Genomic DNA, 72,089 nt, shown 5'->3' on the forward strand with positions numbered 1-72,089 from the left:
CAAAAAAAAAATGACGCCGTATCATCGGCTTCGTCGATATAAAGCAAAATACCTCAATATTCCCAATTTTACCTCTTCTTATAGGATCGACTACCTTACTCATTAATTTACTACGTATTATTTACAATAACACTAAACAGGTATCGCCGTTATATTTTAACTGTATTCAAAAACATATTATTATTATGACCGACCAAATCGTAACAAATCGCGCAGCGTGCGGTTTTAACGATAGCTTTACACTCGCCCAGCCTTTATTCATGCAATATTATATATGAATGTACAGACAGGACCGAAAGATCGATATCTCTACCGTAAGCAATAGAGGCAAATACGCTATTCAAGTTCCGTTACATCCATCTTGACTCGTATTGTTAAAGTTAGATCCCGCCTGATGGTGTTGTGGGCACGGTAGCGAAAGTATGAAAGCGCAGCAGACACGGACGGGGGATCACCATGCCGATGAGAGGGACTGCAAACAGGGAAATCCAATGAGATAAGCGACTTTGACAAAGGGCAGATTATTGTTACGCAGAGCCTCTGATCGAGCTCCAAAACAGCGAAGTTGCTCGAATGTTGACATGCTACTGTCGAGAGAATCTATGGAAAGAGGTAGGAAAGAGAAACTACCGTTTGGCGCAAAATGGTTGGACGTCCACGATTCTTCACATAATGTAGGGTTCGAAGTCTTGTTTGCTCTCTAAAGTAGGATAGATGGTGATCTGTAGCGCCTCTGCCGAAAGAGCACAATGCTGGTGCACGCAGAAGTGTTTCGGAGACACTGTTGATCGTATATTGTTGAACATGGAGCTCCTAAGTAGACCATACCTACGTGTTTACATATTCACCCATCGACATTGTCAATTACGACTGCAGTGGGTACAGGGCCATCGGGATTCGTCCATCGATCAGTGGAAACGTGTGGGCCCTTCGAGTGAGTCACATTTTTGCTACACTGACCACATGCCCCTCCATATCCGCATCCAGTGACGCCTGTTGGCAGAGGATGACACGGCGGCCGGTCGGTGCCGTTGGGCTTTCATGGCCTGTTCGGGCGGAGTTCAGTTTGGTTAAGGTCGATGGTCTTCTCCGCAAACGCCATCATCTATGTGAACGGCTGCTCGAAACGTGCTGTGCGCCACGGATGCAGCTTGGTGGGAGCAATACCTTATGCTGTGGTAAACGTTTTCCTGCGCTTGCATGGAACCTGTGGTAGTAACCGAAGACACGCTGACAGCTGTGAATCAGCTGAATCCCTTCTTGCTTGATGTCTTCCCTGACGCTAATGTCATCTTTCTGCAGTATAATTGTCCGTGTCTCGGAGACAGAACGCTGATACAGTGGTTTGAGGAGCATTATAGGGAACTCACATTGATGTCCCGGCGACCAAATTCCCCTGATTTAAATCCTATGGAACTCATGTGGGCCACGCCATGACCGCATACGCAAATCAGCGGTCCGTTGTTTATGCGAATTCTACGACTTGTGCGTAGACGTGTAATAAGACATACCTCCACAAACCCACCAACAAACTGTCGGATCCGGGGTACGCAGAATCAGTGATGTATTACGTTGCAAATATGGACAGACTCCCCCCCCCCCCCCCCCCCCCGTGAACCATGGACCTTGCCGTTGGTGGGGAGGCTTGCGTGCCTCAGCGATACAGATAGTCGTACCGTAGGTGCAACCACAATGGAGGGGTATCTGTTGAGAGGCCAGACAAACGCGTGGTTCCTGAAGAGGGGCAGCAGCCTTTTCAGTAGTTGCAGGGGCAACAGTCTGGATGATCAAAACGGCCTTGCTGTGCTGGTACTGCGAACGGTTGAAAGCAAGGGGAAACAACAGCCGTTATTTTTCCCGAGGGCATGCAGCTTTACTGTATGGTTAATGATGATGGCGTTCTCTTGGGTAAAATATTTCGGAGGTAAAATAGTCCCCCATTCGGATCTCCGGGCGGGGACTACTCAAGAGGACGTCATTATCAGGAGGAAATTGAACGGAATGGATAGCGTCTTGAAGGGAGGATATAAGATGAAAATCAACAAAAGCAAAACGAGGATAATGGAATGTAGTCATTTAAGTCGGGTAATGCTGAGGGAATTAGATTAGGAAATGAGACACTTAAAGTAGTAAAGGAGTTTTGCTATCTGGGGAGCAAAATAACTGATGATGGTCGAAGTAGAGAGGATATAAAATGTAGATTGGCAATGGCAAGGAAAGCGTTTCTGAAGAAGAGAAATTCAACGTAGAGTATAGATTTAAATATTGGCTGGTTTGTGGGATTAAAGGGACTAGACTGCTACGGTCATTGGTCCCAGATTTAAATGTCAGGAAGTTGTTTCTGAAAGTATTTGTATGGAGTGTAGCCATGTATGGAAGTGAAACATGGACGATAAATAGTTTGGACGAGAAGAGAATAGAAGCTTTCGAAATGTGGTGCTACAGAAGAATGCTGAAGTTTAGATGGGTAGATCACATAACTAATGAGGTGTTGAGTAGGATTGGGGAGAAGAGAAGTTTGTGGCACAACTTGACTAGAAGAAGGGATCGGTTGCTAGGACATGTTCCGAGGCGTCAAGGGATCGCCAATTTAGTATTGGAGGGCAGCGTGGAGGGTAAAAATCGTAGAGGGAGACAAAGAGATGAATACACCAAGCAGATTCAGAAGGATGTAGGTTGCAGTAGGTACTGGGAGATGAAACAGCTTGCACAGGATAGAGTAGCATGGAGTGCTGCATCAAACCAGTCTCAGGACTGAAGACCACAACAACAACGACATGGACAGACAAGCTATTAAGCAGTTGGTCGTAGTGATTTGGCTCATCAGTGTTGTTGTCTTGTTTTCACGACTGATTTCAGTCGCAATGCTAATGTCTCAGTTCAGATCGTTTGCTTCTGTGGGGTATAATTTTACGAATTATCTTTTGTGCCCAGTGGTGGCAGCCAACGAAAGTTTCTTGACAAGATTTTAAATTTAACTTACCTCATTGTTGTCCCGCCCGTGTTCTGCGTACTGTTACTACTACTAGCAGCAGCAGCAGCAGTAGTAGTAGTAGTAGTAGTGCCGTAGATTTTGTACAACTAGCACCATGCGCCCATGAGCCTTCATCGCAGACATTGTCATGGCAGTAAAGTGTACGTGCTTGTCAGTTGTGTACATTCAGTGCCGTAAGTTGAGTTGACGTGTCTAAAGAGCAGATAGGAGCTATACTGTTTGAATGTCCCCATGACTCCACCACGAATGACTATTTATTATATCAGTGTGGACTCTCTAACATGTCTACAAGGAATTGCGTGCTGCTTGCATCCATGTAACACAACGTAAGAACAGTGGTCGCAAAAAGGTCATAACTGGGGGACAAGAGACAAAAGGGTGACGCCTTGTCAATGACAGTTGACATCAAAGCTGGCAAGAACTATTGCAGTCACTGAATGAAGGTGTGTCTCAACCAGTTTCTGTGTAAATACTGTGAAGGAAACTGCATGCATCGTGTATTTGAGTCTAGTATCTGGCAAAAGCGATTGCTGTCAGTTCCACGAAAGGCTGCACTGCTTTACTGTGCCAAACTAACAAACTGGGCATCAGCTGTTGGAAGGCGTTTAGCGGAGTGCAAAGAAAAAGATATTCTGCCCCTTTTCAAAATTGTGCAAGGCGTTGACAATATCGATTGCGTTTAACGTGCAGTGTGCAGAGGGTGCCGTAGGCACTGGAGCAAATTGGCTGGCCTGTTAAGTCACCTGATAGTTTTCACCCTTGCAGAAAATGTCCGAGACTATTTGGAACAGCAGACAAAATGTTATCATTCCACATCCTCGCAGTTTAGCTTTAAGTGGATGCGGCTTATCTGACGAAACTTGTAAACTCGCTCCCTCTCCACATTGGAGCCAATAACAAGGCTAGAGGGTGCGTTGCATGGCGCTAGCGTGATGGCTCTTTGAGGTGCGTAATTTTTGTCCAGTGTGCTTACTAATAGTAGTCTGCTACTGAATGAATTTGTGTTCCCCCTTTCACACTTCGATGTTGATGAGATGTTAATCTGATTCTTCTTTCCTTTTCCTTTTTATTGCATACACCTGTAGTACATTCACTGTGCGGGAGCCATCAAATTTCGACAGAGTTTTGTACCTGTATAGTTTTGTTATGATAAGTGATGGTTAGTAAGTAAGATATTGCATCTGCGATAACGTCAGCTGCCCTCACGTGTATGCCTGTTTGGGTAAGCATAGCCCTCCCCCACCCATCCCTCCCGTCTCGCGGTAGCATTCTCGCTTCCCGAGCACGGGGTCCCGGGTTCGATTCCCGGCGGGGTCAGGGATTTTCACCTGCCTCGAGATGACTGGGTGTTTGTGTTGTCCTCATCATTTCATCATCATCCAGGAAAGTGGCGAAATTGGACTGAGCAAAGATTGGATAATTGTACGGGCGCTGATGACCACGCCGTTGAGCGCCCCACAAACCAAACATCATCACCTTTGCATCTCGAGATGTGCAATAGCGGCGCTGCATCTCGAGATGCACATAGCGGCGCGTCCCAAGCCAACTGTGGGCTTTAAAAAACCTAAAGTTGCTACAGAAATTATTTAATAATTTACGTAAAAGCGTTAACACCAAAGTCAGTTTTCTTTAACGTTTCCTTCATTGCTAGTTATTTCAAGTCCGAATTTACAGGAAGTTAATACTTTGATTTCTCACTTATTTTGCGTAACTTCAATTCATTTGAAGAGTGGTGACGTTGAAACGCGAATGCGTTGCACGTTTGTTTCATAAGCCGTTTGTCCCTTTTCTCCGTACTGATCTTCTCTTTTATAGCTTCCGAAATAACAGCTATAGACAGAATAGGTATCTTATTAGCAAATTTACTTAATTTGGCCGTGTCCAGAAAATACTTTGCGTTCTCAAACTACTGATTCAGGACTGTGCGAAAGCTGCATTGTGGTTGGAAGGTGTAAATGCAAATTGAATACTGCAGACTCGTGTGCAGACGGTCGCCGCGAACGAGATCTGTACTGACAAACCTCAGTGTGTAAAGTGCCCTTTAATACTCACATCTGAAGCTGCTTGTGGCCTGGCGTGAAACTTGCATAACTATGCGTGCGGTACTGAACATGTTAATTGTGTCTCACTAAAGAATGTTTGCCTTTTCCATGGCTCATTTTTTGCAAGTTGATGTTTTATTTTCTCTGTAAGTTTTAGATGGATTTCGTTGTCATTCATGTTTAAATGTATTTAATTTTTTCCTACTTTATATGAAATATGATACAGTGTAGTGGTATATAATTTTTATAAAGTTTTCTTCGTGGCGTGCACCCTTACACAATTCAGTGTAAAATTGTGTCAAAAATAAGTAATCCTAAGTACTACTGAGGACAAAATACAGTTTCCTTTCACAGCTTACGCGGCAAAATTTCACTGATGAATTCTTCTGTGGATTCGAACGTAACATTTGTACAGTTGACATTGAAGTATTAACATGAAAATAAAAAGAAAAGACCTGAATATGAACAATATACAGTGAAGGTTTGACGATGCGAACTCTGCAGACTTGCCACTAAACAAAGGAACAGCAGGTGTTACACACGTAACAGAATCTTCACTTTCCACGAAATGACTCTGACCTTATCTTCGCTGTTTGAATTTTGTAGTGAATTTTCTTTTTAATGTCTCGGCATAACTTTCTATGCACCGCACATTTTCAGATTTTATCATTTGTAATCTTAAAGCTAATAACTCTCAGAACACAACGTTTTATCAGCAAACTGAACTCGTCTTTTCGTTATTCATTCGTTGAATGTGTATTATCACCAGTCATTGCTGTTATTTTCTTGAATGTTTTACTGTGTCACTTTGGAAGGGAAGGTCATAACAGAAAACGTTAGCTTTTGAACTTGCTTTGAATGGCGAAATGGATTAGAGATTTCACGACAAATAGTTTGGGTACATTTGCTACTAGGCAGTATCTGCAATGTGGTCCACCTTTCTTCAAACTGATGCTGAACTGATGCTAGTCTGTATGGTGCGACAAGACGAGAATTCATTTTGTGAAGATTATTTTTCTAGTGGTGGTGGTGATGGTGGTATGTTGTTTCCCTCCTGGGTACACCTCTGTGTGTGTGTGTGTGTGTGTGTGTGTGTGTGTGTGTGTGTGTGTGTGTGTGTGTAGCCTCGTTACACTATGTTTAATTTAGTTAATTTTCGAGAATTTGCAGCAGAATGACGACTAAAATATCGGGTTATTGTTTAGTACTGTAGGCAAGAGGACTCGGGGACATTTTTTAAAAGGAAACTCTTTTGTAAAAAAATAATATCTTTAATGATCTCAATCGCAGTAGGTCCTACTGGAATGCTTACAACTAAAATATCACATGGTAGTATCAATAATTAAAAAAAGACTGTGATACAATGTGTATCTTTTACATTGGAAGTCAAAGATTATACCATGGAAGTTACAGGTCATACCATAACTCCATAATATTGCTGCCTTCACGAAATAATGCGCAACAGAATGTTGCATATATCATAGAGTGGAATGTACTAGCACGCTGTGGAGTAGATTACTACCACAACAATTTAGAGGAACTAAATGCACTGGAAAACTTAAACTTCATCTTCAACTCCCAATAATATCTCAAGAATTTATAGCTACTCTGTACAATATTTACATTTCAATGACTATAGTGTGATGTTGTCTAATAAATATTTAACATTTTATTTTAGATAACAGAAATGCCATGGTAATTTTACAAAAACCTTCCATTGACAATGCTGCTGTCCATTTTTCTGTTAGCTTTGCAGGTACAAATGTGTAACATTACACTGTGTACATTTGGAATTAATACTTTTCGTATCATGATACACACAAGCCTTCGATTTTGCCCTTGGGCTTTTACAAAGTTCTGATCCGTTTGTTTACAAAGTAGCTTCACGGACACTTATGAAATTATATTGAGTAATTTCGTTCTGTAACAGAATGCTTGGTCTGATTGTTTGGGGCGATAACCTAAATTCTGAACTTGATGTTGTTTTAATTTGATCTGAATTCCATAAACTCAAGCAGTTAAAATTTGGAGATCTAGAACGAAACAGGTGAGCTAGAGTTTCATCCCGTCCTGTGCACTCTGCTTGCAAGATGGCGATTTTACTACTTTTAAAGAGCGTGTATAAAAGTTTCTTTCCGGACTGCGTGGCACAATACGAAACAGTAAAAGGAAAAATAAATTTGATTTCTTGGTGAATTATTTGTACAAAAATATCAAAACATTAGTTCTACAAGTCAAAGACTGATTGCATATTTGGTTTGATTCTCATTTGGCTTCAGTATTTTGTGGCCCCGTAATACATATATTTACAATGCATGGGCGCGCTGCAAGGGCGAGTGGGCGCCCTCCTGCTACGCCAGACCTACGGTGATGACGTCGACGTTGCTCGTGATGGAATATAGATGTTCGATGACCAACATGAAGTGAGTGGATGGCGATGACATTGATCATAAATACTCTTGGGGGGTTTTCTTAACCCGAGATTCACCAAAGTCAACGGAAGTTTGATTTCAGTTCCTTTATTCCACGCCGGACTCGCGCGGCCAGCAGTCGTCGGCTCGCGACGGCTCGCAGAACATCACATACAGAGCCTTACAGTTTCGTCAGACGGCCATCGGCATAGGCTTCAGGTTGGCGATCGAGCTCATTCGCCTGACGGGTCCGTGGAACTTCCTCTCGATGTCCTCGAGGCTCTTGCCCTGCGTCTCGGGAACGCAGAACTTCACGAAGATCAGCGAGAAGAAGCAGATGGTGGCGAAGATCCAGAACGCTCCGTACGGACCTACTGCTTCCTTGAGATCGCTGAAAGTCTTGGTGACGATGAAGGTGCACGCCCAGTTGAAAGCCGTGGCGACGGACGCTGCCGGTCCTCTAATCTTGGCTGTGGAAAGAGAGAAAACGGCGCTTTCAGTCAGGCACTAGAGTATTCGAATCAGAGCGGGTATTACTGCCGTGGTTACTTGTGAAACAAATCTCAACGTCTTCTGTGGCTTTATTACTGCGTGTGAACTGTTCTAAACTGGTGTCGTACAGTGCCACGCCAGTGAAACAAAAGTAATGAATATCGTCTCTTAATACCAGTTGTCATTTCATCTTGAGACAGTGAAGCCAGATGACAGGAAGGATTTCATAAATTTCGTACTGTCTCCCCTACATCTGAGTCATACGGACTCCACAACTTGTACATGCTCTACATTCGACCTCCGCAACTTGCGCAAAACTGCTCTTACCGCCAGTACAAGAAATCCTCAGTAAGAAGCACTTGTGTACTTTTCTCTTGGCCACTCCCCGAAACACCTAAGTACGCCATATTGTAGGAGTGTGACAGGATTAGCCAAAGAGTGCCGTTACATTTTTATTGCGAAAGTTAAAAAAAAGGCAAATAGTTATATTAAATACCGTACGTGGAAGAAGGTAGACCACAATTGTGTTCAAAGAAAAAAAGGAGCTTCAGATAAAAGTACTTTCTTGAATGATACTTGATAAACTAGAGATTTTGAGTGTCAATTTTTTAATCTTCTCACGCTGCAGAAATGATGTTAGGGTGAGCCGATTGAAGCAAAGAGTTAAAACGCGACTGAAAACTCTCGCACATATTTGTTGTTTTCTAAATTGCAGAGGACTCGTCTGGCTCTCAAAGCTGAAGGGCAAGTTGCGGAATTCGGCTTCGGCATTAGGGGATTCAACCTTGACTTTTTTCGAAATTACGGAGTTTGTTTCCCCCACCCCGCCACACTCTTACTTCTCTCCTGATTGTCTCCAGCCCATTTGCAGTAATAGGCACTACGGCTTTTGGTACTATGTTAATGACACTAAAACGACAAAAATGTTGATGCGTCAGCTTACCTGGTAGGATCTCCCCCATCATGAGCCACGGGATGGGCCCGAACCCTAGCGAGAACCCGATGACGAAGATGACGAAACTGGCCAGCGGCAGCCAACCGTAGTCTTTCACGTCGTATCCCGTGTCCTTGAGGAAGAAGAACGCTCCCAGGGCGAGGAGGGACAGGTTCATCGAGATGGCGGAGATGTACAGCAACACTTTGCGGCCGAGGCGGTCGATGAGCGCAGTCGCGATAAATGTGGAGCCGAGGTTGACGATGCCCACGATGATGGTGCTGAGGTTTCCGTCGATCGTGCTGCCAGCGTCCTGCCAGAAGGAAGAATTGGTTAGACATCAGACGTAATGTGCGATTATCGGTAGGGAGTCTTCACTTCGGCACGGTAAGAGAACACTTGGCGAACTGGAGGCAATATTTACCCTGAAGATGTCGACGGTGTAGAAGATGACCGCGTTGATGCCGCTAAGCTGCTGGAAGAACATGAGGCCTATGCTGACCATGATGGGCTTGATGTTGTTCCTGTTGAAGAGGTCGAGGGCGGACGCGGGCGCGTTCTTGATCGAGTCCAGGTGGTTCTTCTCGATCTCGTGCAGCTCTGCCGTGACGTCTGCGTCCTTGCCTCTCAGCCACTGCAGTGCCTTGTGCGCTCTCTTGTTCTTGTCTGCAACAGAAAGGTAGAGGGCGACGTCAGATTGGTGCATCTCCGTACAAATTTGTTTGCAATATCGATGACAGTCTCATTATAACGACACAGTCTGGAGGACAGAAGCACTGTGGAGAGATATAGACCGATGCGTCTGTAAAATCGGAATTAGTGTCGACTTTATTCTAGTAAAACCATTCTAGTGTGTGGCGTTGTGTAAAGAGATCTTCTCTGCTCGATGAATCCCTGTACTGTTTCTTTTTTCCTCGTTTTTATAGCAATGATTTTGGGTAGTTACTACGTAAATACATAATTCTGACAACAAAACCGAATATATGATAATTACGTTATTGCTCTGTAACGAGCCACCGGAAACCACGGGATCCTTGCATCAAAATACCCAAAAACATCCCTGGACAGTCTCCGTAATTTTGTCGGTGGAGTTCTGATTAAACTTTTGCAAATACACCATCTTATAGTGGATTTGTATACACTTATTTTATGTGTGGCTTTTGGGGAGCGTGTGACTTTGTCTAGTAGCATAAGACAGAAAACTATTTTAGTCCAAGGCTTAAAATTATATGGAACGCCTGTGTAACTCGATCTAGTAATTTGTAGATTGAATTGAAAATTTAAAAAAAAATGTAACGGCGGATCTGTTAAGTAATCATGAAGTACTTTGTTATTCACTGTTGATTTTTTTCGTGTATTCGTGGGAAACTTGTCTGGGCACTGACCTTCAAATTCTGCAGGGTGTCCCAGGAAAAATGATCTGTATTCAGGGATATGACAGGAACGATCCTTCGAAGCAAAAAGTCCAGCAAGTGTGGGCTCCAAAATGCGTACCTTAAGGGCGATGAGCATTTCATCGATTGCGATACTGTGCAACAAGTCTCTTCTACTGCAAACTCTTTGCTTTATGTATGTTGGGAGGTGGTAGTACGGACCAAAACAAGGAAAAAAGTCCGGTAAACATGGGCTGTTAAAGTGCACACTTCGGAGATATGAGCACTTTGTCGTTTCCGCTACTGTGAAACACATCTCTTCTACTGAACCAGTGCTCGTAGCTCTTAAGGTATGAGCCGTGTTTACTAGACAATTTTGTTGTTATTTTGGTCCGTACTACCACCTCCTAAAATACGGAGAGCAAAGAGGTTACAACAGAAGAGATTTGTTTCACAGTATCGAAGATGACGCAGTGCTCATGGCCATTGAGGTGCGCATTTTAGAGCCCATGTTTACTGGACTCTTTTGGTTCGAATGACAATTTCTGTCATAAACTTGAATGTTGACCGTTCCCTCTGGGACTACGTGTGTAAGTATGAAGAAAGTCAGAGAGCCAGTTCGTAAGATCTGCGTATGAAATGTTGGATTTTGCGGAAGTGAGGTCAGAGAGACGAAGAAATCAGTATATCTTGGGAGAGCTGTCTGATAGGATAAGCACTTTTCGTTTTGCAATGAAATGGAGAAACTGGTAAACAACATACTTCCTTAAAAAAAAGTCTCTGAAATTTACGAAACAGTTCAAGGTTTTTTGTATGAGGAATGTTAGGGAGTGCAGTGCTGAGGATACTCACTCTTGGAGATGTACCATCTCGGCGTCTCCGGAACGAAGCACGTGCAGACGAGGAAGGGCACGGGCAGGCCGGCGCCGAAGAGCGCCAGCTTCCACCAGTTGAGGCAGTTGCCGATGGCGTAGCACAGCAGGATGCCCAGGTTGCCGAATGTGGTCGAGATGAGGCCGAGCATGCCGCGCACCTCGGCCTGCACCGTCTCGCCCATGTACACGGGCAGGCAGAGCGACGCGATGCCCACGCAGAAGCCGGCGATGGAGCGGCCCGCCAGGATCATGGGCACGTTCACGGCCAGCCCGATCAGCAGGAACGCTGCACGGCACACGGGCGAGAGGCGGGAGTTAGACAGGGGCCCGAGGGGGGCGGCGCGGCGCGTCCTAACTAGTGTAGCAGGTAGCAGCAGGCAGCGGATACTTACAGATGATGAACGGAATGGCCGTGGCCAGGATCGTCGTCTTTCTGCCGATGGCTTCGATCAGAGGGCCGCCTGCGACGCCTCCCAGCAAGGCCGCCAGCGGCATCAGGCTGCCTATCCACGATTCCTGCACACCGACAGACAAGCGCACCGGTCAGTCGACAGTTGGTAGACGTCGCAGTCTAATATTGTGTGTGTGTGTTCTGTATGTGGCCCAATGGGTCCGCCAATTTTTCTTATCTTTCGTACGATTGTGTACTTTAAATGGGTGTGGCCCTGTGGTTAAATACTACAAAGCCAAAAGTCTGCTGTTACAGCCCCATTGAGTCTGAGAATTTTTATGCCATTAACATTTCTTTCTACTCCGGCAGTAGTGTCGAAATTGCCGAGTTGCGCCGTGGTTTGAATCCACGTTAAACTGTAGGTCATCCAATAAATGGTTGGGTAGGTCAGTTTAAAGGTTGGTGTCAGGAAGGCCATACAGCTATAGTGGGACCACGCGTAGTAAACCACTGTAATGTTCAGACTAATCGAGCGGTTGACGACTGCTTTACCTACTCCGATGTAACACATGCAGCTCTTTTTTCCCCATATTTAACCAAACCTATCGTTACAACACAACTGATGTTCCGCAAGAAAAGAACAATAATAGTGATGGTAATTATTTTGGTAACATTCATAGCAAGGTAAAAAAAGCTATCGCGATGAAACCGACGTTTATTTATCGGTACATACATACGCGTATTGGACTGAACTCATACTGGGCTACACCTGTTTCGAGTAATGTACACTTTTTGAGAGTCTCAATAGGGAATAAGTTGTGTCCCGTATTAGTGGAGTGAACCAGTGTTGCCTGCTTTCGCAGTCGATGTGTTGCAGAGCGCTTCATTTCCATAGTAGTAGTTGATAGTGGTAAGACAACAGTTCATACTGGTAACAAAAGAAGTGTTCAGTATATTAGAAAGAAAAAATTCAGCACTAGCAGAGTTCGTTTGCCGCCTTAGGCGGTAGTGCTAACCGCTGCTCGAAAGCTGCCTCTGTGTATTGTGTTTAACTGGCTCCTAAAACTTTCAATTTCGACTTCTCGAAAAAGCTTGAGGACCGTATTGTACCAGAGCAGCACCTTCTACGTCCAGATATGTACTACAATCGTGTGAAAGATGAGCAAAATTGGTGGCCGGTAGCATGTATTTCTCCCTTGTCAGTAATTACGTGGCAGACTATGGATACGAAGGTCTGGAGATCGATCTCCGGTGAGTCATAGGATCTTTGTGTCACTTTTCGTCTCTGCGAATGTTTGGCAATTGTGAAAAACGCAGAGTTGCACCGTGGTTTGGGTTCTATGCTAAACTGAAGTTCCCCCTACAACTTGTTGGATAAATCGATACAGAAGTCTGAGGAAGGCAAAGGCATACCACGACCAATTGCCCCGTAAAGCACCGTACCGTACAAACCAACCTTTGACTACAGTTGATGTCAGATTTAACCACTGTGCGGTCGCTCGATTACGCCCTACACACCAACCGAAAGCGCGTTTATCCCATCAGAACCAGCAAGGCGAAGGCTTTCTCACCATTCCATCTGTTCGAAGAAAACAGCCTTGCAAGCGACCGCCTTGCATTGAAAAGGGCGGGTCGCCTGTTCGTCTATCCAGGCAACGCCTTTGCCGCGTTCCACCAGGCGGAGACGAGGTTTTCTGGGCCACGGTCGTTCACCACCTATCGCGTTGCAATGCTAATACAGGCACAGCGCGGCCGCTACTGGTGTGAAGGTGCTCCTGGAAAATCCTGCAGGGGTCTGCTGCCTTTAATGAGGAGCCCTTCATTTCCTTCTTGTAATTGCCCTTAATTTTCATAAATGCAAGAAACTTGTTTACATTACTCCGAGCGTAGGAATTATCTGAATACCAGTCCATAACAGTGTACTAACAATGTGTCCAGTGGAGCGTCACTTGGACTGATATCTGTGAGGACGCATTTAATTAAACAAGAAAGCCTCATTACGGGACATAATCAACTTTGTTCACAAAAACGAAATTTTCATCTCTGATTGTATCAACTGCAATATTTTTCCTTAGCGCCTTATTTCCTTAGGTCGGTTTCCAGCCGTAAGTTTCTTGTAACTTTTCTGACTTTTGTAGAATACACGTAGTGCGATCACCTAGCTGCAAAGTGAAATTCATTTTAGTAGGTGTCTTCGTTACATATCCTGCTGTTCTTTCAGTTGCCGTACTTCCCAGAACACCATATCTTAGTTATCACCAGCAACTACGTGCAGTGGCGGGTTCCACATAAAAAGGCACGGTTCTTACGATCCAACGAAATATCGTAACAAACTTCGTTTCGACTCAATCTTGATTGTAGGTGCGATAAACGATAAATTAGACTCTTTGCTGGAAATCTTACCTGTTGTTTATCAACGGTGATCGTGCTGTTGGTGTCGGCTTTCATGGATGCAAGTGCTGGTGATGTGTAGGCGGAAGAAAATCCAACCACGAGAGATCCTATGGACACGGACACAGATGCCAGCACCTGAAAACAGAAAACGCATATGTTTTTACTACTTGCTAACATAACAGAATTTAGTAAGTAATATAGCCGGCTCCTATGAAAAGAAATTCATCTGAAGAAACTTTCGCGTTAACAATTGCGATGTAAGTCAAAATGTAATGGCCATTATAGTGATTACGTAAGATTATAATATCTAGGTTTGGTTATTACTTTGATAATCGATTCATGATCGTGATAATAATAACTGTGGCATCAGCTGTCGTTGACGGAGTGCGTATCACCTTCCGGACTGTTAGATCACCACCTCAATAAAGAGTATTCCCAATGGTGGTCACGTTAGCATAATAAGCCAGCGGATACGTGCCGTTGTCAGCACCTTTACCTATAGGGCTCGTTTTCTCAGTTGACGTCAAGCCGGATTACCGTTCCGTCAAGAGTTCGTCGCCCGATCGTTAAGTATGGGCGTGGAGTTGGCCACTCGGCCGTATTTGGGTTCTGTATCCGCGGTTGTAATTGATGTCCTTACGGATTAGGCGCATGTCGCCGGTCACGTAGGTTCCTGGTAAGGAGCAGCGGCCAGGATCTGCGCCGAACAAAGCGTGGTAAAGGGGAAGGGGGGAGGGCAGCTTCGATAGTATGCTGAGACAGTCTACCGGAAATCACATTGCGGTTGAGAATACAATAGCAGGGTATCTGCGCTGACATTTGAACCACCGTCGCCAGATCTTCCCGTGGAAACAATATCGTTGGAGCAAATGATATAGCGGACAATTTAGAGCTGACCATGTATTAATTAGTATGCACTTTAATTTTTAATTGTCAATAGCTATGGAATGGTGTATGTATAATGTTTCATTACAAAAATTACCTAGAGACTAGCTGTGAAATATTAATGTTTGTGTTTTGGTTATGTACATACTAACAATTAATAGCGGATTGAATTTTTCGGGAGAAATGTTCGTTACAGGTATATTCGCAACTTTTATGATACAATCTACGCATTGTTGTGCGTGGGCAACATTAGTCGTAAATCAGAATCCAGTGAAAACGAGATATATGCAGAAGTATGTACCCGAATTTTCCACCCTGCATCTTGTTCTAATATTTATTGAGCACCGTGGAACACCCTATACGTGATAACACGCGCCCATGTGTAAACTTCGAAACGAATTTACTGTAGAACCCTGAATAATATGAAACGTTGCGGAACCCAGTGAGATCTGTAAATTTGTTGACCTTATTTGCAGCACTTTTTCTGGTACGAGTTCCTTTACCGTATAATGAGTCAGTATATGAGGGACCAATGGATATCTGTTATTAAGAATTTCAAATTGTTGGGAGGTATGAATACTTGCGAGATAGGTGGACTAGTACCTTCTGGTTACTATTCGTTCCGTTTGTAGCAGAATGATTTATCCCTATACAGTTGATTTCGAGCTGTGTTCCTATTCCTCGACGAAGCGACAAGCGCACGGGCTGTGCCCGTGGTCTGAGTGTGATGATTGGGAAAGTTCCACCCGGAGTAATTTTTTTTAATGGAGCAGTGCTTTCCTAGAGTGTTGCTTCATCTGTAATGGCCTCACTGCCGTATCGAGGCTGTACAGTCTCAGCCACGAAACAAGGCGCGCTCGTTAAGAGCACAGCCGAATGAATTTCTAATCATCCGAGGAAGCTCTTCATTGTCGCTAGGCGCCAACAGCCGCTGCTTCTCTGCCCGTCACAGGAGTGTTACGGCATTTCAGAAGTCTGCATTGAGCTTTCTATGGGTGAGACTATTCCGTTGATACAGTTTTTCTTCTCTTTTCCCCCTTATTACCACCACTTCTCACACAGAATTCTAAAGGAACGCGAACTTGGCAAACATGAGCGACAATCTTCTGATGACACGTGCATCATTTGGCCGCCGAAGAATGGGACCTTTTTTTTTTCCTTGCGTAACGGTGGACAGTTCCGTAATTATTAATACCTTACAGTTTTGTGACGAGTCAAATGAGATAAACAAAAAGCACAGAACATACAGCGTTTGAAAGATATTACTCGTAAATTATTCAGTGTCACTAAAGTCCGTGCGTCAGAAGGCACGTCCCAACATTCCAGTCAGCGACGCCGAGAATGTAAGCTCAGCAGGGGCAGAACATTTTCACGAGTTACAAACCCGTTTCCGTTGTGCACAGTTAACAGCCTGTTTGGTTCGAAAGCTTTGCTGACTTATGGACAGGTACGTGCCACTCAGAATTGACGTCTGGTGGCATTTCTGTCACCTAGACAGTCTCGGAAGCCGTGCAGCTAATGCGGTAAGGTAGCAAGTGTGCAGGCCCCACGATAAAATTTCGCATCGCCATCAGGACTTCAAAAGAGCAACGCCTGGGCAATATCAAGACTACTTAATGAGTAAACACTATTATTATTAAACATGCCAGTAAAGTAGCGAATCCCCACAAGTAGCTAAGAATTAAGGTTTATAATTTATATAAAAAACAGCTATCAGCCACATGTATGGTTTAGAAAGGTTTATTATCTTCAGGCCATGACAGGTTTCGGATTTATCTTTACAAATCCATCTTCAGATGGCAGATTACAAGCGTTCTTAGTTGGACCCAGTTTTGTTTATGTTATTCATTTGCTGCACTGGGAAAGAAAAGAAATATTTTTGTTGTCATATCGGTAATGGTATTTTTACGAAAGATTTACTTCTTTTACAAGATCTAATTGCTCAGAGATGGTTTTTATAAACATTAGTAAACTTGCAGGTTAGTTTACTTACGAGCTTACTTATTTCGTCAGGCAGAACTACACAGCTCGTAAGTAAACTAACCTGCAAGTTTACTAATGTTTATAAAAACCATCTCTGAGCAATTAGATCTTGTAAAAGAAGTAAATCTTTCGTAAAAATACCATTACCGATATGACAACAAAAATATTTCTTTTCTTTCCCAGTGCAGCAAATGAATAACATAAACAAAACTGGGTCCAACTAAGAACGCTTGTAATCTGCCATCTGAAGATGGATTTGTAAAGATAAATCCGAAACCGGTCATGGTCTGAAGATAATAAACCTTTCTAAACCATACATGTGGCTGATAGCTGTTTTTTATATAAATTATAAACCTTAAGTACAACAGCCACGTTTCTCAACATGTCGACTTTCGACAAAATAGCGTTAGCTAAGAATTAGTACCTGAGATTCATACTATTTTGTTTCAAACATTACTTTTCGCCGGTACGGACAAAATGCTGCACGAAAATCTATCCAATTGCTAGGAATCGCGCCGTTCTGCTGACAGAACAGAAAGATCTGATTTCAATAATCAATAACAGCTACATGTTTCCAGGTGCACTGCACATGTCGAACAATTCACTGGCGAGATACATGCACCTTCTTATGGCGGGTGGTTATAATTATAGTGCAGTGTGGGCAGTAATTATCGTATGGCAGCGAAACTAGGTACATATGATAATGCGTTAATGCTGAACCGATTTCAGCTGAAAAAATTAGTTCCAATTACCGCCACCAGTTGCAAATCGGGCGCTTTGCAGCATCTCGTCGTCGTCTCCGGTGCTGATATTGAACAAATTGTGTAAGCGGTGGATAATCATACATTCAACATTATAACTGTCTCACTTCTTTGACTTTTTCTGCCTACTTCCCGTTCCTAGTACGTTACATATCGCAACATTTCTTTACGTATTCCTTGCATTCACAGCGCCTGATTTGCACTTGGTGGCCAAAATTGGAACTAATTTTTTCCAGCGTAAATCAGTTCCGCGTTAACGTAATAGAATATCTACCGAGTTCGCTGACATACGATAAGTACAGTCGACACTGGACCTCTGTGAGTAGCTGCGCTTTAATTATAACCATCTGGTACGGGAGGGAGGAGAGGCTCCCAGCAATTAGTCGCAATCCCATTGCTTTTTATCATTCTTGCATATCTAGGTTTCGGCTGTCGATAGCCATCTGCAGTGCATTTGAGTTACAATCCAACAAACCCGCGCCGGTACATGTCACCATTAGGAAAAACTGCCTATACACCAGTAAGACACTATGGTGACTTCTACCACCGCGAGTTTGTTGAATTGTAACCCAAATGCAGTGAAGATGGCTATTTATAGCGGAAATGTAGACATGCAAGGAAAAAAAAATGGATTCGCGACTGATTGCTGTGTCCTTTTCCTTATAGTGTACGATCACTGTGCACAACAGTTCCTTATGGAATCAAAGATGACCCAGTACCTATATATACACTAAGCTTTCATATTGGGTGTCTGTAACGTCATAGTCCCACAGTTAAATGGAAAATGGTCTTCATGACATCCGTTTCTAACCAAGTTTTTCGGGAGACTTCCCACGATTTTAAGGCAATTCCCTTCTAATTGTTCCCAGTTGGGAACCAGCTCGCCTGGTATAAGGCTGGGCAGTGAGTGAGAGTATAGCATGAGATACTAGTCCAGAATACCTAGAGAATAAGAAATCAAGTGTTACCTCAAATTATCGAACAGTTAACTTCATATCCCCAATGCACTAGCCGTGAGACATTACAAAGCGAATTTCACGTCAGAGTCTTGAGAGACCTATTCCAAAGCCTACCGTAGATCGGTGTATAATCGCGCACACATTGAGGGTGGATTCATGCAGAGTAAACGGGTGGCGGCGTCTACCTGTGACCAGGTGCACTTCGGTTTCGGGCCGGTCTGCGGCACATTAATGTTAATGTGCGTGTCGGCCCGCATCAACATCTTGACCATCTTGGCGCGTCGTTCGTTGTCGTCTGTTCCCCTGGAGACGATAGGGCCGCTCGGCGGGTCCCGAGGAGCACACGCACTGTCTCGGGCGGGGTCGTCGGACGCGTTCCCGCAGCACTCGCGCAAGGGAGTTAAGTTCGCAGCAACGGGCGGCGAGCGGCTGAGTCGCGAGACACACTGAGGATCGGCCGCCGGCCGGGCCACACTTTATATCACCGCCGTCCCCGCTTAACTCGGCTCACCTTGCGTGCCGCCGCTTTTGTTTCAGACGCACGCGTCGCATCGTATCGCTCCTCGCGTCCTGTCCTCCCTCCCTCCTTTCTTCCTTCCTGACTCGTGCGCCCCCCTTCCCTCTCTCCCCTCCAATCATTGCCGACGTCGACTTCGACGTCGCCGCGACGTGCCCACAGCCGGGCTACTTTGCTGTCCAATTGTGACGCCCTTTTGTCCGAGCGCGTTTATTTCAATTGCCCCGTTGCGTCGTCTCGTGGCTACGTCACCGCCCCCCCCCCCCCCTCGCCCCACCCCCTATCAATCAGAACGGGAGCCTTCTTCTCCTTCCTCCCATCTACAGTTTCTCTTGTGTCCCCTCCTACTCTCTCTGCTTTTTCATCATTTGTCGAAATTTTGTAATGGTAGACGTGACGCCTGAGGCTACCGTGCCCTTTTGTCGTTGCACTGAGGTGACAAAAATCGTGGGATACCTCCTAATAACGTGTCGGACCTCCATTTACCCGGCGTGGTGCAGCAACTAGATGGGGCATGGGCTCAACAAGTCGTCGGAAGACCCCCTGCAAAAATACTGAGCCATGCTGCCTCTGTAGCAGTCCACAATTGCAAAAAAATGTTGCCGGTGCCCCTTGCGTCGGACGACCTCGGTGGCCAAATCATCCGCTCGAATTGTCCAGAATGTTCTTCCAGGCAGTTGTCAACAATTGTGGCTCGGTGACATGGCACATTGCCGTCCATAAAAATTGTTTGGCTGCAAATGGTCTCGAACTAGCAAAACAATGACCATTTCCAGTCAATGGTCGGTTCAGCTGGGCGAGAGGACCGAGTCCATTTCACGTAAACACAGTCCACACCATGATGGAGCCACCACCAGCTTGCACAGTGCCTTGTTGACAACTTGTGTCCACGGCTTCGTGGGGTCCGTGCCACACTCGAACCCAAGCATCAGCTCTTACCAACTGTAATCGGGACTCATCTGACCAGGCCACGGTTTCCCAGTTGTCTAGTGTCCAATCGATATGGCCACGAGACCAGGAAAGGCGCTGCAAGCGATGTCTAGCTGTTCTATCTCATTAAGTCCTAATTTCGCCGCAGTCCTAACGGAAACGGATACGCTCGTCGCACGCCCAGCATTGTTTTCTGCGGTTATTTCACCCAGTGTTGCTTGTCTGTTAGCACTGACAACTGTACGCAAACGCTGCTGCTCTCGGTCCGAGGTGAGAGGTAATGGCTGAAATTTGATACTCTCTGCACACTCTTGTCACTGTGGAACTCGGGTTATTGAGCTCCGTGACGATTTCTGGAATGGAATGTCCCGTGCGTCTAGCTCCAACCACCATTCCGCATTTAAAGTTGTTAATTCCCGCCGTGCGGCCATAATCGGCTCGGAGAAATTTTCACGTGAGTACAAACAACGGCCCCGCCAGTGGATTACCCCTTCACACCTTGCACCATTTGTATGTGTGACTACCGCTATTCCATGACTTTTGTGATCTCAGCTTATATATTCCCTGGTGCAGAATACAATCGATAAAAGCATTGCATTGACGAAAATATGAATTTTATTGAGCCAGTTGAAGATAAAGTGCGAAATGCGGCCGGACACCAAATTATACCTCTATAACGTGCTTGGTTGCTATATTTTGTTAAAATAATTTAGTCCACAGTCTACGGAGCTCAGCTGCTGTTAACGTGGCTGAAGTAAGGGTTATGACTGAATTGCACTTCAGCAGCAGAGCTGAAACACCTTATCTTGGCTAAAAACCGGCGCCCTTCGTCCACTGATAGGGGAATTTCCAATGTGCCCCGCAGCGCGGCAAGTTGCGGGTGTTCTGCGAAACGGTGACCACCAAAGGGCCTCGAGTAGTGCTTTGCTATTCGCCGCGTGGCAGGCGCGACCGCCTTGGCGGCGAAGGGTCGCCTGCATCGCACATGCGCGCTGCCACGCACGGAAGGCCGTGTACCGGTATATCACAGGGTCCGGTCACCCGAGAGAGAGAGAGAGAGAGAGAGAGAGCTAGCTTTTCGCCCAGACCTTCCTACTTCTAGTGCCGTTCGGACGAAAAAACTGCATTAGCATTTTTAACGGTTACGGCGGCGCGTTCACCTCTACCCACGCCAGTCGCCACACCGGAAGACGGCCCAGGAAGGACTCGTGTGCCACGTTCGACGGGCCTTTCGCCTTCCGCTCTTGTGTTGCCGAACGGCAGTTGGGTCGTGATAGAGACGGCGCATCAGCCAAAGTAGGCCGTGTGCGCCTCTTCCAGGTACTATATAGCGTCTTCCTCCGCTCCGTTCCGGAAGATTTCCAGAGATAGAGAGAGAGAGAGAGAGAGAGAGAGAGAGAGAGAGAGAGAGAGACACTAACCCAGTTGGATAACGAATCTGGAGTGACGTCAGAGGAACGGTTTCTGTCTTCACTTGAGATGTCTGTGAGATCCCGATCGTGCAGTTTTGTTCCTAGGTAAAAGTATGTGAAGTTTCGAAATTAGTGTGTGCTGTGGCCAGTGCACACCATCTAAAAGAAAACCAAAGAATTGGGGTACCGGAGTGGTATGTTCTTTTTCGAATGTGGTCAATAATCACACATCAGAACAGAACCAGTTGTACATCCTTTGTTTAACAGGTTATGAAACTCCCTCTCACAAAACTAGTAATTGTCTGATGTGTTTATCCAACAAGTGAAGCAAATTTCTTGTTTGTGATGGGAAAGTGCTGATGCTAGATATGATGATATAGTAGAGGGAACCGTGTAGTGTATGGGATGGCAGTCTCTCTGGTGATGGGGGGGGATTTGACATCTGGAGAGTCAACAGCGAATTTAGTGCCCGAGACAAACAAGACGCTGAATTCAGTAACCGGCTATGCCTAAGCGGAGAGAGAGAGAGAGAGAGAGAGAGAGAGAGAGAGAGAGAGGGAGAGAGAGGAGAAGTGGGGGGAGACGCTAGTTCCGCCGATTGCAACACACAGGTGTTAGTCAGGAGCACAACGACGGGCTGCCAAAGGAGCAGACCTGTCACCAGCTGGCCGTTGTCACGCCAATCGTTGTTGACAAGCTGCGCTCTAAGCTTCCTGCTGCTTGTCGCCATTCAGAGGCGAGCTCTTGCATTGTGGCGCAGCCTTCCGGTCCCCATTGTGGTCGCCGCTCGCGTGCCCCGTGTCGAGTACCCCTACGTCAACACCAGACGCCGTGCGGGTTCCTGTATAGCGCTCTCAAAGCTGCCCGACTCCCCTGTTTCTTTGCGGGCGTCACAACATTTCGCCGAAAATGTTCGCAAAAGAGGTGTTCACCTGAATTCGACCTCACTCTTGACGCCTGTATCTGCTGTCCTGTTCTCCACTACACTGACACCTGCTGGAGAGGTAGAAAGCCATAAAACGACAGCGGCGACGAAAGACCCGGAGCGAGAGGTTTCATTTGCGGGCAGTTGATACAAACACCGTTGAAAACAATGCGGCGTATTCCTCCGCCAACTGGGCAATTCTGGTACGCCCCTGACACTGACATCGGGTACTGCTACAATGTCCTAACGACTCTCACGGACCGAGCGGGGTGGCGCAGTGGTTAGACACTGGACTCGCATTCGGAAGGACGACGGTTCAATCCCGCGTCCGGCCATCCTGATTTAGGTTTTCCGTGATTTCCCTAAATCACTCCAGGCAAATGCCGGGATGGTTCCTCTGAAAGGGCACGGCCGACTTCCTTCCCAATCTTTCCCTAACCCGAGCTTGCGCTCCGTCTCTAATGACCTCGTTGTCGTCGGGACGTTAAACACTAACCACCACCACCGACTCTCACGGAACAATCTGCTGGTAACACCATTGTAGTCTAGACTGCATAGATCTACTAAAATAGAGATAACGGTATATTCTGGAATGAAAAAGTAAAAGAATACCAAGTATCACCAATAAAACTAGGACGAAAGGATGTGTTGAAGTAAACTGACATTTATAGACGATTTTTCTGAACTATCTGAAAATCCATCAGAAATGCAAATCGATCTCTTGGAACAGATTTCCAGTCGGGCACGTTTAAGAATCTCTGCAGAAAGAGCCAAATTTATAACATAAAAGCCGTCAGAATTTTTATACACACAGCCACTGATTCAACAGGGAAGGTCAAAAAGCTTAAGTAACAAGGAGAGGTCATTCAAGGAAATGGTAGTACTGGTACTAGGAAAGTCTTATTTCTTTTCGTTCGCTGGGAGGCTCCCGGTACCACCCTAGTCGAATGTTTGGTGCACAAGTTGGCTGGCACAAGATGCTCCGCTACTGGACAAGAAGGGATGTCGCCACATCTGACAATTAAATTGCTAGGGGTAACCGTCCCGTTGCGACAGCGGTCTGCGGCGCAGTTGAACTCTCCTCCAATCAGTGCCTCCCGCCTCTTAAGTGGGCGTGGCGCCGAAGGCGCGGCCAGCGATTGACCCCCAAGGCGGTCGCGAAATCCGCGGCCGTGTCCGTCTTCGTCACGAAGCATCAGCGACTGCTTGCGACGCCTGTTTACAGCGACTGGCAACGTGACCACGAGCAGACAGCGCATGTTTACCGCTTTTCTCCTGGTCCACCGCCCATAAAGCACTGTGTGTGTGTGTGTGTGTGTGTGTGTGTGTGTGTGTGTGTGTGTTTGAGAGAGAGCGTTTGTGACAGAACGAAACCTTTAATGTAGTTTAATTCGAGAAGCATACTTTTTTGCATACCCCCAGCAGGCTGTGATGGAGGCAAAAACACTGCATTCCAGTTGCTGAATCGTTTTGGCTAGTGGTGGTAGGACATTTGTGCTGTCGTGAACGTAACCCAGCAGGGGCGATAAGTGTTAAAAGATCGGGAATTCGAGACACGGCCATTCCAACTGCACAGTTTCAATTCGCAAACTGAGCTGTAGTGTCTGCTGTAGTGCAATGAAGACAGCAAGCGCGAATATTTTACTTCGGATTAGCGACACAGTATGTGTAGCATATTTTTAGTGTTCAAGATCTCTGCAACTAGACTCGATATCGTATTATTGGAGCTAATTACACTGACGGAAATGGAAAGTGTTACACCATGAACACCGTGATCTAATGATACCAAACTGATACTCCAGCAATTCCATGCCTGTGGAATATGATGATTAAAATTTCATCCTTACGCGAGCGTACTTTCAGTACTGAAGGATCCTTAACTCCGAATGAAGCATTGTGTGAGAATATGATGGCTACAATTTTTCATGCCCAAAGAACATGCACCTTATTGCTATCTTTCTGACTTCGAAAAAGGTCGAATCATTGACTTGAGAGACACGGGAGTATCGTACCGCCAGACATCACCTGCTGCAGTAGAATTACTGTAGAATCGGTGGTATGAGATGGACCCATGGCAACAGTGGGGCAGAGCTGAATACAGGGGTCCCCCTATAAGAAGTGCACCACTACAAGACCGTAATTCTGTACGACTGGATCTGGCAAATAGACGGATGAGAACATTGCAGCTCAAAGCAGTAATTTGACATTTTTCTTACAGATGACAGCTGTTCTTGAGAGCCACACCTCTGCAACGCTTCAGTCATGGTGTAGAAATGTACTGGATATGACAACATACCTGATTAGGAAAACCCTCGTTAACAAACCCTTCTCGGCCAAGGTACTAAATGATGTGTTTCAGTAGCTCACGCCACAAACGCCTCGAGTAATATACGTCCCTTTGTTTGACCTTCCCTGTCCTTTAGTTTAAGAATGTCAGCAATGCGATGGTAAGGATGTATCCATCGGCAATTCACGAACTTAGACAGCACGTGTTGCATGAATGGCATCCTGAAGACGACACTCGGAGGATGTCGGCTACAACTAATGCAAGAGTGAATTCGTGTCTTTGGGATAACACCTGATGTCGATTACGGACGTCGGTTCCGAAGTAACGCGACGAACTTCTCGACAGAGTTTGACAAATATCGGACTGGTGCTTAGCGGTGTAACACTTCGCACTTTCGTCGGTGTAAGTAAGGCGCAAAATGAGAATTTTACCCTACGGTGGGCAAGTCAACGACGCGCGTGCCGTCCGGCGAGGTGCGGAAGAGGCCGGAGAGCGCGGACGGTGAGGACCGGGGGGTGACCCGCAAGTCCGGCCACGGCGGCGGACCCTCAGCCGGCGGGGTCGGGGCTTCCGTCATGGCCGGGGGCGGCGGGGCGTCCGGCGGCGGTCGTCATTCGCGTCGTCCTCCGTCGACCGTCCACCTCCAACTGATCGCCGTCGCCCAGCAACGGCACGAGGCCATTGTCACGGCCCTACCTCTGAACAGATCATCCCCACTGCCCTCTCGCTCGCGTTTCAGAGCGAGAGATTTTCTAGGTCGAGGCGTTCAAATAAGCCTCTCAGCTTCTCCACGATCTTCTCCCTCATTTCACGAATATTTTCTTTGGGCGTCCTAAATGGTCGGTCCTGGTAGTCTATCGGAGACGTGCGTGTCTGGAAACCGAAAGGTCGCGTGATCGAATCCCGGTCGAAACACTCTCTCTTGAACCTAGCCTTCACCTCTCAATGATGTGAAGATTCGCCAGGAACGACAGGCGGTTCGGATTCCACGTTAAACTGAAGGCTCAAATCCCTCGATAGGGTTACCAGTGGAGGCTAGTGGCATCCAATTGAAAGACTTGCACCAGGGCGTGTAGCCTCTCAGAATTATCATTATGTGGGTCCCAAGATGATGAACAGTTTTCTCTGGAAATATCAGCTCCACAGCTACATTTAATTGTTTTTATTTGCATTCCTAGCTCTGTGATTCGTTTCAGGGTTGCAGCCCCTTTCTCAGATGCTCAACCTTGGAACTTGGCACCATCACTGGCCGCAGCGAGGTGGTTTTCTTTTTGCTGCGGTCATTGTAGATGCCAGTTCCAGAATAGTACAAGGATGATAAATAACAGAACTTGAAACGGGGCTGCGACTCTGAAACTCGTCGCGAAGGTAAGAATAAAAACAATGAAACGCAGGTGTGGAAATACTTCGATAAAAGCTGGAGGAAAAAATGTCAGCTCTTCGTTTCTTTGAACACCACTCAGCTTTTCTCCATTTGGGCCTGTCGAATGTGCCGTACACGCTTGCCTTCTTCATACAGAGCATAAAGGCAAAACCGAATGGCCGACAATAAAGTTGTAATTCGAACAACTTTGAGATATGTAATTTCTTACACACATTGGCCAGAAGCAAAAGTCACATGAAGTAATGACACAAAAGTGGAAAACAACAGCCTGTCTGCTATTGGAGGGGTTATCTCATAGTTTACCACCCAAATCAGTCTCGGATAATTATCTGAACCTTATGTCATGACACAGTCGTCGTGCTCAGGGGAAGCGGCGGTAATATTGGTGTAATCGCACGCTGATGCCACAGCAGTCAACCCTTAAAACTTGCCATATTGTGCTGCTATTGCAGTAAAACTTTTAGAAATAATCGCAGAAGCTGAGGTCGTTTACTTCTGAAACGCGCGCGCGCGCGCGCGCGCGCACACACACACACACACACACACACACACACACACACACACACACACACACACAGTATGGTACATAACCTGCTGCAGGTAATCACTAATCGCGATCAAACAACACGCTGGTCTGTCTTAAATTGGTAAAGTCCACTGGAGTTACTTCGGTAACAACGTTGTTATTTCTGATGAAGACTCTTTAGAATCGTAACCAGCTAACTGCGAAAGATTTGCCTAATGCAACCAAGAAATTATCTATTTAAATTAAACATTTTTTTACATCGTCGTCGGCCGGAGTGGCCGAGCGGTTTTAGGCGCTACAGACTGGAACCGCGTGATTGCTACGGTCGCAGATTCGAATCCTGCCTCGGGTATGGATGTGTGTGATGTCCTTAGGTTAGTTAGGTTTAAGTAGTTCTAAGTTGAAGGGGATTGATGACCTCAGCAGTTAAGGCCCATAGTGCTCAGAGCCATTTGAACCATTTTTTTAATTTTTTTTACATCGCCACGCCGTGATGGCAGGACGGCTGTTGTAGGACTTCGTCCGTTTTTTGAAGATGCGACATGGTCGCGAATCAACCAGCGATCCAGATAGTATAGAATAAATTTCTTTATTTCAGTTTACGATCACAAAATGTTAGGTCCTCAGACTACCGATTTCGGGCAGCAATGACCGTCTTCAGATATGTTTTAAAATCATGTCCTGATGTAATGGAGCCATAGAGGCATCGTCAAAAGATAAATACACAGTCAGCTCCATTATATTAGGACGTGTATTTAAAACAGATCTGAAGATAGTCATTGCTGACGGTTGTCTGAGGACGTAACGTTTTGTGATCATAGACGGAAATAAAGAAATTTTTTCGTCCTTTTTATCCAAATGTTCTACCTAGCTGGGAGTGAGGCAGATGGAATCCCAACTGGGAATGTTTGGGAGAGGATTTCCGGTTCCGGCATTCGACAGATGACCAACGGAAACTTTCCTGAAAACATTGGTCGAACTGTGGGGTGGCGATTACTTTAATTCGTTTCTGGGACATTGATGTCCCACACACAAACTGAGAGCATAAATCATCGGTCACCAGTGGAACAGTACGCTCAACCTAGAGGCTGACCAGCGTGTGGCGACCGGCGGGGAAGGCTGCGCGCCTCCTACCTGTGTCCAGAGGCGCCCGCGGCCCACCCTCGCGGGGACGTCACCATCCTCGACCGTGTCGATCTGCTTGGTGTCGACCAGCCCCGAAAGGCCAGACAGGCGGCTGCACGCGATCACGTGCGCCTCCTGCGACGCCGCCAGCTTCTTGTCCTCCTGCGACGCCACTGGCGCCAGTTCGGCCGCCAGCAGCAGGTTCAGCTCCCTCTGGGTCGCCATGCTCTCGTCCTTGTACTGTTGCCGTTTGCGTTCCTGTTGCTGCTGGAGCTCCAGCTGCTGCTGTTCTTGCTCTTGCTGCTGTTGTTGCTGCTGCTGTAGCTGATCCTGCTGCTGCTGCTGCTGCTGCTGCTGTTGCGTCAGCTGCTGGAGTTCGTGCTGGTTGGGGCGCTGGTTCTTCTTCTGGCGCTGGTCGAGCGACACGATGCTGATGCCAGAGTTGGTGAGTACGGTCAGCCGCGATGAAGCCGCCGTCGATGGTGGGCTGCCGCCGCGCTTCAGGAGCGCCTCGGATGAGCTCTGAAACAAGACGGGACCCGTTAGTGGCGAGGCGATTCGGCAAACGCTTACGCCTCTCTGGCTCCCACCAACTGCGTCACTGGAGCCGTCGTACCTGTACACACCTGTACGCGACAAACAATCTCTCTCTTCCTGCCACGGCAGACAAACTGAATATCTTTGATAAATACTTCAAGGACTTCTTTTCGCGTCACATTTGTATGCTGCGTTAGCATTCCGACGACTTGCTCCGTCTTCATCGTCGGGAATAACCTGGACTCCGTATTGTGTTTTATTTACTTGGCCGCATTTTGTCATGGTAGTTCCGTGGCTCCGTGACGCCTCCGGGAAAAAAATTAGACCAACTAAATAAATGAAGCACCACACAGCCTACAGATTACGCCTAAGGATGAAGACGGAAGAAATCGTCGAAAGCTTAGAACCGCATAAAAATGTGATGCGGCAAGTAATCCTTGAAGGTAGACCTGAGTTTCTCCCGGGTTATACAATGTTCGGACAATTTCGGGGAATGCAGACGGACGTTGTTGGTGACAACCGCCGGTATTTTGTCAGGTCATTTTCATGGCGCGACTGCAGCAAGTAAGTGCTGTGCGAGTGAATTTAAAACGGTGATTTGTATATCAGTTCCAGAATTGCTGTGCAAACCGAGGTTTTAAATTCACTTGCACAGCGCTTACTCGCTGCAATTTTACCTTGAAAAATGGCAGGATGATATCCTGTCGAAATACCGACGTCAGCCGGTTGCATTACTGTAAGTTACTTGACATCCGTGAAGCATGTATCTAAGAATGTCGCTGCGAAGAGCTACGTTCACAAAGCGAATATCTTAAAGACGGTACCACTACAGTATTGCTCTACACGTAATAAATAGCTAAGTTATCAAGAGAGCAATGTTTTCGTCTTGCTGACGGAATTGTGTGTCTTGGCTTATCTGCCGATATTCAACCCCGACCGTTCTAGAAGACCTTGTTTGTGCGCTAGTCCGCTGCTTATATCGCCATTACGGACGTAATGGTGTCATAAGGTCGTCGGGTGGCCAGCGGGCAGACAAGGGTTTGAAGTTTGTGACGCACGTTCTTGTTGATTAATTGCCTATTTTTATCTGCGATGGTTTCTAGCCTCGTATTGACGTCCTGTATGCTGCTTCCAGCATGCATCAGTATTCTGTACTGCACGGTTTGCAGAGAACGAAATGTGTGCGTAGGTAAGCGTACCACACTCCATTTTAAACAGAATGACACAGCAGAATAGCGAAATGTATTCGCTAATTACAAAAGCAGGAATCCTGACAAACAACATTCTTGCTCTGCAAGCCGACGCCCTAGAACTTAGAACTAATTAAACCTAACTAACCTAAGGACATCACGCACATCCATGCGCGAGGCAGGATTCGAACCTGCGACCGTAGCGGTCGCTCGGTTCCAGACTGCAACGCCTAGAACCGCACGGCCACTCCGGCCGGCTGTTATGGTTGGGAAGTGGCAGAAGAAATTCATTGCTGTACCGTGCGTTTCGCCAGCTTACAACACACACACACACACACACACACACACACACACACACACACACACACACACACACACTAGTGTGTTTGCTTTCTGTGAAACCAAATGCATCTAAATAAAGTGTGTGCGTGTGTGTGTGCGTGTGTGTGTGTGTGTGTGTGTGTGTGTGTGTGTGTAAGCTGGCAAAATGTGCTCTACTGGAATCAGGTTGTTATGGATATCCCGAGGTAGTGCAATCAGCACGATCTTAGTCCTTAGCTGCACATGGTTCGAGAATTAATGTTGCTGTAACACCTCAATCTGAGGATGAGCCTGCAATGTCTCGGAAATTAGTTAAGGCTGCAATACATCGCACAAAACTCAAAAGCCACAGGTAGCATATTACACCTTCATTACTGGTCAATTTAAATCACAGTTGCAATTCGTCTACGGTGAATACAACTTGTCGTACTGTGCCTAGAAAAGTGCTTCACGTTTCCGAATCAAAAAAGTGGTGAAACAGAGGGAAAGAAGAGATGCACAGAGGATCGTTACCTGCAATCAATGTTGCTAGAGGGCGGTTGCGGACGCGACTTGACGGTCGCCGCGGCGCTGTGGTGGTAGCGTGGCGTGGTGTGCGGTGCGTTCGCTGTCTCGGCTGCTAGTGCAGACCCGGGCGCCTCGGGGCCCTTCTTGTACCCGCTGGCTTATCGCCTAACCCCGGAGACCTCCTACCGGCCTCCTCAGATGTGCGTAAACACTTGGCACTTGTTCTTTTTTTTTGTGTTCTCTAGGCTTTCCCTTGCAGTTATCGACTGTCGTGAGTAACTTTGTCCGCGAGATTTGTAAACGGCGCGAAATTTGAGGAGGAGGAGGGGAGGGAGGCGCATTTGCGTTATTGCAACCTCGTGGCGTGTGTGGGGACGTCAGACGGGGCGTGATTTCAGGGATACATTTCCGCGGACGGCCGTAATCTTTGCCCGCCTACTGGAATGGTCAAGGCCGCCGCGTGGAGGGTGCGTGATCGCACCGACGCTTGTTTACCCCTGCAGCACCGTTGCTGCCAGTTTCGTCAGGTTCTAGATGACGCACAAGGCAACTGCGAGAGGAGCACGCGGCCGGGAAGTGAAAGAGGTCATCCTCTGGCGGCGCGAAAAAATGTAATAGACGCACCTCAGGAGACTTGAGGCCAACTATTTAGCCAACAAGTTGGCTGGTCTTTTGATCGATTTTATTAAACTGTTCATTTGCTTGGTCTGTTGGCTGTCGCGTTGATTCGACGTCGGAATATTTCTAGACAGCATTTCCGGAAAGCTCACTCCCGAGGTCTACCGGGTGATCGAAAAGTCAGTATAAATTTGAAAACTGAATAAATCACGGAATAATGTAGATAGAGAGGTACAAATTGACACACGTGCTTGGAATGACATGGGGTTTTATTAGAGGTCTACCGGGTGATTAAAAAGTCAGTATAAATTTGAAAACTGAATAAATCACGGAATAATGTAGATAGAGAGGTACAAATTGACACACGTGCTTGGAATGACATGGGGTTTTATTAGAACCAAAAATATACAAAAGTTCAAAAAATGTCTGACAGATGGCGCTTCCTCTGATCAGAATAGCAATAATTAGCATAACAAAGTAAGACAAAGCAAATATGACGTTCTTGACAGGAAATGCTCAATATGTCCACCACCATTCCTCAACAATAGTTGTAGTCGAGGAATAATGTTATGAAAGCACTGTAAAGCATGTCCGGAGTTACGGTGAGGCATTGGCGTCGGATATTGTCTTTTAGCACTCCTAGAGGTGGTAGTCGATCTCGATACATTTGCGACTTCAGGTAACCCCAAAGCCAATAATCGCAAGAGATCATTCACGCGCCTAGCAATATGGGATTTTTTTTTTGTTCTAATAAAACTCCATGTCATTCCAAGCATGTGTGTCAATTTGTACCTCTCTATCTACATTATTCCGTGGTTTCTTAAGTTTTCAAATTTTTACTGACTTTTTGATCACCCGGTACTTACCACTGTAGCAACTTCCATCACCATGTGTTTATACAAGTGTACTTCTGATCGACTGCTTCGCCCTTCAGTATAACCAAACCAGTGAAAGTATTATGATAAAAAGTTATCTTGAAACTAAACAGCTAATGAGTAACTCTGGAGTTACCATACCTTGAGTTCATAAAAAAATGTCTATGTCGATTAGAAAGTCCATAAAGAGAAATATACTCATTTGTTTGGGCCATATTAACCATAAACAAACTTCCAACCCTGTTCGCGCCACCTGGTGACAGCGCCCAGGCACAACCATATGCCGATCTCAGAGACCTAACTATCCGCCTTTTCTGCAGGCGCCGAAAAGCTCACCCCATTCCCTAGCTGAATGAGTATCACCACGTCTGCTCTACGAACTAGTTCCTCCTGTGAACGTTTTAGGAATTTCTTCTTTTTCTTGACACCTCTTGAAAATCCATCAAACATGGTCTTAATTTCCTTCTCAGACAGTGTAACACTTTTTTTCCTTTGCAACTCTCCCCTCTTGGAACGCTCACTATATTTAATTTTTCTGTCTTCAATGGTTTTTAAAGATGATCTGTGTTTTACTTTTGGTTCATAGACTGGTAAAAGAATATTTGGCTCAAATTCTATGCTTGGAAATATGGTAGGAAAAATAATATATGAGTCATTTTCATTTAAGTAAGTAGGCTGTGAGATTCTAGGGACTTCACCATAGTTAAACTCTGATATCTTTTATCTCTCATCCTAGGTGGATAATGGTAAGATTCGATACCTCGTAGCGGTATCGATATCTGTGCTCTTACGAGCCCTGTTAATCGAATGGCTCTGAGCACTATGGGACTTAACATCTGAGGTCATCAGTTCCCTAGAACTTAGAACTACTTAAACCTAACTAACCGAAAGACATCACACACATCCATGCCCGAGGCAGGATTCGAACCTGCGACCGTAGCAGTCTCACGGTTCCGAACTGAAGCGCCTAGAACCGCACGGCCACCGCGGCCGGCCCCTGGTAACCGCTTCGATTCGGTCAGGAAGAGTGTCGACTTTCCTCAGGTATGCCATGTTCAGCCGAAGCCAGTCATTGATCGTTACATCCCACAAAACTACCAAACTGCGGATGTGTTTACAGTTAAGTTTCACCCGCTACTGGAGTATGACATTTTCTATGGGATTAAGATCAAGTGATTTAGTGGACCACGTGTTGTCTTGGAAGACGGCAGTGCCCACAGTGGACGCGTCTTGAAGATGTAAAAGAAAGCGCAACACTTGAGGTATACACCCTGTCTCATTTTCACGTTCACCTGAATGAGTGGAACCAAGCCGTACTACGGGAAAAACACCCTCAGCACGTCACAGAACCACCTCCAGCTTGAACTACAGCCCCTACGCAATGAGGGTTCAATCGCTCTTGGTAGCTTTCCTGTTGTAGGTGCTGTCCTCAGTAAAAGCTATGAAGAGTATTACTTCAAAAGCTGTGAAAGGACTTCATGCTGGCATCGGTGAAATACACCACATGTTAACAGCCCGAATGTGCATTTAATTATATTGTGCGTTTCGTGATGTGTGTCACGTGTAGTAACTTAACAGTTTATTGTTTGAAAGATTTCTGGAAGATGTTTGGGGAAGAACATGTAATTAGAAAAGATCATTACGCGGAAGGTAACTCTGTATAACACTGCTGCTTGCAGCTAAGTACTGTTCTTCCTGTGAAAAACTCATTTCTCTGTAGAATTAGTACTTCCGAGAGTGTTCACTAAAAATACGTTCATTGTACATCTTGTTATTAATTCTAGGGAATGTATGTAGAGAAACTGGAGTTTTTCCCACGGAGAAGGTTCGTCGAATCGAGACAAGTTATATTTGTTCTGTGGCAGGAAGGAAGACACGGTCAAAGGGTTGTTTGGTTGTGTCCTGCTGGCGAGCGTCGTGGCGTTGATCAGACGTCCTTATCTAATGACAGGGGGGCGGTTTCCTTAGGAAACAGATATACCTGGTGTTTAATTCAAAGCTTCTCCCCTTTATAACGTCGAATGTGTCTTCCCCTTCATCACTCTGTCAAATTACGGAATATTACGGCATTTTTCGTTCATTTTCATAATGCGGTTTACAATGGAAGGCGACTGTGGACAAATTGTACAAAAGCAGGCGTGCACAGAGGATAAATAAAGCGTTGATAATAAGTGCGCCTCCTTATATTGTCGACCGTGCATGTGGAGGTAGAACTGTGGTTGATTGCCGCAGATCATAGAACTTTTAGAGAAGGTGCTCCTACGCATGTAGGCGAGTCCGCATTGGTTGGTCCAACTGAGTGTTGTTTTTCTTGAGAAGCCTCCCCCGTTCCTCATTGTCGACCTTGCGGTGCGTGCGTAGCCGCCCGTCTATTTACGGTGGATAGCGGTGTGGCCACTGATTACTCTATAAATACCTGGCAGCCTTACCGTGACCCGCTGACTCACAGCTGATCAGAATATTCGATTTTTTTGCGAAGAAACAGTTCGCAAGCCGCTCGTGCGTAAATCATGACGTTTCATCCTATGTCGCACAGACTGTATTTCGACACGTTCTCGATCGATAAGAGCCCGTTGTATGCATATTTTAAAGTTTTTATGGCCGAAACTCTTTTGTGTGAGAAATCTGGTAAATAAAGGGCTGCAGACGATAGCCTTCCGCCCGCTTCTCCTACCGCCTCCCTCTATATTGTAAAAAAAAGTTCCTCCGTCGTGTACAAGAAGTGCATGCGTAAACTAGTAAAGTTGACTAGGCTATGGTCGCTGAGTTCTTATGCAGGAAGAACGAACTTAAAATATCCACCGATGCGGCGATTATGATTTGGGTTGTTTGCTGAGATTGAGTATACTGAGTGATTCCTCAGTGTCAGCGAAACGTTAAACAATACCGTCTTCTTCTACACCTCTTTGCCTCACAATATTAAAACATCACATTCATGGGATTGGTGAAGGAGTGTCTGGCCGTATGAAAACCTGAACGACTTGTAAATCATTCTCGTACCAGATGGCAGGATTTTGCCGTAAACTTATTTTTTTTTGTAATTATTTAGTTTTACATGTACTCGGGGAGCTTTTACAGTATGTAGACTGGCTAGACAGCCTATTCGGGGTTGTTTCAAGGGCGTCATTTTCGGCTGATAGCTGTAGAACTTTTTCTTTCCTGTTTTCAGAGCTAAAACATTGTCATGGATAAATTAATGATGCCTTCCAAGAAGAATACCGTTACTTCTAATTGCAGATGCCCGGCGGTATACCGAAAATTTGCCATGCGGGATTAGCCGAGCGGTCTCAGGCGCCCAGTCATGGACTGTGCGGCTGGTCCTGGCGGAGGTTCGAGTCCTCCCTCGGGCATGGGTGTGTGTGCGTTTGTCCTTAGGATAATTTAGGTTAAGTAGTGTGTAAGCTTAGGGACTGAGGACCTTAGCAGTTGAAAGTCCCATAAGACTTCGCTTACACACACACACACACACACACACACACACACACACACACACACACACACACACACACATACCGAAAATTTATGCTTGGTAAGGGCGCAACGCGGAAACTGCAACAGTAACATGGCAACTTCTATAGACATAAGCAGAAAGTGATGAACCTTTAAAAAAAATTCATACTGGCTGCAGACTCGTGCTGCAAGCAGCATTTGGAGTTCTTGTTAAATGTGACTCTGGAAATGATGGTTTTCTGTCGTGTAGGACAGCGTTAATTCACCATTAGTAGAGCGTATTTGATGGGGAAAAAATTACCCGCTCTACCCTTTCTCGTCAAGAGGTGCAGGCAATCAGTTATTGTAGAGCTTGAGATCGTCCTGCCGCGCGGTATCCGGGATGACGCGAGCGCGCGCGCATCTGCTGTTTTTCCCAAAAATCCCTGACGTCCGTCCGTCGGTATCGGCGTCGGGGTCAGCGGGTCATCTCTCGTGCACGGCGGAGCTGCGTGGTTGTGACGTCACACGCCAGCCGGCCAGTCTGCCGGGCGTCGCGCCGCCCGCTGACCTGCCTTACGTCACGCGACACTGCTGCCACCTGGGCGCCCGCGCCTTCACTCACCCGTGTCAAGGGGCGCGGGTGCAAAATACTGGACACCCCGCGTGAAATGAAATGTGAGTGAATGCTCCGTGTCGGAGGTAACTTGTACTGCTGCGAAGCAAGGCAAGTCATCTTCACCCCTGCAGCAGTGTAGTCGTATTTAAATTTTAACGGTTTGAAAACTAGAGGGTGTCCGCAGCTGTTGTTAAAAAAAAAAAAATAGCGTCGACGCCTGTAGATCACGGGGTCCAGGGTTCGATTTCCGGCCGGCTAGCTGGTTTTCTTCGCTCGGGGACGGGCTGTTCCTGTCGTCCTAATGATTTCCTCGACACGCAAGTCGCCGAGGTGGCATCAAATAGAAAGACTTGTTCTAAGCGACCGAACAACGACCCAGCCAATTCGCTCATTTCTCTTCAGCTAGTCGGTGGGATTGCTCCCGCCACTAGTCCACCAGTGTCTTGCCACTACAGCTGCGCAAAGCATTATGCCTGCCAATTGTCAGTGAGTCGTTGCAGTAGGACGTTCGAAAAACGTTTAGTTTCGCGCGATAATGCGATTAAACTGGCTGAAAGTGGTGCGTCGTGGATACACTATGCACGTCTACACCATACGTGAATTTGAGAATTTTTGCGTAATTTCTGTAAAAGACGGAAACTTTAAATGTCATACGTGTTAAGTGTTAAATATTGACAAAAAAAGCTACCTTCCGAAGCTTATACATAAAGAATACTATTCGACATTTAACCTTGGAAAGGTCGATCACTGAGCGAAATGTTTTGGTAATCAAAGAAGAAATAGTATTTTAGTGAGTTACATAGTTGTCGAGGTATGACTGCTTGCCGGATGGGGAAATTTCAACCTTTTAGCGAAGAAAATAACGTACTCAGACCCAAAATACAAGTGGGAACAGGCTTCAGACATGCTTAGACATACTAAGGCGGGTCTGTATTATACATTAATTTATTACGTAACTTTTGTAGGAGAGACTGACTTCAAAGCGACATTATGTCGCCGCGGAGAGTTCTAGCGGCATCCCACACAGAATACTTGTAGCGACGATGACCCAGCTTTGAACTTCAAACTATAGATGTCAAAAATCGGAATACAGGTTGTTTGGCTGCTACTGGTCCTGTGGCTGTTTCTCTATACAATCCCTCAGATTTTTCTTCTGGAAAGGAGTGATCACGGACGGGACTGATCAGCCTCATTAATTAGACGTTCACCGTTAGTCTTTGTTGATGTTCATTTTATGACTTCTTTTTCAAGACACTATCCATTCGATTCAACTGTTACTCCAAATCGTTTGTGCCTCTGACAGAATTACAATGCCGTCGGCTAATGTAAAACATTTTTCTTCCCTCTGAAATATTTTTCCTGTCTTACATTTCCCTTTCTGCTTGCTCAGTGTACAGACTGAGTAACGTCGGGAATAGGCATAAAAGAAAACGGACTGCTCGTCCAGTGCAAGCGGCCCGATCTTGCCCCTGGGTGGTAGGCGACCCGGCAAGCAGACGCCGGCGGGGGTTGACGTGTCTGTCTAGTGGCAGCGGGTACTTTTCCTCTGTTGTCTCGCAGCGATGCTCCGTGATTAGCGTCAAGACTAATTTGGCCAGTATCGATTCTTCTCCTCTTCTGTGGATTCCCCGCATGCGAGGAGCCAGCTGACGAGCTTAACGGGGAGAGGACGATGACGAACGGCGAGCGCAGCTAATTAAAGCAGAAAGACGCCGGAAGGCCGTATGGCTTTTCTTCTTTTCTGGGGATGGCCTGTCTGAACTGAACTGTGAGACCCGATGTAAGGAATCCTGTGGAGCTGGTTCCTCCGACTAGCAAGGTTCTGTATTTCGAAGTCTGTTACCATACTGTCAACGAATGACAAGTTGTTTGTGTTTCTGGCAGTATGGTAACTCTTTAACAAAATTAAAAATCAGCTACCAAGCAGTAAAGCTATTTTCTTTATTTCTTTACATCGCTGTGGCGTTTTCCAAACCGAAGCATTAAATTAAAGGCCGGGTGCAGTTCAAATAGGAACAACATATGTTAACGTTATGGGCATTGAATATAACATATTCAGTCCAGTAGAACCATTCGTCGATAAAAATCTTTAGTTACGGATAGATGACGCTCAAATTTTATTATGTAGTCATGTTATTCGTAATTTCACCATACATTTTGCCAGATCAAAGTCACTTTCTTCGAACTACTACTACTACTACTACTACTACTACTATAGTAGTAGCTATCGTCAATAAATTTTTTCTGGGTTTGTGAACGCACATTCAGTATATAGAACTACCGACATTTCAGTAACTTCTGCAAGTGTAAAAGATCACCTGCAACAGTGACCGAAACGTCGGTAGTTTTACATATTCGCAACGCGGACACAAATCCAAAAAATTTTTATTTGCTATGACAATGGCTGCGGAAGCCTACGCTTATAAATAATAGCTCTTATCAATAACCATATAAAGTAATTCGTCATTATAAACGTTAAATTTTCTGAACTCTTGCGTACATATGTTTCATCGAGGAAACCACCTAGAAGATGCAGTATTGCTAATGAACTTTCTTGATTCAGTACCTGTTCCATGGCGTACCAAGAACACCTCATGATACATAGGTATTTCGTAGATAATATTCTTCCACATCTTTCTTTACTGTCTTTTCGCCTCTCTCTCTCTCTCTCTCTCTCTCTCTCTCTCTCTCTCTCTCTCTCTCTCTCTCTCGCCCCCCCCCTCCCTCCCTCGTCCCTCCCTCCCCTCGTTGTTTAATACCTCCCTAATATTCTAAAAACAGAAGTGGTATTTACGAAATGCGACATTTCATGTTATTTCTTGATTCATCACTTTTCCAGAGAGTATTGTGTTTGGCTGATTGAAATCGTGGAAAGAGTAACCCACGTGGGACTCACCACCAAGTCGTAACTAGGATAACAGTGCAAGAATGTTCAGGATGCCGACTTACGGAAACTGCTGAAAGTGACTTCTTGCAGTCACTGCAAGGGCATTTTCATAACTACTTACGATGCTCAAACAGTTGAGTTTTCTCTTTAATATTAAGACGAGTCTTTTTGTGGCTTTTCCACGCAGAGGAGAAAAGTGTTTGTGCTAAAGTTTGGAACTGATGAGAAAGTAAACTGAAGCAGAAACAACTTTGTGTTTGACAACATAAGTTTGTTCTGATCTACAGTATTGGAAAATTTCACTTTCGTTAAAGACATCAGTGTAAGCAATGATAATACATTGTTGCTCTAAAATTATATAATTAGACATGGCTTTCGTACTGCAGGTAAGTACGAAAGACTTAGGAAGTTTTGCGGGGTACTGGAACACTAATGAATATGCTATTATTTGCTTTATTCCTCAAGAGGGCTGCAGCAATATGCTACCGTAATTATATGGGCTCTTCTTTTCAGATTCATTCCAGCGCATTCGAGATAATTGCACCGCCACGGAAACGACGTTCCGACCCAGTACTGTCCATAAGTGAGGCATTGCCCGGTAGATGGCTCTGGCGCTTGCGTTGCTTGTCCAGTTGACGTAACCGTTACTAGATAGCGCTGCGATCGCCCTCCCAGCAGTCGTCGCTCAGCGCCCCGTTCAAACTCTCTGAACCGGCGAACAAATATTGCGCCGATATCAGTACGTAACTGAGTTTTCATTGGGAAAGAAAAGAATCTTAGCTACATTCTACAATTAGTTTTTAACCACGCTGATCGCGGTGACGATCTTGCTATGGCGGTAGTTGATAAAGACGCTGTAGAATTCGGAAAGTGTGTTACCTAACATATTGCTCGTACGAACCACTACTCTACCCATGTATTCACAAGTCATCTGGGTTAGAGGTGGGCGTTAGAATGGGAGGTAAAAGATAATGCTGATACACTGATGTGTATTGTCGTAGTTTATTGTCATGGCAACTCTCTCAGCTGTAGCGCGAGCAGCACTTTGGCTTACAGCTGCGTGGAATTTTCTAGAGCGAGCACGCATGGCGATCGATGCTTCTCCCATGGCTGCTGAGTATTCAGCGCATAACAGCACACACACCTCTCATCTAGTGTGTACACACCCATTTACTTGTGTGTAACCTCGTAAGACATTCGTGTTTTCAGAAGGCAAACACACTTACGGTCTGCTGTCTTAGGAACCCGATGCGTCCAAGCCTCTCGCAGTGTTTGAGCTTTTAGCGATACGTGACAGGTATTCTGTATTTTGAAAACCGGAAAGAGATTTTTTTAACTAATGCATCTACGTGGCTGTCGTTAGCTGGACGCAGTGAGTTTGACAAGTTTGATATTTCAGGACAGTTCACAATACTGCCAGAAGGCATTTCGTTACGTGACAGTCAACCCTCGGAACTTGGGCCCATTGTGTCCTGGCCCTCGTGTTCCTCAACCGCTTTGTCACTAAATTTCTTCCTATTTCTTGAATAATATTGCAAAGCATTGATACGAGTGTGGCAATTACATCCCTCGCTGCAATCAACGTAATGTCTTAACGTTCCATATGTTTCACTTTTCAAATCAGTTAATAGCTTGCAACCATTTACGCGATGCGAGAAAGTTATTTCATGTTAATGAACAGAACCAGCTTACGAAGAATGTGTGAATCAGTAGTTTTAGAATTTTCGAAACGCCTTATTCTTACTTTGCGTCCACAGGACATCATATCTGTATGCATAACAGATTGTGACTGTGGCCAGTCATGACAATGAGGACACTGCACAGGTATAAAAAAACAAAATTATTTACACTAAATGAAATATTTTTAAGACAGCCTGTCACAGTGCCATAATAAATTATTATTTTAATGCTGATAGGTGACGACTGAGATTAAAGAGGAGTTAGCCTGTTGTCGTTATTGTTTCTTACAATACCCTAGCAGACGTTGAGGGGTGAGAGTACAGGGGAACAGCCTTGACTCTATCGGTACTGTTAAGTACAGTAAAAAAAAGTCTGAAATCGTAATAATTACGTAAGGACACATTGGAGACTAACTCACCGTATACGTTGTGAACCTCTGCTTCCGGGGCGAGGTGAACAGGCGCTGATAAAGGCTCTCCATGATGATTGTTGATGAAGTCCCAGACACAAGTAAAGTTCAAAAAACAAGGTCCAATATCAAAAGAGGACAGAATAATCACACAGATGCCGATACGTCAACAAAAGTAGTCTCCTGTTGTCTGTCACGGTAAACACATTGAATCAATGGCCCAATGACGAAAACCGTTTTATTTGGCGATCTTCTATGACTCTTCACTGACAGCTGCTAAGAATGCACTGCTGGTGGTAGTAACACTCTTTCGCGCAAAGATACTCCGCCAAGTACGAACTTGCGTCGGGTAGTAAGGTTGTGTTTATATATAGTACTCCTTTCGGTGCAACTCTTTCTCCTCGTTTTTTAGCCGCGGTCCCCCACCTCTCCCCGCCTCCTCGCCTCCCTCTCTCTCTCCCCCTCCCCTTTCCTTCTCCTTCTCTCTCTCTCCCTCTCCCCTCTCCCCCCTCCCCCACTCGCTTCTTCCGCCGCTTCCGACGGCGGGCGTCTACGAGCCGGCGTCGCCGATTGGACAATTAGCGACGTGCCAGCATTTTTTTTTTTCTTTTTCTTTGCGTCCTCTTTCTGTCCATTGTCTCGCTGCGTCCGAGAGGCGCGTCCCAGGACCCACGATTCAGCGATGGTTTCGCGAGGGCAAGAGCCACCGAGGCACACAATTGACCCCCGTAAGGGTTTGCTTATGTGACTGACCGCGCAGAAGCCGATCCGGGGTGCTCCCGCCCGCGAAGCCGTGTGACGTCGGTTGGTGTCTGCCAATCGCGAGCCCGCTACCCCCTCCACGGGCGCACCGCCGCGTGCCCGTACCTTTGGTCATTCAGGTGAGAACCGTGCCAGGGAGTGGATGTGTTTCGTAGTACTCTCCCGCACTCAACGGTCTGGCCGTTGCACGCAATCTGCAGTTTTTCCCGGTCACTTCCTGACTCTCGTATTGCACACAGCAAACTTTGTGGCGTCTATTCCTGACGTTTACTGTCGGTTGCGTTGTTTCTCCTAGGTAGCAAAGTTTTATATGACGCGTGTAGGATGTGGCCAACAGTGAGTATTCCAAGTACTGGATTTATATACCACTTAATGATTTCTCCCCTCAGTATTCAGCAATTAACGGTTACGTTTCGCGTGGTTTTGGTGCCACATAACGCCAGTGTGTCACTGTTTTGACTGCATAAAGGTGTGTGTGTGTGTGTGTGTGTGTGTGTGTGTGTGTGTGTGTGTGTGTGTGTGATTTCCATGGTGTAGAACAACAAATTCTTTCGGGGCCTCTTTTACACCGAAATATGAGATGGAACAATCTTCAGTATTCTTTCCGCGACTTCTATCGTTGAAGCAGTACAACGTGAATCCTCATCAGGAATGTAGCCGCTGTTACCGTGACAAGTATTACGAAAATGTGTGTGTGTGTGTGTGTGTGTGTGTGTGTGTGTGTGTGTGTGTGTGTATAGGAGAATGTATATGTCAAATGATCCATTAGCCCATTATTTAATGATTCCATATTGTCTTGCATCACACTCTGGGGAACGAATATCCATTGCCGAAGATGACTATCTCTGCATTTATGTCTGCTTATTGGTATTGCAACGTTAAAACATTTTCAGTGCGTCTTTCTCCGATAATTCTCGATCGTGTAAGCCATCAGTGTACATGCTCCAAACTCGTCAGTAAATATTTTCATGTAGTGGCAAGTTTTAAGAAATATGTGCGCACGTAATTTGTGTGTGTGTGTGTGTGTGTGTGTGTGTGTGTGTGTGTGTGTGTGTGTAGATATAAGTGTTTATTGATCGCATGTATCGGAGTGAAACCCACCAGCCGTGGCCGAGACCGGCGTCTAGAACCTTCCATGCCGCAGACTGCTGCCCCCCCCCCCCCCCCCCCCTCTCTGTAGAAACCAGTTTCTTGCCACGTACGTGCGTGCAATGCCTGGCAGGTCTCGCCAAATATTCGTTCGTAAATTACCCCTCTCTGCAGTTAAACCTACATGTCAGGCTGTGTATAACACTAAAGTGCGACACACATTTTTTTTTTTCGTTGAATACCTTAGAGGTCTGTAGCAGTAACCCATTGCTTAAAGGAGAAAGAAAACAGTGTTAATACTTCCAGTAGTAAGTCGCTTTTCTTTCTCTCTTCGTTTTTTTTTTTTTTTTTTCCGATAGCGATCCCCGTAGAAGAGTAATGTTAGCAGTTTTGACAGGCGGCAGTCTTTAGAAAAACAAAACTTCCCGAGGCTGTTTTAATTTTGCCTATGACCATGCTCATTCTGTATCCGCAAATTTTTTTCGTGGTCAGCTTTTCGCACTGCGTGTTCAACGAGTCGACAGAGACGCCATGCCAGTCTTCATAAAAGGTTTAGCTTTTCAGAACAGTCGATACGGTGCTTAAACATGTTTTATGTTGCAGCGATCACTTTTTCTTAGCTGACCCTTTCAATATGTACGTATACCTCGCGCTGTATACCTTACCGAACAACTTATTAGTCGTTATAACAGATTATCCAACTATCTAAAATGTGCTTTGACGACACCTGTAGGAGTCCCCATGATGTCATACTCGATTGTCAAAGTAACTGTCACAAAATTACAAACGCTTCTGACAATATTAAAATTTCACTGTACTTCGTAAAGTGGTCTCCTTTTCCGCAGCACTTTTTAAAAATCTGAATTGGCTTTAAGTAATCACTCAATTCACACGTTAACTATAGGCGAAGTAGTAAGGTTACGTAGGAACTCCACCTGATAAACTGTATGATTGCAAACGGGTCTTCCTTCTTCATGAAAAACTTAATTGCTCCAAGGGTATTGAAGTGGTTAAGACATCGCGTTGGATTTGGAATCCGTAACCAGCCATTCTAATTTAGTTCCTTCCTATATTTCTTTTAACGCAACAGCGAATGTCAGAACAGTTGCTTAACAGTGACGTGATGTATTGCTTAGTCTATCCATCAACAGAGAGTCTAATCTTCTGTGTGTAGTATAATAGCGGTCACTTCGACGTTAATCAGAAACAACAGTTGAAATAAATAGGTTACTTGTTGCTTCATATTACTTTGCAAGCAAGCCTATAACTTCTGATGGTACTGCTACTTTTGTCCGTGATGTTTGATATGTTAATGTGAAAATACTAGTGTAGTGAGTATTGCCGTCTATAGTGACGTACACTCTGCAATGAGTTCATGAACGCTTTAAACTGTTGTCGGACCATAAGTAGAATCCATACCCTTTCCTTTCGTGGACGGTGCTTTTAGAGCTGTGGTCAAGCCATTAGAGATGTACTCGCAAATATTGTAGCCCTGCGAAGGTTCGTTGCTGGTCCTACGAATGTCCTTTGTGGTTTTGTATAGTACCTGTATAGCCCATTTGGTGAGACAGTTATCCTCGAAATCAAGGTACTGGGTTAAAGTGCCGGTCTGGGAAATGATTCTGTCAACCTAAAGAAGTTTTATCCCAATTTACTTTTCAATTAACGGGTCCACTTCACGTTTAAGATAGAATGCAGGCATGAGTTACCTCGTTGGGTGCGTCTAGGCCAGGGGTGCTCAACCTTTTTAGGTTTGAGATACTACTACTACACACAATTTAGTCAATTTGGAGATCTACTAAGTTAAAAATTAATAGTAGTTTAAGTACAAAACAACACCATAGCCAAAACTAATCATTTTAATGAAACCAATTCTGGCCATTAAACGTTGTAGGCCTACTACTCAATTTTCAAGGTACTTCACATGTGAACAAATTAAAAGATACGCGATCGTAAATGTTGAAAAATTTTTAGTGAGATATCGTAGGCAAGTTTGTTATATCTGGTGACTAATTTGTAAGAGCCAAACTTAACAGAGTCTGAACGATGAGCATCAGATTATTTCTACACTTAGATTTCACTATATTCATCGTTGAAAAGGGTGTCTCATGTACATAAATTGATCCAAAAAACGATAACACGATGCCACCTGTATACAACGCAAGGGTAGGTTTTATGCTCACTAATTTCCGAAAGTTCTCTTCCTTGTATTCTGACTTTACGAAGATGTCATTCTCAAATCGATCTGCTTCCTCCGTCGTGCACATTATTGCTTCATGGAAGCTCGAAAACGGAGGATTGTGTTTCTTACTGGGGCGGATCCCGTAACACAACCTGAGAGCTCTACCCGCAACTCTCGCTCTCGACGCGAAAAATATCCTTACCATGCAGGTGGAAAGACTGTTGCTTGGCGCGAGCGTTAAAGGTGGTGAAACGCAGATGGAGACAAAAGAGGCGGAGACAGTGTTGTCAGATTTACCGCCGACAAACACCATGCGAAACACTCAGTCAACAAACTCGTATCTTACAGAAAAACTTATTTAAACAGATATCTGACAGAGATTTCGAAAGGTCGACTCTTAAAGCCATGGCGATCGACGGGTTGAGCACACTTGATCAAGGGCAAATCCATTGGTGATTGTCGTCAGGACCATAAAAAAAGCCTTTTCATTTGTAGCGTATTCTACTCTGGAATTGGTAATTTTGCAGAACGGACATGGTCGAGATAAATGCTACCTTGTGACACGGGCTTTGTGGGGCTACTCCTTGTTTAGTGGTGACGGGCTTCGAACCTTGGCCTCATTAGAGTGCTGCAGTTCAAAGTATACTTCCCGGTCCTACACATCAGTGCGAAAGCTGTGCGGAAGCAATTTTATTTAATTTGTCTTCGCAGACTTGGCATTGCCTCTACACTTTCACTTGGTAGTTCAGTTTTCAGTTTATTATATAATTACGTTCAATAAACGACGTAAAAAAATTCATTACAGAGGGTCGCACATGTCGTTTCCCTGCCGGCCCTGGCACAAATTCCGCCGCACTACACCAGTCCGTGGTTAGATAATTAACCGCGGGAATTACTCTGTTGAGAAAAAAAAAAAAGAGGGGAAAGCACTCTACGTGCCTATAAAGTGCTCCTATGTTCCCTTCCATCTCGTACTGTTGGATTCCAGTGTCATGAACCTTTCCTATTTTGCCTTCTTAGACTAGCAAGAAGCTGCTCCTCCAGCCATTCTTAGTAGTGGACATTGAGGGATTTTTCTGTAAAAATGTAAACGTGCTAACTTTTGTAGTTAAATTTGTGTGATGACTATCGTTCATGTTGGGTTCAGTAGTAGTTGACAGCGGGTGAGATCGATGAAGTTAGGAGCCTTTTACCTGTGCACATGGCGGTAATGCAGTTGCGATTGCTATGAATGTCATGGAGTACTACTAGCACGTTTAGACGCTTCAGTCATTTGTAGTCGGCAGCCGAGGGGGTAGAGTGCGGCGTAGCGATGGGATGAAATTCGATGTTGATCCTTTTGATAAGTCAAGACATAAAGGAAATAAAGACATTAGGTGCCAGAGGGCATTGATTTAAATCAATGGCGAAAGTTGAAAATTTGCGGCGTCCCGGGATTCAAGCCAGAGTCTCTCGTCTACTAGGCAGATGCGCTGACTACTAAACCTTCCGGTTATCACAGCTGCACGGATTACCCTAGCACACGCCTCTCGTCAGACGCATATTCTCATCTTATCCACACGCTACTGACGTAGTTCTCCTTGCCCATTATCCTCATTACTCCCGGCGTTTCTCCGATTCTCGTCCGCATTCGTGGTCGTGCGGTAGCGTTCTCGCTTCCCACGCCCGGGTTCCCGGGTTCGATTCCCGGCGGGGTCAGGGATTTTCTCTGCCTCGTGATGGCTGGGTGTTGTGTGATGTCCTTAGGTTAGTTAGGTTTAAGTAGTTCTAAGTTCTAGGGGACTGATGACCATAGATGTTAAGTCCCATAGTGCTCAGAGCCATTTGAACCATTCTCCGATTCTCGTAAGAGTTAGAGCTTGGTGTACATCTGCTCTGAAGGGATAATTGGCCGCCCTCGCCTTTTGATAAGTGTTTTACATGGCTTTCATGAACACCACGGTGCTGCTACACAGCTTGGCAACTCCTCTTGATACTGATGGGAATGCTACGTATCTGAAAATCTGTCAAGCTAATTTAATTGTTCGACACTTTCTATGAATTTTTGAATTTAATGTTCCATTTTGACGAGAAATTGGAGCCTTACCCTCGTGGTTTCGTCAGTAACCGTCACTATGTGTGTAATAAGTGATTAGTTCTCTGAAAGTTAGAAAAAAAGATAAAAAAAACAACGTCTGCAGGATAGTCTGACAACTACGCGCCGGTTCGCACTTACGCCCAACGGCGACATTGGAAGTTGAAGACACCACTTTGCGCCTGAGTCTCATTGCGTTAATTAGTGCATGAATATCATGCTGGTTGGTTGTCCTCACGGTGTAGGTAAATAATGGTGGCAACGGTGTCAGGAGAAAAAGTGGTGATATTTTCTTAGAGTTTCAACAGAATACCCAACTTGGAATGCTGCTTCACCTAGCTCCTGAATGACACACACTATGCTTTGTGTTATCGAGAAGTTTTGCCATTGTTTGCAGCGGTGAAGTTGACTGTTGCCGAACGTTCACATTCAGCTCGAAGGTTCAGTTCCGTTGTCCATGCTGTTGTGAATTTTTTCGTCTATACTGTCTGGTCATATTCTGACAACCTGCCAAAAGCCTGGATAACCATCTTTTGCAGCAAGGGCCGCTTTGAGACGTGCAGGAAGAGTGTCGGTGACGTTCAGGGAGGTGTAGACAGGGATCTGGAGTCTTGCCGACTCCAGTGCTAGGTTTTCTCACTGAGAATCCATAGCACGAACAGCCTGATCGAAGTGATCCAACAGATTCTCGATTGCAGAATGAAATTTTCCCTCTGCAGCGGAGTGTGCGCTGATACGAAACTTCCTGGCAGATTAAAACTGTGTGCCTGACCGAGACTCGAACTCGGGACCTTTGCCTTTCGCGGGCGAGTGCTCTACCATCTGAGCTACCGAAGCACGACTCACGCCCGGTACTCACAGCTTTACTTCTGCCGGTACGTCTCCTACCTTCCAAACCTTACAGAAGCTCTCCTGCGAACCTTGCAGAACTTAGGAGACGAGGTACTGGCAGAAGTAAAGCTGTGAGTACCGGGCGTGAGTCGTGCTTCGGTAGCTCAGATGGTAGAGCACTTGCCCGCGAAAGGCAAAGGTCCCGAGTTCGAGTCTCGGTCGGGCACACAGTTTTAATCTGCCAGGAAGTGTCAGATTCTCGATTGGATTTCAATTCGGGGAGTTTGGAGGCCATGGGAGCGTGGTAAACTCATGCTGGTGCTCTTCGAAAACAAGCACGCACCTTGTGAGCAGTGTGACGCGGTGCGTTGCCCTGCTGGTAGATACCATCGTGCCGAGGAAAAGTAAACTACATGTAGGGGTGGACATGGTCCCCAGGGATAGATGCATACTTGTGTTGATCCATTGTGCCGTCTAAAATGACGAAATCACCCAGAAAATGTCACGGAAACAATTCCCAAACCATAACGTTCCTTCTGTCCAACCTTGACGCTTCCAACAGTTTTTGCAGAGTTTTTGCCAATGGAGCATAAAACGTAATTTATCTGAAAAAACCACACGTGGCCACGCTGTGTACGTCCACTCGCGGTATTGGCGTGCAATTTCCAGCCTTCGTCGCCAGTGGACAGCAGTCAGCATGGGTGTATGAACGAAGCATCTGCTGTGGAGGCCCACAAGCAGCAACGTTCGCTGAACGTTCGTGAATGTTCGCTGAACGTTCGTGAATGTTCGCTGAACGTTCGTGAATGTTCGCGAATGTTCGCTGAACGTTCGCGAATGTTCGCTGAACGTTCGTGAATGTTCGCTGAACGTTCGTGAATGTTCGCTGAACGTTCGGTGATGACACACTGTCGGCAGCCCATTGGTTCATCTGGATGGTCAGTTGCTCAACAGTTGCACATCTGTGCACCCATGCACATCTTCGCATCCTTCGTTCATCTATGGAAGCTTTTGCTGTGCGTAGTCCTCCCGTGCTGGGCCCCTGGTTACGTCAGGCGGACCCTTGTCTACCACGGAGGAGTGCGCGGAGCAACCTTCGGGGCTCTCCAACACTTCCACGGTCGCCTCTCGTGGTGAATCGCGTCGGAGACGCCACTCACCCCGGCTTCCAATCGCGCCTGATGTTCCGCCCACCTAGCAGCGGGCGAAGGATCGTCTGCATCGCGCCAAGCGCCACAAATCGCCGTTGGATACCAGCGACACTGAGACGAAGTCTGTGGTGTGCCAAAGTTGCCTCGGCGCCGGTTCTGGGTCGCGCCATTTTGCCTTGCGTGGTATACTTCAACCACAGCGGCATGCGACAGTTTACAAACTTAGCCGTTTCAGAAATGCTTCCACCCTTGGCCCGAAAGCCAATGATCATGTCCGTTTGGTCGTCAGATAAATCGCTCCGTTTCAGGATTACGACGAAGACTGCACTGTTTTCCGCGTCGCCCCACACGATTTATACACCATCCACTGCTAATACTGCCACTTGCTGTCTGTGAGTAGATATTGCGGTTGACATGGAACATCACAGGAGGTCGTGTTGATGTGACTGGACCGTGTTTTATACGTATACACATGGATTTTCATATATACGCTGTACAGGTTGTGATACCTCATATTGAGCCTAGCCCGACGAGCAAATGAGCGAACCACAAGTACACGTCATATTTTACCAGGAGACGGAGAAGTCTGCTGCGATGAACGCGAGCCTCTGGTGCCAAATTTCCAATTTCTCCCTCGACGCTTCTTATGCCTACTCGTTACGTGCCACTCCGACCGACCACGGCTGTCCTCGAAACAACTTTCGTATATTCATCTCAAGGCCACCGCACTTTCTTCGTAGTCTGTTGGAGAAGAGAAAGTACTTGTGTGTTGATGTTTGCTTTTGTACATCCATTAGTGAAGAGACTTCACGACGTCAGATTCTTCATACTCTGCTGTGACTTCATTTTTCGCGACATCTGTAGTACAGTACAGTAATACAGGTCCTTCAGGCGCAAATGTACACCCAAACATGGGACGGGTTTCACTTCGTTATATTTGTACCGTCTCTTGCTCCGGGAAAAAGTATAGTTATTTTCGTGATTCATGACGGGCTCCTCGTACCTAAAGCAGATATTTGTGCGATATCAAACGATGTCTTAAACTGCTGTTACTTGACTGCAAGTTTCTTTTATAATCATCATGGTTTTTATCTTTTAATTTGTTCTACATTGCATACACATTCCTGTAATAAATAGGCTATTATTTCGTTTCTGTTTTCAGGAGACATGTGATTTTTGTCTCGTGTGGTTCACTGCCTGAACTGACTAATAGAGGTTTATAACTGACGTAGGTCGTGAAAATTAAGGTTGTCGGAGTCATCGCTTCCTGCGAAGAGACCCTGATTTTATTTAATATTACTGTCACTGTCTTGCTCATTATTGGCACATTAGCCATACAGTTTGCGTGAGATCAGAGTTCCGTTACACTTCAGGTAGACGTTACTGAGCTCGGCACTCTAGTGACGCAGCTTTTTGAACTTATCTCGTGGCTTATCTCGCCGCGGCTAATACCTGCCCTATCGTGCGATTCGACACATCTGTGCTTAATCTTCTTCCCCTTACACCCCCCCCCCCCCCGACCTCCACCCCACCAGCGCCCTCCTCCATAGACACCCACACACGTAGTCCTGACAAACACGGAGATTTCGTGTGTTCGAGACATGTGTGGAGATACTACTTGGGAAACTGAAAGTGGTCGCCGTGTGACTGCAAGAGAAGTATCACCGGACAAGGTGACCGGGAGCAAATGTAATTAGGAATAAACAGAGTTCGAATTTGAGTGGTGATCCATACTGCGGCACCGGACAGTCGCCCAGACTTCGGCGGCTTGAAAACTTCTGCAATCTGTGTTGTTTGCCACAGTGTGAAGCAAAGCATTATACAGGCAGATTCTTATTAATGTTTAAAGGACCCCGAAGCGACGTAGATGAGACAGAGACAACCAATTTAACATAAGACACATGGGACCGCAAGTTTTGGGGAAGTGCCCCAAAAGTGGTTGACAGATGTTGAAAGAGTGACGTCACCAGATGACGTAGCTCGCCTTACGTGCAACGATTGAGCTTGTCGATCTTACCCTCACCGGCAGGGGGCAGTAGCTACACATCGCTCCACTAGGCTACTGTTTCCGAATACCTTTCGTAAATGTGATCTGTTATAACGAAAAAGTTACATAATTGCCCTCGCTGTAACCAAGGGATGTTGTTGTTGTTGTTGTTGTTGTTGTTGTTGTTGTTGTTGTCAGTCCTGAGACTGGTTTGATGCAGCTCTCCATGCTACTCTATCCTGTGCAAGCTTCTTCATCTCTCAGTACCTACTGCAGCCTACATCCTTCTGAATCTGCTTAGTGTATTCATCTCTTGGTTTCCCTCTACTATTTTTACCCTCCACGCCGCCCTCCAGTACCAAATTGGTGATCCCTTGATGCCTCAGAACATGTCCTACCAACCGATCCCTTCTTCTAGTCAAGTTGTGCCACAAACTCCTCTTCTCCCCAATTCTATTCAATACCTGCTCATTAGTTATGTGATGTACCCATCTAATCTTCAGCATTCTTCTGTAGCACCACATTTCGGAAGCTTCTATTCTCTTCTTGTCTAAACCAAGCGATAATCTGTTATAATTTTGTGGTTCTTTTATTTTATCCCTTCTTTTTTTTTTACAAACTTTATTTGGTAAAGCACACGTAGGTCATTTACTGATACCGATGCAATTCCGAAGCTTATACTCAACTGTGAGGCAGTGCGGTAGATTTCTGCTGTACTGTACTCCGCAATTAACCAGCTGAGATTGCTAGACCGATAAATAAAATAATTATTACCTCAATGGAAACACTCAACTGTCAAACGCGATGCAAAAAAAAAAAAAAAAAAAAGCCACTGCCTGCCACACGCAAGGCTGCAAACCTGAGCCACATGCGCTGACGTCACGCACATAGGCACGGAGCCAGACCTACATGAATACTTCACCTGGGTTGGGGTGATCAGGTGCGATAGACCGATAGGCTCCACCGCTGCACGTGCGTTTTTAGGAAAGGCCACACAATTATAGACCTATATTGGTGACGTCAATCAGTTGTAGAAATATGGAACATGTTTTATGATCAATAATTAAGAAATTTTTTGAAAATGAACATCTCCTCTATAAAAATCAACATGCATTTCGTAAACCAGAGATCCTGCGAAACTCGGCTCGCAACGCAGTGGACAATGCTGCACAAGTTGCTGCCATGTTCCTTGATTCCAGTAAGATATTTGACACCGTCTCCCATTGCCGTTTAATGAAAAAAAAAGAGCTTAAGGACTATCGGAGCTGACTTGCGATTGGATTCAAGACTTCCTTGCAGTTAGATGTCGACACATCGCTCTTAACGGATCAAAATCGACAGATGTAAAGGTAATATCCAGAGTACCACAGGGAAATGTGGTAGGACCGTCGCTGTTTACAATATGTATAAATGATCTAGTAGAAAGCGTCGGATGCTCTTTAAGGCTATTCGCAGACTATGCAGTTGTCTATACCAAAGTAGCAACGCCAGAAGATGGTAAGAATTTGCAGAACGACCTGCAGAGAATTAATGAATGGTGCAGGCCCTAGCAGTTGACCCCGAACGTAAATAAATGTCACATATTGCACATACACAGGAAAAGAAATCCACTACTTTACAGCTACACTATTGATGACAAACAGCTGGAGACGGCGTGTGCCGTAAAATATCTAGGCGCAACATCCAGAGCGACCTCAAGTGGAATGACCACATAAAACAGGTAGTGCGAAAAGCAGATACCAGACTCAGATTCATCGGAAGAATCTTAAGAAAATGTAACTCTTCCAGGGAAGAAGTGGCTTATAAGGCGCTTGTTCGCCCGATTCTTGAGTATTGTTCATCTATCTGGGATCCCCATCAGATAGGACTGATACAGGAGATAGAGAAGATCCAACGAAGAGCTGCGCGTTTCGTCACGGGATCGTTTAGCTGGCTAGAGAGCGTTACGGAAATGCTAAACAAACTCTACTGGCAGACGTTACAAGAGAGGCGTTGTCCATTACGGAGAGATTTACTATTGAAATTTCGGAACAGCACTTTGCAGGAGTCGGACAACGTATTACTTTCCCCCATATACATATCGCGTATTGACCACGAGGAGAAAATTCGAGAAATTAGAGCCAATACAGAAGCTTACCGACAATCATTCTTCCCACGCACTATACGCGAGTGGAACAAGGTTAGAAGGTTCAGATACTGGTACCGTAAGTATCCTCCGCCATACACCATTAGGTGGCTTGCGGAGTATGATGCAGGTGTAGATGTAGATCCGGCGAGGTACGTCATCTGGTGACGTCACATGTTCAACATTTGTCATCCACTTTGGAGGTATTTCCTGACATTTGCGGCCACCATGTGTCACACATTAAATTACTTGGCTCAGCGTCATGTGCGTCGTTTCGAGGTTTTTTAAACGTCACCAAGAATCACCCTGTATAACAGACAACTCTTAATTCATTGTTGCATCTTCCTAGTAAATATTTCCAGATTTGAGCCGCAGTTCTTACACTCGCTTAGATGCCACTCACAGAAACCGTCCTAATGTGGGAGTTTAACGGGACTCCTCAGTAGACCAGTAGTTAGCTTTCTAGAAACACGGATCTTAGGTACAATTCCCACGGAGTACAAGTTTCCGAAACAAGTTGCTCTACAGTGCGATCACGTGTTCCCATAACGCCTGCTGCGCAACAATTACCATCAGCCAGCTTACGCCCTTCGCAGACAATTCGCCGAAAGGGATTCAGGTCGCAAGATTTGTACCATGGCCTAGTTAAAGTACGATCCTGTTATAACAACGGGATCAGTGTGCCTTAGATTCAAAAGAACAGAAAGACTCTATAATATCCATGGGCACGCCGTAGTTTCGTGATAGGTCGGGGTCGATAGGAGACAATCGAAGGATTTTTTTTTTTTTTTAGGAGTATAGGGAGAGGCCCGCATACAAATACATTTCCTTGTGTGGATGAGGTCACGATTCTTGACTAATAATTTTTTTTTTCTTCAGTGAAACGGGGTTGGGTTTTCCCTCTCTTGCGGCGCCGAGTCGATCAAGTCTGCTGCAGCCTTTACTCGCTCGTAAGAATTTCCGGAGAGGTATCAGCCGCGTGCATAATGGTTGATCCGGTGAAATCCACTCATCAGGTTTTCTCGGTGAGATTGGTTAATGTTGTGCTTGCAGTTGTTCAGCGAAACTGTTCATTCCAGTTCGTGCACAATATTTCGACGACCGACCCAGTCACCTCTAGTGCTGCGGTGTTGTTATGCTCTACCGCGCTTTGTTGGAGTTTAGTTGGATTCCAGGCGACTAGTACATGTAACAACACATTTCACAGCATTAGAAAAAGTCGACTGGAATATCGAATGGAAACAACTCGGGCGAAGGGCGTCATGCACGTGTTTAAACACTTACCAACCTTAGTGCTCAGAGTTGCCTGAAGGTAATTGTCTGTCTGAAGAAATACCACCCGTCTTTCTTCTGGTGCAAAAAAAAAAAAAAAAAAAAGGTTGAAATGGCTCTGAGCACTATGGGACTTAACTTCTAAGGTCATCAGTCCCCTAGAACTTAGAACTACTTAAACCTAACTAACCTAAGGACATCACACACATCCATGCCCGAGGCAGGATTCGATCCTGCGACCGTAGCGGTCACGCGGTTCCAGACTGTAGCTCTTCTGGTGCAGTTTGGTCGAAATCGGGAGATTTCCGGTCGTTTTACGTGCAAACTTTTCAGCTTCGGCAGCTTGCAATGGGTACAGAAAAGTATTTTATAATCCGAGGATGAAGTTTCGGTGCAACGGAAAAAGCATGCAAAGTTCAGAAGAACGCGAAATCCCGAAGATTGGCTAAAATTTACAGACGCGCGAAATTTGGCACGGACTTCAATGCGAGATGCCTTTAATAGGTTCCACGACGAAACACTGTCTCGAAATTTGGTAGAAAATCCGAAGAAATTCTGGACGTATGTAAAGTACACAAGCGGCAAGACGCAGTCAATACCTTCGCTGCGCAGTGCCGATGGTACTGTTACCGACGACTGTGCCGCTAAAGCGGAATTATTGAACGCAGTTTTCCGAAATTCCTTCACCAGGGAAGACGAATGGAATATTCCAGAATTTGAAACACGAACAGCTGCTAGCATGAGTTTGTTAGAAGTAGATACGTTAGGGGTTGCGAAGCAACTCAAATCGCTTGATACGGGCAAGTCTTCAGGTCCAGATTGTATACCGATTAGGTTCCTTTCAGATTACGCTGATACAATAGCTCCCTACTTAGCAATCACATACAACCGCTCGCTCACCGATAGATGTGTACCTACAGATTGGAAAATTGCGCAGGTCGCACCAGTGTTTAAGAAGGGTAGTAGGAGTAATCCATCGAACTACAGACCTATATCATTGACGTCGGTTTGCAGTAGAGTTTTGGAGCACATACTGTATTCAAACATTATGAATCACCTCGAAGGGAACGATCTGTTGATACGTAATCAGCAAGGTTTCTGAAAACATCGTTCTTGTGCAACGCAGCTAGCTCTTTATTCGCACGACGTAATGGCCGCTATCGACAGGGGATCTCAAGTTGATTCCGTATTTCTAGATTTCCGTTCCTCACAAGCGACTTCTAATCAAGCTGCGGGCCTATGGGGTATCGTCTCAGTTGTGCGACTGGATTCGTGATTTCCTGTCAGGAAGGTCGCAGTTCGTAGTAATAGACGGCACATCATCGAGTAAAACTGAAGTGATATCAGGTGTTCCCCAGGGAAGCGTCCTGGGACCTCTGCTGTTCCTGGTCTATATAAATGACCTGGGTGACAATCTGAGCAGTTCTCGTAGGTTGTTCGCAATGCTGTAATTTACCGTCTAGTACGGTCATCCGAAGACCAGTATCAGTTGCAAAGTGATTTAGAAAAGACTGCTGTATGGTGTGGCAGGTGGCAGTTGACGCTAAATAACGAAAAGTGTGAGGTGATCCACATGAGTTCCAAAAGAAATCCGTTGGAATTCGATTATTCGATAAGTAGTACAATTCTCAAGGCTGTCAATTCAACTAAGTACCTGGGTGTTAAAATTACGAACAACTTCAGTTGGAAAGACCACATAGATAATATTGTGGGGAAGGCGAGCCAAAGGTTGCACTTCATTGGCAGGACACTTAGAAGATGCAACAAGTCCACTAAAGAGACAGCTTACACTACACTCGTTCGTCCTCTGTTAGAATATTGCTGCGCGATGTGGGATCCTTACCAGGTGGGATAGACGGAGGACATCGAAAGGGTGCAAAAAAGGGCAGCTCGTTTTGTATTATCACGTAATAGGGGAGTGAGTGTGGCAGATATGATACGTGAATTGGGATGGAAGTCATTAAAGCAAAGACGTTTTTCGTCGCGGCGAGATCTATTTACGAAATTTCAGTCACCAACTTTCTCTTCCGAATGCGAAAATATTTTGTTGAGCCCAACCTACATAGGTAGGAATGATCATCAAAATAAAATAAGAGAAATCAGAGCTCGAACAGAAAGGTTTAGATGTTCGTTTTTCCCGCGCGCTGTTCGGGAGTGGAATGGTAGAGAGATAGTATGATTGTGGTTCGATGAACCCTCTGCCAAGCACTTAAATGTGAATTGCAGAGTAGTCATGTAGATGGTAATATCTGCGTAACCTGGTGAGAGCCACTTTGCTTCCTATTCCTCGGCACACAGCACGCTCATTAACCGCGCTGTACCTTCGTCACTGAAGCGACCCGTCAGAATGGCGGCTGTCTTATATGTAACTGAGATCGTATGAAACTGCAGTTTGTCGTCATGTCGACCACCCCAAGTTTGGATTTGGTTAACTGCCTACATATATTCAAGAGGAACCCCGTTGGTCCAAATATTACCCTTACACTGCTCTATTCGTATAAACGCTTATTTACATTTTGGCAAAGTAGGTAATTTCAGATTCAGATTTGAAATTATTATCTACTCCTGTATTATGTAAGAGGACACTTATGTACCACTACCTTCTTGCCCCACCCCCTCCCCTCCTCATTTTCTGTTCTATTCGCGAATGGTACGCGGAAAGAACGACTGTTGATCAGCTTTCATACGAACCCTATTTTTTCCTAATTTACTATCGTAGCTATTTCGAGAGATGTATGTGGGAGTAAATAAAACTCTTCTTGAAGCGCAAGCTCTCTGAGTTTTGTGGCGCACAACACCCTGATGTTTCTGTTCAGCGTCCAAAATTAGCAAGTACAATCCACTCGGTAGGTAGAATTTTATTGTCGAATTCACCGAGCGCGCTACTCATTGTTCTCTGTCGGAGCATTCTGACTTCCTTCAGTTTCTGTTTGTCAACAAAGTTCTGTTGTTTTACAACTGCTTCAGCGGACGTTCATTACAATCCATTTCATCCGCCAAATATGTAGTATTCACCGTGCAGGGCAGTTAAATGTGCAACCTCTACGTAAGTCTAACTGCCTGAGGAGCTTACTCCACGAATCTAATGCCAAGTTACAATGTTTTCAGACCGCATGTAACAGTCTCCGAAGCTGAGAGCACCAACCCGGCACAGACACTGTAATCTCGTTTAAATGAGATAAAGCCGCTTTATCGCATTTTCGGTGATCCCAGAGTTTGTTCTAGACCTGTAATAACCGGTACTTTTCCTTTCGGCTAGGGCCTCTTGAAAACGTATCTCGTTTTTTGTAGTTTTCCACTGTCGAAGTATATCGGTCGCTGCTCTTCACCGCACGCGCTGTCGTACAAGACCTTGTTGGAGAGCGGATGACGCAATATTTATTTTAGAGCAGCTCTCCATTAACAACTGGCACTAGTCAATTCATTTACAGAATAAATAAGCTGATGGATCGTTGAAAATTGAGGGCTGTCAAAAGGAGGACTAAGAATTTCGATCTCCTCTTTTCTTTTTCTTTTTCTTTTTCTTTTTCTTTTTCTTTTCTTTTTTTTCTTTTTTTTTTTTTAATTACCTTACCTGGACCATTTTGATAATTTCAGTCACTTTCCTGTCTCACTGTTTACGTGGCATATCCGAGCGCCTACCTGGGGAAAAACACTGCTACAAACTGATCTGAGAATCACTCTTTGATAGGCTCGAAGCTGGCCACTTAATAATATAAATAGGTTGCGTTAGGGTTGGGTTGTTTTGGGGAAGGAGACCAGACAGCGAGGTCATCGGTCTCATCGGATGAGGGAAGGACGGGGAAGGAAGTCGGCCGTGCCCTTTGAAAGGAACCATCCCGGCATTTGCCTGGAGCGATTTAGGGAAATCACGGAAACCTAAATCAGTATGGCCGGACGCGGGATTGAACCGTCGTCCTCCCGAATGCGAGTCCAGTGTCTAACCACTGCGCCACCTCGCTCGGTGGTTGCGTTAGGAAATAAAGAGTTACAATGTAATAATCACGGGAATATCCATTAGACTGTCGCATCTCATAAAATCTGCGGAGTGTAAACTTCAAAGGAACTGAGTTAGCTCTGTTATACGTAATTCAGTTTGTACAGTCGATAATATCTCATACAGGGTGCATCAAAAGGTATGTTACAAGGCGTGGTGGTTGGTTTGTGGGTACCCTGTGACCATATTGTGCTAATAAACTTACGCTCGAAAACGTTTCGTTTGCTTGCTAGCGTCTCTGTAGCGCGGAGGAATGTGTAGGCAGTTCGGACCACACAAGCTACGCAAGGAGTAAAGGACAGAATGTACATTGGCTTCAGGAAGGTGCTCAGTATGACACCCACCAACTTCGATATGTTGCAGTACGTGACCACACGTCAGTCTACTCACGATACAAAACAAGAGGTTAATATCTAGCCGTCGAAAGTAAAAAAAAAAAACCAACCAACGGAAAATTACAAATTTGCCATGTGCGAGTAGAACTCACGCTATGAGGGTTTCATACAAATTTAATTTTGCATATACACTGTTCGTACACCATCGACAATGTTTTAATTTCACGTTTGAAGTCAAATAAGACTTTTTGGGTGTGATACAATTACAAAGTAACCTTTTCTGATTTTTTTCCCTTTACTTGTACTGTCAGACCATGCTCTCTGACAAATTTTCTGATTAGATCCACGGGAAGTACTCGATACGTTTTTATGAGTGAGTTTGCGAATATCAAAATGTGTGACATAAACGGCCATATCTTGTGACTGCATTGACTTAGAAGCTTAACTCTGTTACACCACCAAGGGTCCATAGATATCTCTATGTAACAAATTTCAGATGTCTACGCGTTCCTGAGAAAAAGAGTTTTTAACAGTCGGGCGTACATACGTACGGACAGACAACAAAGTGATGCTATAAGAGTTCCGATTTTACCCATTTGATGTACGGAAACCTAAAAAAGGCGAAGCGATCATCAACTTGAAGGTTGGTTTGAACAACACTGCTTTACTAGGCGTGCTCCTGTTGCAGATGGTGCGCCACTGCCTTCCTTCGGTTTTTGAATTTCCGTTGCCAGAGGAGAGTGAAGTAATAAATGACAACTGTCCAGCGAGGCCTTGGATCCCTAGTCTGGTGCTTTATCACTGACTCAGGTAGCCACGTGGCACGTAAAAAAGAAACACAGCACTCTGCTCAGAATGCGTCCACCAGCCATCTTACCGCCACAGCATTCACTCATTTTAGAGCAATGGTTCCAAACCTTTCTTAGAACATTACCCCGGAGTGCAACTGAACACATGCGCGGAAAAATGGGCTAGCCCTCAAATGTAAAAGCTTAGATAAGCCATATTCTGGGGTGAGACCAATGTCAATTTTGATAGTTACCCAGCAACAGACGGCAACACTTACGAGGACCTGCCCGACTTTCCGCGCATGTCCTCAATTAGACATTAGCCAGTACCCACGCCTCCCCCACATTATCGCCAAATTTAGCACCTAACTAAACTGTAGAATGAAAGATTTATCTTGCAACGCTTTTATTTTGAAAATGATGAAGGATGAATGATTTTTTTAAAGAATGGATGTCGAAGGAATTGTGCTGCAATAAGAAAGCTATCAACAGTGAAGGTAGACATGTGTTACAAAAAATACTTCCCTGCATTACTCCTTTCCATTACGGTACTTGGGTGATCCGCACACCGCAACTCCATTTAAAATCAACCAAATTAAAATGTGTGCACTGTACTTACTGCCCATAGATCACTTGACTGCTGCATTCCTTACTTCTGACCTGGCAGAAATTTTAAGACTTCAGCTGTTACTGCTTTGTGTCTGACCACAGCCAATAATAACAATAATAATAATGCCGTGTACAGCACTATAGTGGCCCGTATATAGTTACTAGGGTGTCGTGTTGTCAATTAATTCATTTATCTGTTTCCAAGCGAGTAAAGAAGCAATTTTTGGACTACTGCAGGTACTATCTGCAATTTGGCGAAGACATTTGCTTGAGATATTTAGTATTTATTACGTATATATCTCAGTTTTATCATCAGAGATGTTCAGGACGAAGAGTAACATGTGTCTAATGGATTGACTATGTGAGGAATCTGTAACCTCCATCGCATTAATGTTACTGCTTGAGTAAAAGTAAATATTGCCAACGTATAATCTGTATTAGAGACTTAATAATTGTGATGAAAGTAATCTTTTAAAAATAATTTAGTTTCGTGACCGAAACAAAACCGAATCGTTTAGTTTTTACCCATCAGAAAATTTCATGTTACCCCTCTGGGGGTAATTACCCCAGGTTGGGAACAAATATCTTAAAGGGTGCCAAAAACCTTTCTGACTAGACCGGCACACCTCTGACCTGTTTTGTCATCCATTAAACATTACTACTTTGTGACTGATGTACTGCAGAATCCAAGAATATAGAAGTTTTCGTACGTCGTGGAAATAGGCTACAGTAAAGAGGATAGTTCTCAGGTCTGTTTCGGAACCCCTTTCCCGAAATCTTCACAGATGTGCGACGCAGAAGTTGCGAAAATCACTCTTTTTGTCTTGTAGCAGATTACCACGCTGTACTCCAACGCGTAGCCGTATATCTCGATACCTTGAGGAGTGCGTACACAATCGCCACCAGCTGCATGTTCCCAGACCTGACGTCTTTGACCTGTCCGTCAAGTACCCTACCCGGCCGTGAGGCGGTGCGCTGCCAGTCCACGATTAGAACCGGTTTCCGCGCGTAGAGAGAAGCGAGGTACCCGTGAGCGTTGTTTCGAAAACACTTACGCTCTCATTGATTATTGTCGCAATCAAGTGCACGGTAATAAAAAAAAAACATCCGCCGATTTCACAAGACTATATCCTGTACATGAATGAAGACAGAAACTGCAGATAAATGTGGGAGTACACGTGTTTATTTTGAAAAGAACCATTCGATTTTACAAGGGTATATCTCTTACATATATAGAGCGTCTATACACGGGCGATGTACTTGAGGATAATATTATGGAAATGGAAGAGGATGTAGATGAAGATGAAATGGGAGATACGATACTGCGTGAAGAGTTTGACAGAGCACTGGAAGACCTGAGTCGAAACAACGCCCGCGGAGTAGACAACATTCCATTGGAACTACTGACGGCCTTGGGAGAGCCAGTCCTGACAAAACTCTACCATCTGGTGAGCAAGATGTATGAATCAGGCGAAATACCCTCAGACTTCAAGAAGAATATAGTAATTCCAATTCCAAAGAAAGCAGGTGTTGACAGATGTGAAAATTACCGAACTATCAGTTTAATAAGCCACAGCTGCAAAATACAAACACGAATTCTTTACAGACGGATGGAAAAACTAGTAGAAGCCGACCTCGGGGAAGATCACTTTGGATTCCGTAGAAATACTGGAACACGTGAGGCAATACTGACCGTACGACTTATTTTAGAAGAAAGATTAAGGAAAGGCAAACCTACGTTTCTAGCATTTGTAGACTTAGAGAAAGCTTTTGACAATGTTGATTGGAATACTCTTTCAAATTCTAAAGGTGGCAGGGGTAAAACACAGGGAGTGAAAGGCTATTTACAATTTGTACAGAAACCAGATGGCATTTATAGGAGTCGAGGGGCATGAAAGGGAAGCAATGGTTGGGAAGGGAGTGAGACAGGGTTGTAGCCTCTCCCCAATGTTATTCAATCTGTATATTGAGCAAGCAGTAAAGGAAACAAAAGAAAAATTCGGACTAGGTATTAAAATCCATGGAGAAGAAATAAAACCTTTGAGGTTCGCCGATGACATTGTAATTCTGTCAGAGACAGCAAAGGACTTGGAAGAGCAGTTGAACGGAATGGATGGTGTCTTGAAGGGAGGATATAAGATGAACATCAACAAAAGCAAAACGAGGATAATGGAATGTAGTCGAATTAAGTCGGGTGATGTTGAGGGTATTAGATTAGGAAATGAGACACTTAAAGTGGTAAAGGAGTTTTGCTATTTGGGGAGCAAAATAACTGATGATGGTCGATGTAGAGAGGATATCAAATGTAGACTGGCAATGGCAAGGAAAGCGTTTCTGAAGAAGAGAAATTTGTTAACATCGAGTATAGATTTAAGTGTCAGGAAGTCATTTCTGAAAGTATTTGTATGGAGTGTAGCCATGTATGGAAGTGAAACATGGACGGTAAATAGTTTGGACAAGAAGAGAATAGAAACTTTCGAAATGTGGTGCTACAGAAGAATGCTGAAGATTAGATGGGTAGATCACATAACTAATGAGGAAGTATTGAATAGGATTGGGGAGAAGAGAAGTTTGTGGCACAACTTGACCAGAAGAAGGGATCGGTTGGTAGGACATGTTCTGAGGCATCAAGGGATCACCAATTTAGTATTGGAGGGCAGCGTGGAGGGTAAAAATCGTAGGGGGAGACCAAGAGATGAATACACTAAGCAGATTCAGAAGGATGTAGGTTGCAGTAGGTACTGGGAGATGAAGAAGCTTGCACAGGATAGAGTAGCATGGAGAGCTGCATCAAACCAGTCTCAGGACTGAAGACCACAACAACAACAACAACAACAACAACATCTCTTACATGCATGCACGTAAAGCCTTGGGATGCTTTTTAAAATGGCATTTTTTTATTTACCTTTTACAAATGTTCAGCATCGCTCTATCGGACGCACGTCAAAAATTCAGAGCTTTATGTTATTATTATTATTATTATTATTATTATTCCTGGAGATACTAAAAGGTATCAGATAGATTATATAATGGTAAGACAGAGATTTAGGAACCAGGTTTTAAATTGTAAGACATTTCCAGGGGCAGATGTGGACTCTGACCACAATCTATTGGTTATGACCTGTAGATTAAAACTGAAGAAACTGCAAAAAGGTGGGAATTTAAGGAGATGGGACCTGGATAAACTGAAAGAACCAGAGGTTGTACAGAGTTTCAGGGAGAGCATAAGGGAACAATTGACAGGAATGGGGGAAAGAAATACAGTAGAAGAAGAATGGGTAGCTTTGAGGGATGAAGTAGTGAAGGCAGCAGAGGATCAAGTAGGTAAAAAGACGAGGGCTAGTAGAAATCCCTGGGTAACAGAAGAAATATTGAATTTAATTGATGAAAGGAGAAAATATAAAAATGCAGTAAATGAAGCAGGCAAAAAGGAATACAAACGTCTCAAAAATGAGATCGACAGGAAGTGCAAAATGGCTAAGCAGGGATGGCTAGAGGACAAATGTAAGGATGTAGAGGCTTATCTCACAAGGGGTAAGATAGATACTGCCTACAGGAAAATTAAAGAGACCTTTGGAGATAAGAGAACCACTTGTATGAACATCAAGAGCTCAGATGGAAACCCAGTTCTAAGCAGGGAAGGGAAAGCAGAAAGGTGGAAGGAGTATATAGAGGGTCTATACAAGGGCGATGTACTTGAGGACAATATTATGGAAATGGAAGAGGATGTAGATGAAGATGAAATGGGAGATACGATACTGCGTGAAGAGTTTGACAGAGCACTGAAAGACCTGAGTCGAAACAAGGCCCCCGGAGTAGACAACATTCCATTGGAACTACTGACGGCCTTGGGAGAGCCAGTCCTGACAAAACTCTACCATCTGGTGAGCAAGATGTATGAAACAGGCGAAATACCCTCAGACTTCAAGAAGAATATAATAATTCCAATCCCAAAGAAAGCAGGTGTTGACAGATGTGAAAATTACCGAACAATCAGTTTAATAAGCCACAGCTGCAAAATACTAACACGAATTCTTTACAGACGAATGGAAAAACTAGTAGAAGCCGACCTCGGGGAAGATCAGTTTGGATTCCGTAGAAATACTGGAACACGTGAGGCAATACTGACCTTACGACTTATCTTAGAAGAAAGATCAAGGAAAGGCAAACCTACGTTTCTAGCATTTGTAGACTTAGAGAAAGCTTTTGACAATGTTGACTGGAATACTCTCTTTCAAATTCTAAAGGTGGCAGGGGTAAAATACAGGGAGCGAAAGGCTATTTACAATTTGTACAGAAACCAGATGGCAGTTATAAGAGTCGAGGGACATGAAAGGGAAGCAGTGGTTGGGAAGGGAGTAAGACAGGGTTGTAGCCTCTCCCCGATGTTATTCAATCTGTATATTGAGCAAGCAGTAAAGGAAACAAAAGAAAAATTCGGAGTAGGTATTAAAATCCATGGAGAAGAAATAAAAACCTTGAGGTTTGCCGATGACATTGTAATTCTGTCAGAGACAGCAAGGGACCTGGAAGAGCAGTTGAACGGAATGGACAGTGTCTTGAAAGGAGGTTATAAGATGAACATCAACAAAAGCAAAACGAGGATAATGGAATGTAGTCGAATTAAGTCGGGTGATGCTGAGGGAATTAGATTAGGAAATGAGACACTTAAAGTAGTAAAGGAGTTTTGCTATTTGGGGAGCAAAATAACTGATGACGGTCGAAGTAGAGAGGATATAAAATGTAGACTGGCAATGGCAAGGAAAGCGTTTCTGAAGAAGAGAAATTTGTTAACATCGAGTATAGATTTAAGTGTCAGGAAGTCATTTCTGAAAGTATTTGTATGGAGTGTAGCCATGTATGGAAGTGAAACATGGACGGTAAATAGTTTGGACAAGAAGAGAATAGAAGCTTTCGAAATGTGGTGCTACAGAAGAATGCTGAAGATTAGATGGGTAGATCACATAACTAATGAGGAAGTATTGAATAGGATTGGGGAGAAGAGAAGTTTGTGGCACAACTTGACCAGAAGAAGGGATCGGTTGGTAGGACATGTTCTGAGGCATCAAGGGATCACCAATTTAGTATTGGAGGGCAGCGTGGAGGGTAAAAATCGTAGGGGGAGACCAAGAGATGAATACACTAAGCAGATTCAGAAGGATGTAGGTTGCAGTAGGTACTGGGAGATGAAGAAGCTTGCACAGGATAGAGTAGCATGGAGAGCTGCATCAAACCAGTCTCAGGACTGAAGACCACAACAACAACAACAACAACATTATTATTATTATGGCCTTTAGTCCACAGACTGGTTTGATGCATGTCTCCATGCTACTCTATCCTGTGCAAGCCTCTTGATTTCCGAATAACTATTGCAACCTACATCCTTACAAACCTGCTTACTGTACTACTCTGAACAATTTTTACCCCCTCCCCTACTTCGCTCCAATACTAAATTAGTGATCCGTTCAGGTATCATAGCGTGTCCTATCAACCGATTCCTTCTTGTACTCAAGTTGTGCCGCAAATTTTCGCCTGTGTTTTTTCAGTGTGAATATAAAAATGAGCTCAGGGGCTCTCAACCACGTGGTTATCAGCGCTCTTACAAATACTGTAGGAAACGAATACGGATAAAAGGGCTAAAAATCTTGTCACATCATAGAAGTAAACTCACAAAATTAGTTCCACACTCCAGTTCTGTTCAGTACCACCTCGTAAGTTACATGATCTAACCAATCTGATCTTCAGCATACTCCTGCAGCACCATATTACAAAAGCTTGTATCCTCTTCCTGCCTGAACTCCTTATCGTCCACATTTCACAATCATACAACGCTGCGCTCCAGACGTTCAGGCAAGACTTCCTAGCACTTAAATCTAGACTGAGGCGACGGGAGTCACGGGATACCTTCATTCATATAGAAGACACTCTTGTGAGATCGGATGTATGTTTCTGAAACACCGTGTAAAACTAAAGCACTATGAATTCGCAAAAGCAAATAACTACGCTGTATGAAAAATTCCTTCGGCAGTGAAGGCTGCCGCGAAATCTAATTGGCCTCTGGTCTCCCGCCTTACTCAGAGTATAGTGTTGTCATGTCAAAAGCAAGGAGAAGTGCTGCATCTTCAACTGAATTTCAGGTTGCTCGAAAGTCAATTAGAAACTGTTCAGCCGCTTTCAGTCGGCTCATGCCGAGATGCTGAAGATGGGATGATATCCCGTGTTGTTGGCATGAAAAGTTTTATTCCTGCATTAGTAATGTACTTACAAGGGGAGGCCACGGCGTTTTAAACGCGGATTTACTGCAAACTTCGTACACTGGTAGTACTCCATGAGGACGACAAAATGTGTAAGCAGTAGCGCGTACTTCTCAAGGGTTATTGAGAAAATGGCAAGATAATATCGGTCGTCAAATATATACTTGTGCGTGGCCATTTTTTACCGGGAAGCGGGCGGCAGCCGAATGGTTAGCGTTCAAGGCCCGTAATCGCTGGATCGCAGGATCGAGTCCCGTTCTTCCGGTTGTGTTTTTTTTCCTAACGCTATTTTCTTTACTATTTATATTGCAATTGATCTAATGGGAAAAATACGTGTAATCAGATGAACTTTTACTAAATTTACAATGTTATTTGGCAGTCTACAAATTTTGATTATCCCAAATAATATAATATTCATAACTATCGTCTAGAAAATGACCAAACGGATAAAGTGATACTGAGAATCTATGCTTATTCGCGATTTGAGAAATCCCTTATACCTGGAAGCAGCCCGAAACGACTTGGAGGTAACAAGTTTTGGCCGGCACAGACGGTTTTCGAAAGATGTACAATTAATCGTCGCTTTCGACATTACGAGTACAAGTTGCAGGGTGGTATTTTTCGTAAAAGCATGGAAAACATATACGTTAAACGACACCAGCGGCGTTGAATAAATGCTATGTTTCCGCATACGCAAGGTCTTTTGAGATTTTTCGTGGAAGAACAAACCTCGTTATTAACATTTTTCAAGAACGTCTCTTTGAGCTGATAATTTGGAAGCAAACCATGGATAACGCACCATTTCCTTATATATCGGTGCTGATAGTTGGTCATGCAGTATCGTGTGTATTTTAATAGCGTCTTAACAATTTTGAAGACACGGAGAAGCATACATTTTCAGTATCACTTTATGGGTTTGGTCGTTTACTAGTCTATACGTATGAATATTATATTATTTGTGATAATAAAAATTTGTAGACTGACAAATAACACTGTAAATTTAATAAAAGTTCATCCGATTCATTAGATCAGTTGTAATATAAATCGTAAAGAAAATGACTGTGTTAGGAATAAAAAAGACTGACGAACGGGACCCGATACTGCGATCCAGCGATTACGGGGCTTGAACGCTAACCAGTCGCCTGCCGCCGCTTCGTGATAATAACGGCCGCGCCCAGGTATATACACTCCTGGAAATGGAAAAAAGAACACATTGACACCGGTGTGTCAGACCCACCATACTTGCTCCGAACACTGCGAGAGGGCTGTACGAGCAATGATCACACGCACGGCACAGCGGACACACCAGGAACCGCGGTGTTGGCCGTCGAATGGCGCTAGCTGCGCAGCATTTGTGCACCGCCGGCGTCAGTGTCAGCCAGTTTGCCGTGGCATACGGAGCTCCATCGCAGTCTTTAACACTGGTAGCATGCCGCGACAGCGTGGACGTGAACCGTATGTGCAGTTGACGGACTTTGAGCGAGGGCGTATAGTGGGCATGCGGGAGGCCGGTTGGACGTACCGCCGAATTGCTCAACACGTGGGGCGTGAGGTCTCCACAGTACATCGATGTTGTCGCCAGTGGTCGGCGGAAGGTGCACGTGCCCGTCGACCTGGGACCGGACCGCAGCGACGCACGGATGCACGCCAAGACCGTAGGATCCTACGCAGTGCCGTAGGGGACCGCACGGCCACTTCCCAGCAAATTAGGGACACTGTTGCTCCTGGGGTACGGCGAGGACCATTCGCAACCGTCTCCATGAAGCCTGGCTACGGTCCCACACACCGTTAGGCCGTCTTCCGCTCACGCCCCAACATCGTGCAGCCCGCCTCCAGTGGTGTCGCGACAGGCGTGAATGGAGGGACGAATGGAGACGTGTCGTCTTCAGCGATGAAAGTCGCTTCTGCCTTGGTGCCAATGATGGTCGTATGCGTGTTTGGCGCCGTGCAGGTGAGCGCCACAATCAGGACTGCATACGACCGAGGCACACAGGGCCAACACCCGGCATCATGGTGTGGGGAGCGATCTCCTACACTGGCCGTACACCACTGGTGATCGTCGAGGGGACACTGAATAGTGCACGGTACATCCAAACCGTCATCGAACCCATCGTTCTACCATTCCTAGACCGGCAAGGGAACTTGCTGTTCCAACAGGACAATGCACGTCCGCATGTATCCCGTGCCACCCAACGTGCTCTAGAATGTGTAAGTCAACTACCCTGGCCAGCAAGATCTCCGGATCTGTCCCCCATTGAGCATGTTTGGGACTGGATGAAGCGTCGTCTCACGCGGTCTGCACGTCCAGCACGAACGCTGGTCCAACTGAGGCGCCAGGTGGAAATGGCATGGCAAGCCGTTCCACAGGACTACATCCAGCATCTCTACGATCGTCTCCATGGGAGAATAGCAGCCTGCATTGCTGCGAAAGGTGGATATACACTGTACTAGTGCCGACATTGTGCATGCTCTGTTGCCTGTGTCTATGTGCCTGTGGTTCTGTCAGTGTGATCATGTGATGTATCTGACCCCAGGAATGTGTCAATAAAGTTTCCCCTTCCTGGGACAATGAATTCACGGTGTTCTTATTTCAATTTCGAGGAGTGTATTTGACGACTGAAATTCTCTTGCGATTTTGTCAGTAACGCTTGAGAAGTACGCGCTACTGCTTACGCGTTTTGTTGTCCTCATGGAGTACTACGAGTGTACGAAGCTTGCAGTAAATCCGCGTTCCAAACGTCGTGGCTTCCCATTGTTAGTCTAAGACTGCGTCTTAGGTATATCATGGCGTGAACTGATTCGTAACGAACGAGTGTGACCTAATGTCAACGCCCACAAGAGATTCCGCTGGCTGATAATGTCGGTAGTACAGTGTAGCAGTGGACGCATTGCTGTGTTATTCACATCTATCATATCTGGCCTCCTCCCCCTCCCCCCAAATACCACCGTCGTCTCTCTCTCTCTCTCTCTCTCTCTCTCTAGTTTTCAGTGAGCTGTAGCCGTTTCTTCCTCCCCAAGGAGCCCCTCCACTGTGCGCTGCGACCTTCACCGAAGACTTCTGCGTCGCGAGGCCATCCAGCCAGGCGTGGACAGGAGCAGCGAAGCGCCCCGAAAACACGTGTCCCTTTGTCGCTGCTCACGTAGCTCGTCTGATAACACTGTTCGACATGGGTTCTATTTCTGATGTTAAAGTATGTGCTTCTAGACCATTTTACCGTGGGAAATTCAAATATGTAAACAAAATATCGTTGTCAGGGATACTTTTTATGTAATATGTATATATATGTATATTCACAATTCATGGCATCGAGTTTACAACAGCGGTGTTAGCCGCAATTTGTGTCAGTCTTAACGAGTGGCTGTTTTGGCTGACAAATAACTATCTGTCATATTTCCGAGCACGGTTGAATTTCACTTATATTTCACGGGAGTGGAGACTTTTCATAGATGCATCGAAAACAAGTCTGAAGGGTGTTCTGCTCCATAACGGAAATAAAATACCCTCTGTTCCAGTAGCTTACGCTAGTTTGACAAAAGAGAATTACGAATTCGTACAAAGGATGCTAAATTCATTAAAATACAATGAACACAAATGGAAAATATGTGCAGATTTCAAGGTAATTGCTATGGTACTGGGAATGCAACAAGGCTACACAAAGTATGCCTGTTTTCTTTGCGAGTGGGATAGTCGAGACCGAAATTCTCACTACGTGAAAAAGAAATGGCCTAGGCGAAGATAAAAAGTTGGCGAAAAGAATGTACAACGTGAAAGTCTGGTAGCTTCTGAATATATACTACTTCCACCGCTTCACCTCAAACTTGGCCTGATGAAATAATTCGTGAAGGCCATGGATCCAACAGGTTGTGGGTTTGCATATCTAGCTACCAAATTCCCCCGTCTTTCAGCTGCAAAAATAAAGGAAGGTGTATTTGTGGGCCCACAAATCAGGGAACTGCAAAAAGATGCAAATTTTGAAGCATGTTTAACTGATAAAGAAAAAACCGCATGGGACTGTTTCTAGATGGTGTCGGAAAACTTCCTGAAGAAGAAGAGCTACTAACTACAAAGCAATGGTGAAGGATATGATCAAACCATATCAAGATTTGGGGTGCAATATGTCTTTGAAGGTACATACGATGGACTCTCATCTGGACTACTTCACAGAGAGTTGTAGTGACGTATCGGATGAACATGGGGAAAGATTGTGTAAAGTCATTTCTACCATAGAAAGGCGCTATGAAGGGAAGTAGGTACCTTCTATGTTAGCAGATTATTGCTGGAATATCATTCGAGAGAAGATAGATTCACAATACAAGAGAATAAAGTGATGTGCATTACAAGGCAGTGGCTCATTGTTTGTCAATTTTCTGTAATTTCTCACGTCAAATAAATGCTTCAAAGTCTATACACAAAGGTTACTGTGTTATATGTTAGATCCCATCCTCCATTAATGTGATGAACTTATAACATCATAAAGATGTGCATTTGTTTGTCGAATTTCACTTCATGTTTGCTGCACTGTATCAAAAACTGAAAAGAGAAATAAAATTGCGATTACTCATAAACTATCCCTGACAGAAAAAAACCAAAAACAGTTTTCAATTCAGCACTCAAAATACAACTAGGATCACAACATTTTTTATCAGAAATAGAAAAAAGGTTTTTCTTGTAGAACAGTGTAAAGAGTCGCGGTTTCAGTTTCAGCTGTACTGACATGGAAGGCACTGCTGGGCGCTAAAATTACAACATTAGGGAGGATAGCAAATACCAGTATTTTACTTACTGTGTGTACACGATAAGTAGGAAGAATACATGATTAAATTTGTAGGTAATGAGTGGCGTTCGGTAAGTAAGGCAACACATTTTTCCTCGGCCAATTTCGATTGACGGTGAAATGTTGGGCGAGGCGTCTGTCACCGTCCCAACAAGGTCGCTCAAGCTTGTCACGTCTCCCGCGTGCCGGCTGGCTGGACACAGGTGTGACTCGTTACGTTGGAACGTGCGGACACACTCATTCGAGGTGGTCGATGGATGACAAGCAAACACCTCGACGCACAAGTGCACATCTCTGCTGGTAATGCTGACACACTAGTCCACCAGTTGGGGTACGCAGATGGGTATGCCTGCTGGTGGTTTGTTAGCCGGTCACCGCCATACAATGATCGTGAACAGCAACGAAGGGCCACCTGGACGGAACTGCTTGCGCGTTACGGGGCTGCTCCTGACAATTTTTCGGCGAACGTTGTGACAGGCGTCGGAACATGGCCTTATTGCTTCGAACCGGAAACAAAACGGCATTCCATGATGTGGCGTCACATCACACCTCTTCCGAACCAAAAAGTTCAAAGGCATACCCTCAGCCGATAAAGTCATTGCGACGGGACTGCTGGAACTCCGAATGGGTTATTATTCTGTTTGATGTCCTCCCTCATGGCGCGACTATCAACCCTGAAGTTGGAAAAGTGTCGAACTGAGCTTGAATGGCCTATGGGTACGCCAATTCCATGCTGCTTCAACGCTTTGCCAGAATTCATCAGTCGTACTACTTGGCGAATGGTGGTGTGGCAGTTGCTCGGCAGAACGTTGCGGCCAAGACTACAGTTGAACACCATCTGTGTAGAGTGAGGTCAGCACGGACAACTTGAGGTCTTGCGTTATCCTGTTGACAGCCAGCATTACGGTGACCTCGAGGACAGACGACAGACACTGGCCACAACGCTTCAGAAATGCAATGCCTGCTGTCCAAATTACTGGCTATGCCAATCAGAGGTGATAGTGCAGCGTGTCCAGCAGCACGCCAGGTGTCGCGCCCGTATGAGGATGACGAATCCAGTCTGGCAATATCTGCTCACCTAGGTGCCTCACTAAAGGGATACGTCGATTGTGATACTATACCCAGGATCAGGTCTCGTCTGAACTGACATGTAGTCATTGGGCGCATTTCTCTCTGCTATCTTGT

At 45.2% G+C, this 72,089-nt stretch overlaps 1 protein-coding gene across 1 annotated transcript; it reads right to left on the minus strand.

The window, feature by feature from the left end:
* Positions 1–7,540: 7,540 nt before the first annotated feature.
* On the minus strand, positions 7,541–41,018 carry LOC126161327 (facilitated trehalose transporter Tret1-like). Its single transcript, XM_049917081.1, has 8 exons — positions 40,683–41,018; positions 27,611–28,123; positions 13,917–14,042; positions 11,515–11,638; positions 11,100–11,408; positions 9,299–9,540; positions 8,884–9,187; positions 7,541–7,918 (listed from the first exon to the last, which is right to left on the minus strand). Exons 1-8 carry the CDS (start codon positions 40,743–40,745, stop codon positions 7,641–7,643), a joined length of 1,959 nt encoding a protein of 652 aa, XP_049773038.1. The 5' UTR covers positions 40,746–41,018; the 3' UTR covers positions 7,541–7,640.
* Positions 41,019–72,089: the final 31,071 nt, after the last annotated feature.

This window comes from Schistocerca cancellata, chromosome 2, assembly GCF_023864275.1.
Source record: "Schistocerca cancellata isolate TAMUIC-IGC-003103 chromosome 2, iqSchCanc2.1, whole genome shotgun sequence".
Classification (NCBI taxonomy): Eukaryota; Metazoa; Arthropoda; class Insecta; order Orthoptera; family Acrididae; genus Schistocerca; species Schistocerca cancellata.

Coding starts and splice junctions, on each gene's coding strand:
- LOC126161327 (XM_049917081.1), bottom strand. CDS start 40,745: ATGGAGAGCCTTTATCAGCGCCTGTTCACCTCGCCCCGGAAGCAGAGG. Junction 11,639..13,916: donor TCACCGTTGATAAACAACAG/GTAAGATTTCCA, acceptor GTCGGTGTGCAG/GAATCGTGGATAGGCAGCCT. Junction 9,188..9,298: donor ACACCGTCGACATCTTCAGG/GTAAATATTGCC, acceptor TCCTTCTGGCAG/GACGCTGGCAGCACGATCGA.